Source organism: Brachypodium distachyon, chromosome 2 (genome assembly GCF_000005505.3).
Source record: "Brachypodium distachyon strain Bd21 chromosome 2, Brachypodium_distachyon_v3.0, whole genome shotgun sequence".
Classification (NCBI taxonomy): domain Eukaryota; kingdom Viridiplantae; phylum Streptophyta; class Magnoliopsida; order Poales; family Poaceae; genus Brachypodium; species Brachypodium distachyon.
In genome coordinates this window covers 22,249,860-22,319,397 of record NC_016132.3, presented here as the reverse complement: position 1 = coordinate 22,319,397, position 69,538 = coordinate 22,249,860, and the positions used below count along the sequence as shown (strand labels likewise).

The 69,538-nt window shown below is 50.9% G+C and overlaps 4 protein-coding genes and 1 long non-coding RNA gene across 17 annotated transcripts; 1 reads left to right on the top strand and 4 right to left on the bottom strand.

Moving 5' to 3' along the window:
• Positions 1 to 18,025: 18,025 nt before the first annotated feature.
• On the bottom strand, positions 18,026 to 20,463 carry LOC100825808. Its single transcript, XM_024458787.1, has 3 exons — positions 18,749 to 20,463; positions 18,569 to 18,656; positions 18,026 to 18,466 (listed from the first exon to the last, which is right to left on the bottom strand). Exons 1-3 carry the CDS (start codon positions 20,461 to 20,463, stop codon positions 18,026 to 18,028), a joined length of 2,244 nt encoding a protein of 747 aa, XP_024314555.1.
• A 5,822-nt stretch (positions 20,464 to 26,285) lies between these two features.
• On the bottom strand, positions 26,286 to 29,450 carry LOC100844463. The gene is made up of 3 exons (XM_003568351.4): positions 28,906 to 29,450; positions 27,578 to 27,696; positions 26,286 to 26,832 (listed from the first exon to the last, which is right to left on the bottom strand). Exons 1-3 carry the CDS (start codon positions 29,320 to 29,322, stop codon positions 26,685 to 26,687), a joined length of 684 nt encoding a protein of 227 aa, XP_003568399.1. The 5' UTR covers positions 29,323 to 29,450; the 3' UTR covers positions 26,286 to 26,684.
• Positions 29,451 to 32,469: 3,019 nt separating this feature from the next.
• On the bottom strand, positions 32,470 to 38,841 carry LOC100844171 (potassium channel AKT2). The gene is made up of 9 exons (XM_003568350.4): positions 38,154 to 38,841; positions 37,830 to 38,048; positions 35,438 to 35,596; positions 35,279 to 35,336; positions 34,842 to 35,159; positions 34,189 to 34,755; positions 33,896 to 34,084; positions 33,091 to 33,805; positions 32,470 to 33,005 (listed from the first exon to the last, which is right to left on the bottom strand). Exons 1-9 carry the CDS (start codon positions 38,339 to 38,341, stop codon positions 32,842 to 32,844), a joined length of 2,577 nt encoding a protein of 858 aa, XP_003568398.1. The 5' UTR covers positions 38,342 to 38,841; the 3' UTR covers positions 32,470 to 32,841.
• A 1,387-nt stretch (positions 38,842 to 40,228) lies between these two features.
• LOC104582651 lies at positions 40,229 to 46,268 on the top strand. 13 transcript variants are annotated; one of them, XR_001405917.2, is made up of 5 exons: positions 40,229 to 40,347; positions 40,520 to 41,109; positions 41,291 to 43,010; positions 43,355 to 43,449; positions 44,215 to 45,545. It is a non-coding gene; the product is annotated as an uncharacterized LOC104582651 (long non-coding RNA). The 13 variants fall into 13 exon arrangements; XR_001405913.2 differs by adding an exon at positions 45,805 to 46,268 and having other exon boundaries at positions 40,236 to 41,109; positions 44,215 to 44,281; XR_001405916.2 differs by having other exon boundaries at positions 40,236 to 40,530; positions 40,751 to 41,109.
• Positions 46,269 to 52,844: 6,576 nt separating this feature from the next.
• LOC100843870 (patellin-3) lies at positions 52,845 to 55,970 on the bottom strand. The gene is made up of 4 exons (XM_003568349.4): positions 54,401 to 55,970; positions 53,832 to 53,956; positions 53,595 to 53,736; positions 52,845 to 53,493 (listed from the first exon to the last, which is right to left on the bottom strand). Exons 1-4 carry the CDS (start codon positions 55,649 to 55,651, stop codon positions 53,233 to 53,235), a joined length of 1,779 nt encoding a protein of 592 aa, XP_003568397.1. The 5' UTR covers positions 55,652 to 55,970; the 3' UTR covers positions 52,845 to 53,232.
• Positions 55,971 to 69,538: the final 13,568 nt, after the last annotated feature.

Sequence of the window (69,538 nt, the reverse complement as noted above, 5' to 3'; positions counted from 1 at the left end):
CAGGTCGCGTGGCGCTTGGGCGATCTTCAGCAGCTTCTCCGTCTCGATCTGCCGCTGCCCGATCAGCGGGCCGTGACGGAGTCGAGCGTCGTGCGTGGCCTTTTTAACCTTGCGGACGTTGCCTTCCATCGCCGCGAGCTCCGCGGTCTTCACCGCGATCTCGTTGCTGGCCTTGGCAAGCTCCTCCCGGACGGCGGCCAGCTCTGTCTCAAGCCTGGCCGCTCTGTCCTTGGCGGTGCTGAGCTCGGTCTCGTGCCGAGCCGCCGCTCCCATTGCATCTTCGGTGGCCTTGACTTGCACCTCCAGCATGACGCGAACGCCTTGTATTTCACCGCGGTAGTTGGCGATCAGGACACTCTTCTCGTCCAGCCGGGTCTGGGCCGCCGCGACCACCTCGGCATGTTCCTTCCTGGTCGCCTCGAGGGGGGCCGCCATTGAGTCCAGCTTCCCTTGAAGCTCCGTGCGCGGGGCCTCCAGCTGCCGGTGGAGCTCGGCCTCCGGGACCACCGGCTCCCGGGCGACCTCCAGGGCTTGCCGAGCCAGCCGCGCCTCCTCCTCGACGAGGCGCATCTCCTCGTGCAGCCGGGGCAGTTCTCGCCGCTCTCTCTCCACGGCCTCCCACACCTCGCCAAGTTGGTTCTTGGCAGCAGCGTGATGCTCCCTCACCTCGTTGAAGGAGGTGACGAAGGCCTGTTACTGGTCCCTAACGGCGTCCAGTAACGGTGCCCCCGCTCGAAGATGCTCGGATCCCAGGTGAGGGGGTTCCCAGCGACTCTAGTGAGGGTGCCGAGGTCAGTACCAGGGAGAGCAGCCGAGGACGATGAAGCCCCCGCTGCCGATGTGGGGCTGTGCGCGGGGTCGCCAGCCTGCTCCCGGGGGTCTTGCAGTTCTTCCCTGGCAACTTCCCCTGCGCCTGCACCCAGGGACCCCGGGGTTGGGGAAGCCCCCCGCTCCCGGCGGGGGCTGTCCCCTGCTGGGCGACAGGTGAGCCCACGCCAGTCGCGTCCGTAGCTGCGTATGCGTCGCCGGGCACCGTCACAGCGGCGGCGGTGTCCACCGCGGCCCCTGTCTATGCCGCGGCGGGGCTTGACGCGAGAGCCAGTTCCGGCTCCACCTCCACCCCCGCTACTTCGGCGACCGGGTCAAGATCAACCACGTTCGCGCCCGTTCCAGGTGTGGGCACACTTGTGCCTGTGACGATGGCCAGCATGAGGATGGGCGAGTAATGGGGCAATCAAAAACGGACAAGGGTGACCAGGATGGTGACCTTGCGCGGCTGTCGGGCTTGCGGGGGGAGCCTCTCCTGCATCGCCTGCACCGGCGGGAGCGTCCAAGAGGCTTGCCGCGGGCGAGCTGCCGCTCACTGCGAAAAGAGGTACGTTCATGAGTTTGGCTAACAAAACTTGCAGCTGCGGAGAAGTAACGAAGACATACCGGTTGCCGGCCCTGCCTCCGTGGGGGGTTACGCCGGAGCGCGAAGCCCCGGAAGACCCCCCGAGCAGGTGGCACCGTAGGAGCCCGCGGGGTCGTCGTGACCCGGAGAGCCCCAGGTGTCAACGGTGATGCCGCCGCGATGCCGGGAGCCGAGCTTGCGGAGGCTCCTGCTACCGGGGCGAAGGCCGTTGCCGAGACTCCGGCGACCCCTGCGGACGCGGGCGCTACCGAAGTACCGGCGGGCGCCCTGGGACCGGCTGCTGCCTCGGTGCTGGCGGCTGCCGCTGAGGCGGAGGCCGCTGCTGAGGCACCCGCGGCCCCTGTGGCCGTGGCGGCCCCCGAGGTGCCGACGAGCGCCCCTGAAGCGGCCCCCCCCGCAAGGTTGGTGGCCCTTGCCGGGGCGGACGTCGTCGTCGAGGAGAAGGCTGCGGCCGCTGCAAACGCACTCGATTTTCTCACGATCAGGGGCGCGCTGTCGCTACTTTCGTCGTCGTCGTCCACGGCGATGACCTCCGGGGACGTAGCCGCCTGGCCCGCCTCGTCGTCCGGCGACTGGAGGGAGGGCTAGATGGGCTCAGATCCACCCCCGCTCTTGCGGGGGAGCGTGCGGGACCCGGGTGGGGGTGTCGTCCATCAACCCCCACTCGTTGCAGGGCGGGAAGGCGCCGACGATGTCACTGAGCGCCTTGACGCCGGCGTGAAGGGAGGAAACCCCTGGCGGGAAATCCATTGATTGGAATGTCTCGCCGGAGATCCCCATCACCCATGTCCTGAGGGTCTCCAAGTCCATGCCGTCCTGCTGGAGGCGTGTCCTGTCCCCGGGGCCCGTGTACATCCACGCGGGCCGGGAGCATAGCTGCAGCGGGGCTATGCGCCGATGGACGAAGGGGCGTGCCACGTCCACGTCGGTGAGCCCCGCTAACCGCAGCGCCTTGATCTTCTCCACGATGGGGAGGAGGTCGACGTCGCGGTGGTACCTATCCTGCCAGCCGTTCTGGGGTTGCGGCAGCTCCGTCGGCGACTGGATGAACTCCTGGGGGTCCTCCACTCGGACCCAACACCAATCGCTTCGCCACTCCTTTTCGATTTTCTTCCCCGACCGGACGATGAATTCAGACTTCATCTGGTCGCGGGCGCAGAATACCAACCCCGACGACATTACCTTCGCGTTGTCAATGCGGGGGTAGAAGTAGTGGCGGAAGAGCCCCACCGACGGCATCACCCCCATGAACGCCTCGCAGAGGAACTGGAAGGTGGCGAGGAGGAACAACGACGTGGGGTGGAGCTGCGTCACCCGCAGCTAGTAAGACTCCATCAGTGCGTGGAGGAATAGTGAGAAGGGCGGCACCAGGCCGCAGAGGAGGAAGCGCGCGAACACCCGGAAGTCGTTGTCCTGGTGCTCGACGCCCGTCGGGAAGATCAGCGTCTCCCCGTGCTCATTGAAGTTGGAGGCGACGGCGTGCCGGAGTTTCCCCTGCGCCTCGCCGTTGTAGCCGGGGCGGAAGAAGGCGACTGCGGCCCGCATCTCTCGCCTCTTCTGGTCCTTGGCGGCGGCCGCCTTGGGTGCCACCTCACTCTTGCTGGCCGTGGCTTTCTTTGAGACCTGGACCTCCTTCGCCTTTCTGGTGGTGGGGGCCGCCATGTAAAGCGAGGGCAAAAGCTAGCAGGAGCGTAGGGATGCGAGATGCGGAAGGGGATGAAGACGAAGGCTATGGGGGCAGAGTGTTCTTCCCCTTTTGGCAACAGTAATAGCTTTATAACGCCTGGTCGTTTGGTAACGGCCGGTTCCGTACCCTACGGGTGCGCGGCGATAACTCCTAATCATTAGGAGTAATGTGCGGAGTGGCCTTAACTTTCCTATTTAGGGGGGAAGTTAGGGCGGAAATCACGCGCCCACTACTCCGTTTGTAACAGCGCCGTACACGGGGCAGCGAAGGGACGCGGGCCCACGGCAAATCGAAGCCCACACGTCGGTAGAGTGCGTACCCCGGCAACCGACCAGGGGGGAGACTCTTCCGCGAATAGGTGATGCCGGCCCACGCCCGGGGCTACTGTCGCACCAGTGGCACCCGGGGTACCACCGCTGCACAACGCGTGGGCCCCGTCCCTGAGTTCTCGGGAAGTTCCATCCCGGGCAGTGGCTACGAGCAGCCCCGCAAGCTACCAGCCCGGAAGGGCTAGCGGGGCTTCGGGGAATATTCCCGCCTGGGCACCTCCCGGGAAGCCGCTTCCCGGGGGGGAGGTTCCCGGGTGCGTTGGGCTCGGGTGCTTCCCGGGGATCGACTTGCCGGGACAGGGAGTTCCCGGGCGCATGCCCCCGCCTCAAGCATGGGGCCCGGTAAGCAGATCAACAGCGCCAAGCGGGCACGTGGCGGGCGTGGGGCGCGCGGCCCCACCGGGGTAAGAAGTAAGGCGCACGGCTCATTAAATGAGCCGACCGACAGGGCGTTAGCCGTTCGATCAAGTGAACTCCTCGGGTTCCTCCACGCGAACCCAGCACCAGTCCGCGCGCCACTCCTTCTCGATCTTCTTCTTCGACCGGACGATGAACTCCGATTTCATCCGGTCGCGGGCGCGGAAGACCACCCCCGACGACATCACCCCCGCCTGCTCGACCCGCGGGTAGAAGTAGTGCCAGAATAATAACACCGACGGCATCACTCTGACGAACGCCTCACAGAGGACCTGGAAGACGGCGAGGAGGAAGAGGGAGGTGGGTGGAGCTGCGCCACCCGGAGCCAGTACGCCTCCATGAGCGTGTGGAGGAACAGAGAGTACGGAGCCACCAACCCGGCGAGGATGAAGCGCGCGAACACCCGGAAGTCATTCTCCTGGTGGTCGGCGTCGGCGGGGAAGATGAGAGTCTCCCCGTACTCATTGAACCGCGAGGCGACGGCGTGCCCGACCTTGTCCAGCGCCTCGCCGTTGTAGCCGGGCCGGAAGAAGGCGTACCTCGCCCTCAGCGACCGCCTCTTCTGGTCCTTCTCCGAGGCGAGCTTCTTGGGGGCCGCCTCGCTCTTGCCGGCCGCAGGCTTCCTGGAGCCTTTCCCTTTCCTGGGAGCAGGGGGCACCATGGGAAACGTGGGTGGAAGCTGGCTAGATTCAGGGGCGCGAGGGAGCGTGAGGTTGCAGAAGAAAGGCGGGGGGGCTAAGTGTTTGCTCCTCAGCGCAGCGGTGGGGTCTTATAACACCCCGACGCTAAGCGACGGTCGCATCTGCACCATACGGGTGCGCTGGGATAACTACACTTCAAGAGAATAGCACAGGGCGTGGCCTTAACCACCCGTGTTTAAGGGGAGGTTAGGGCAGAAATCTCGCGCCCACTACTTTGCCCGTAACGGCAGAATCCTTGAAGCAGCGCATAGACGAGGACCCGAAGCAGCTCGGGACCCACGCGTCGGTTAGGGGCGTAGCCCAGCAACTGACCAGGGAAGAATCCACCGGGGAACAGGCGTTGCCGGCCCACGCCCGGGGACTACTGTTGCACCAGTGGCACCTGGGGTCCCACCGCTGCATGACGCGTAGGCCCCCTCGCTTGCTCTCCGGAGAGGATCGCACCCCGGGCAGCACCCCGCGAGCTGCCCGGCAAGTCATCAGCAAGGCGGGGCTAGCCGGGCTACGGGGGTTGACCTGGAGGGCAGCAAGAGAAATCCTGCCTAGGCGCCCCCTGGGAAGGTAACTTGCCGGGAAGGGCGTTCCCGAGCGCAGGTGTCCGTTACAAGAGCGGGACCGAGCGGGCAGGACAGTGGCGCCACGTGGCCGCTCGGCGAGCTCCCTGCGTGCAGGGTTTGTCAGGACAAGGAGTGAAGCACACGCCAGCATTGAATGCCCTGACAGAAAGGGGATTCCCCATCCAGTCAGCCTACAGTGACTGGCCTGGTGTAAATTTTAGGCACCTAGGGCCCTAGTTGCAGGGCTACCCAACCTGCGTGCAAGCCAGTGTAGCGGGGCCGAGCTGCCCTAGCTCTTTGTTTGCCATTTGTCACCCATGCACCGAGGCACCTGTGGTATCCCCTTGGGTATAAAAGGAGGACACCCGCCAACGATCAAAGGGTTGGGTCCGGTTCGGTTGGAGGATCAGGTTTTCAGTTCACTGCTAGTGGCAAGTAGCGCTTAGCCAGAAAGAGAGAGCACCCGGGGACTCCCCCCGGCAACCTGTAAACCCTAGTTCACTGGCTAATAACAAACTCGGAGGCAAGACGTAGGGTTTTACACCTCAGAGTGGCTCGAACCAGGGTAAAAAGCGTTCTCGTGTTCATTGTGCTCTTACGCTTCACATTGGCCTCGCCGGCGATCGCCGGAGCGATCCCTGTCGCCTACTGCCGAACATAAACGTGGGTGCTCGCGCATCCCCGGTGTCTGAGCCCCGTGCTACGACACCGAGCAAGAAGCTGCGCACCCAGGCCCGTGTCAGTGCCTGCCAACCCAACACGGGGGCCAGCGGCGCCGTCACCACACTTGCCACCGACCCGATCCTGGTGGAGGAGGAGCCCGCAGCAGACCACCCGGCTGCAGGAGCCAGGACAGAGGGGGACAAGGCTCCTCCTGCCAGCACGGCGGCCCCGCAAGGTACTCGTCCAGAGCCTCCTTGCGTTCGTCGCCGGGTACCCCACCTTAACCCAAAGTACTAATTTTGTTCTTTGTCTAAGGCATTGTTGCGCCCTCAACGGGGGCGGGCGACGCGGTGATCGACCTCACCTCCGACGTCGAGGACGTTGGGGCAGGGGATAAACCAGAGGCGGCCTCCACGCCAAGCCCCGCCGCCCCAGACACAACGGTGGCACCCCACCGTCTCTACCGGAGCGGGGCCAGGCAGCGCGCCCCCCGCCTCGCAGGCCGAAGGCACGGAGCCCGCGGCAGCCCCGCAGGGGGTGACTCCTGCCGGGGGCGCTGTTCCTCCACCAGCCCCGCAACCTTCGGACGCAGGGGTGGAGGAGGAAGTGGCGGGGGAGCAGCAGGTGGCTCCCCTGCAAGGAGATGATGCTCCTCCCGGCCAGACCGTCGCGGCGGGGGTCTCATCGTCGTTCGCCGCTACCTCCAGCCCAGACGCCGGCATCCTTGCCGGGGAGACTTGGGACCCAATCACGTGGGACCCGAACATCTATGATCAGGGGCACCAGTTCCTTGACGCCATCAAGGAGCAGCAGCTGGCGTTCGTCACCTCCTTCAACAAGGTGAGGGAGCACCACGAGCTCGCGAAGGGCCAGCTCGGCGAGGTGCGGCGAGACGTCGAGAGGGAGCGACAGGAGCTCTCCCGGCTGCAAGGTGAGACACGTCTTGCTCGGCTGGCCAGGGACGAGGCCGCAACGCCGGTCGTCCCCGAGGCTGAGCTCCATCGGCAACTGGAGGCCCAACGCGCCGAGCACCAGCAACCACTGGACTCGCTAGCCGCGGCACGGGAGAAGGCCAACAAGGAGCACGAGGAGGTGCTCGTGATAGCCCAGGCTCGCCTCAACGAGAAGGGTGAGCTGGTCAGCAGCTACTCCTCCCTGCTCCAGGTGCTAAGCACGAAGCTGGAGGAGCAGGCCAAGGCCGCGGAGGACACTGACTTCCCCTTCGAGACGCTGCTGGATGTGTGGTCGGACAGCGAGGACGGCCCCTCCCACACCAGGGCGGTAAGCCGTTTCGTCGATGAAGTGGTGGACCGGATGCAGACGAAGCCGGAGCCGGAACCGGAGGCCCCAGCGGAAGCCCCCGGCAACCAGCCGTCTTAGTCCCCTGCTAGTTTTTGTCTTTCCTTTTGTTTCCTGCAAGTGTCGCGCTCGGCGCCGTTAAACAATTACGGTTTTTATTAGTCCATGTAAACGTTCGCAACTTTTATGAATTTCGTTTTCTGGTTCTACTTGGTACTTGGTTCTTGTTCCCGCGATAGACTCGTGGGGTGGATCTTCTGGCCTCCGCGTGCTATGCCTTGTGTTCCTGGGGACTCGCGCGCTACCCACTTAACCAGACCAGGGACCCGAGACGGACCCGCAGTGCCAACCTGGGGTCAAGTTGCAGTGACGAGCCACTCCGCTTGCGGGATAGCTACTCCCAAGCAAGCGCGCACGGGACGGACCCGCAAGCCGCATGGGGAGCGCACTACCCCCGCAATTGTCCTTCTAACACCCCAGCCACACGCAAGACTCGAACCACACCAACGAGCCAATCGTTAAGTATCAGAAAGCTAGGCGGCTAGGATCATGTACTTAGCTGTCCGTTCTGTTGTCGAACGCATCGGTTCTAACCTTGGAACGCCTGCTGGAGGGGTGCGGCAAGGGCACGATGGCAGTGCACCTATCAGCGCTGAGCACCGATGGCAAGCACCACCATCGCGTCTCTGCGGCAATGTGGCGACCCAGACCCGTAAGGATCCGGACCTCTGTGTAAACTGTGCTAGTCCTGGATCTAATGCTAGCACACACAGTTCCATTGATGAAATACCATACACATGTCTATTACATCGGTTCGAATAACAAATCCAGAGTACTTAATACAAGCCAAGCGGAAGTTCAAATAAAACACACTGATAAGGAGGGAGTCCCATCAACGCCACAGGCAAGTTGAGTGTAGACTCGTGACCCTGCGTCTTCTTCTTATGCGTCACTCTCTGCACATGATAGGTGCAGGTCAGTACATTGAATGTACTTGCAAGTCACACCTGTGTGGTTAGGAGAAATGCATTGAAATGATGAAGGATTTCCTAGTTTGGCTACTAGGGTTGTTTTTGCAAAATGCTGCTTTTGGGGTTTCGAAATACTCATAGTATTTTCCTTTGAAAATCTCTATCCTGAAGTTTTGTTAAAACAGGGTTTGAACAATAGTATGGTCATTCTGTGGATGTTCAATCCACGACCTAGTTATGCACTCTGGGTCAACTGACACTCACATAGCATCCATTTTCCCTGACTCATTCTGTGGAACCTTCCATCGAGTCAAAACAGTTTTGGGGCTTTTGAAAACAAAACTTGAAGATCTCCATTTCTCCTGAGTTAATGACTCAAAGTCGCCCGTAACCAGGGGCATGGCTAATCGATTAGGTTGACACTCTCGAGAGGTTTGTACACTTTACCCACTTGACACAATCAGTCCAAAGTATTGCCTCACGACAAGTGTGCGCAACAGGTAAAGATTGGGACAAAGTCTTTCACTAGAAGCCCCCTGATACCTAATTCTGGCACCGCCCGCCCCATATGAGCACATTGGCTCCTCTCCGGATGGCGATACCCAGGTAAGGGTTTCCCGCTAGTTAGTCGACCAAGTCAGAGCCCATAATAGCAAGTGGTTGCACAAGAAGCCTTTGGGTACATGAGAAGGTTTGAACTCTTGTATTTCTAGACAGCGGTCCCCACCTTCTCCTGAGCGTGTACCCGTTACGGGGCTACAACATTTGCCGACAGCCAACTGGCCTCCATCATACCACTCCATCCAGATAAAACATTTTGGTTTTATTTCAAAAACATTTTTCCAAAAACATACTCGCTCATAAAGAGCACTTTATACTTTCAATATAGTTTTGGTCCCGTCCCGTTATAGTAGTAATACTACCGTGACGCGGTGCGCTTGGAAATAGTGGCGCAACTTGCGTGATGCAAGCAAAATCCCCAGCAAGAGCTTCTACACTTGCGGGTACCGCGTGCGGGCGTCGCGCAACACCATGCTAACGAAGTACACCGGGTGTTGCACGAGCCGCTTGCGCGGTGTTGACGCCGCCGGCTCAACGGCGGTTGCCGGCGCTGGCTCAGCCCCCTGCCCCGCAAGCTCAGCCCCCGGCAGTGAAATCTACTATTTGATCAAGGCGAGGTACGGGGAAAGGATTTTTAGGACACACACGGTTAAGATCAGTAAAATCTACACACATGCGAAGTTTATTCTCCCCTTTGGGTACTACTACAGGGTTAGCTAACCAAGTGGGGTACAGTACTTTCCTGATAGCCCCCGCAGCTTTAAGCTTGTCCACTTCTTGCTTGATGAAATATTTGCGCTCCTGCGCTTGCTGGCGGATCTTCTGCTTGACGGGGTGGGTGTCTGGACGCACCGCGAGTCGATGCTCGATCACCTCCCTAGGGACTTCGGGGAGGTCCGACGGTTCCCAAGCGAACACGTCGGCGTTCTCCCGGAGGAAAGTGATGAGGGCGCTTTCCTATTTGGCATTGAGGTTCGCACCGACTGTGACGGTGTGCTCCTTGTTGCCGGCTTGGAGGGGCAGCTTCTTCACCTTGGCGGCCTCCTCCTTGAGCTTCTGGCCCTTGCCAGCGCGTGAGCTTGAGCCTGTGCCTCCCCCGGCAAGCTCCTACGGGGTAGCGCAGGCCTTTTTTGCTGCGGGGCCGTCGCCCGGCAGTGAGCCTTCACTTCCGGCAACGCCTTCGTCACCGGAGTCAGCTGTGGCGGCGGCCCTGACGACCTCGCCAACACACGAGGCTGCATCCTTAAGATCGCACCTGATGGAGAGGACCCCGTATGTGGACGGCATCTTCATCACACCGTAGGCGCAATGAGTTGCCGCCATGAACTTGATCAGCGCCGGCCAACCAAGTATCACGTTGTACGGCAATGGGGTATGAGCCACATCGAACACGAGGTGCTCAGTCCGAAACGCTTCCCGAGACCCGAAGGTAACCGGCAGCGTGATGTGCCCCAAGGGGCGCACGATCCCGGGGATCACTCCCCGGAACGGGTTGGTGGGCTTCATCTGCTCCAACGGCAGCTGAAGCTTCTCCACCAACTTGGCGGACAGGAGGTTCAACCCCGCTCTGTTGTCCACCAGCACCTTGGTCACCGTCATGTTATTGATGATGGGTGAGACCACGAACGGCAGAACCACTGAACCCAGCTGCCGGGCTGGGTGATCGTCGGCGCTGAAGGCGATCGGCACGTGCGACCACTTCAGCGGCTTCTGCGCCTCCATGTCCAGCAACAGCGCACACACCTCCCGGGTGAGGCGCTTCACCGCGCTATGGGATGAGAGAGCGTAAGCTCTCCCATCGATGCAGTCGACGTTGCGGGGCTCCTGGAAGCCAGGCTCGTCGCCCTCGCTGTAGTCAGACTCACGCTGCTCCTCAACGCGAGCCTTGTCTCCTCCCCGGGGAGGCCGCTCCCTGCCGGCACGGGCTTGGCCGCGTCCCCCCTGGGCTTCTTCTCTGCCGGCGTCCCCGCCGGCAAGCTTCGGCCCTGTTCTGGGATCGTTCGGGCAATCCCGAGAGAGATGCCCGATATCCCCGCAGTTGAAGCAGGCGCCAGCCGCTCGGTGCTCCTCGTGGTGCTGCTCGCACCTCTGCTTGATACCCTACAGGATGCGGCAATCCTGCGCGTCGTGGGTGGCGTTGGCATGGATAGGGCGGCGGGGCGCGTCGCCCGGCTTGCCGCCAGTCCCGCCAACGGGCGAGGCCTTTTTCGCAGGCCTCGAGGCAGCCCCCGACTCCGCAACGAGGACATGCTTCCCGCTACACTTCCGGGAACCCTTCTTCTGCAAGCCCTCAGCGGGGCTCGCGGCAACCTTAGCTGGAATTTGACAGCCATGGCACACTTGTGCGCCAGGACGTAGAGCTCCTGCGTCGTCCGGATCTGGTGCGTTCTCATCTTCTCCCACATCTTGGGGTCGCGGACGTTGACGGCGAAGGTGTTGATGATGGCGGCAGCCTCCACCTCTGGAATGGAGTAGGAGAGACTGGATAAGCGGTTGACGAAACTCCGCAACGTCTTTCCCGGCTTCTGCACCACGGTGTGCAGCTCCGCCATGGTTCCCGGGCGCTTGTAGCCGCCTTGCAACACGCTCACAAACTGCTCACGCAGGTCAGCCCATGAAGCTATGCACCCGGCAGGCAGGTTGAGCAACCAAGTTCTCGCCGATCCTTTGAGGACCATCAGGAACCAGTTGGCGCTGACCTTGTCGCCGGCGCCGATGGCGTGCATCCCCAATGTGTAGGTCAGGAGGAAATCCTTCGGGTTCACGGTTGAAGCGACCGCCCCCGTACAGGGTTCGATCTATGTGCCTACAGTGCTAGTCCCTAGATCGACTCGCTAGCACACACAGTTTCAAGATGTAATATTAAGATACAAAGGTCAAAAGTATATTACATCGTATTGATCCAGAATTAAATAGTACCTTACATATTGCGTAACCTCATGGGTTAGCTCAAGAGAAAAATAAAATCTTGCAGCAGAAGGCAGAAGATACCGGAGTCCCATAACAACTCCACAGTCAAAACATGTTGGAATTTAAACTCGCAACCCTAACAATTCGTACCCCACTCTTTACTGGTTCATCGGCAACATTTCAACGTTGCAGCCACTAGGGGGTCAATACATTGAATGTATTGGCAATTTCACCAAAGGGTTATAGCAGACCTAACAAGTACATGCATTACTTGGCAAGGTAGGGGTTTGGCTATTTGCATAAAAGCATCAATGTTTCATCCTATCATTTTTAAATAAATAGTTTTATCACTATTGGACACGGGGTAGAAACACCCATGCTCCTATTAACCTAGAGCACATTGAGTAGATACATCAATTGCTCCTACCCTGTTTAAACCATTCATTTTATTTAAAAAATTGGAATGAGTGAGACCTTCGTTACAGCTCCCAAATCTAGTTGCTCATAATTGTCCGTAACCGGGGACACGGCTAAGTACTTAGTTTGGCACTCTCAAGAGGTTGTACACATTCCCCACAAGAATTCGACGTGTTAATCCCTTGCTGTCCTTAGGGTAGAGTAGCAACGACATCGACTTCAAGAATTTTCAGAATATAATCCCCTAGACCACCTAAGGGACCCGCGCTCTCACCTACACAGCTACCTCATTACAATCCCTCGGATCTGGGTTCATATTTCTTACTCCATCCAGCCAGAGCCCATATTAACATGTGGTTGTACTGGAAGCAATTAAATAGGAAATTAGTCCAGTCTCTGGTTACCCCGGGTGGCATTCCACATTTGCGACGCAAGCGCTCTCCAAATCCACGAGGAGACGTCCATGGACGATCCATCCCAGAATCCATGGGGACTCGACTCAGAGGGACCCATAGAAATGGACCTGACATCGCATAACATCTCAAAATCTCAAAGCAGCCCACCCAGGACGATTCATTAAAGTTGTTTTTGCCAGTTTTCAAAATACTTCACAATAACAGTTTTAAGGTAATTGAGGTTCCCTCCCACGTATATTAACATAGCATAGCATTCAACTACACGATGGCAATTGGTGGAAGGGTAATGGCACAGGTATACTACTCTACTAGGACAAAATATAGCTAGCATAGATACGAGTAATATCCCTATCACTGCAAACTACACAACACTAGTGCATAAGTATCTAAAATAAGGAATGTAATGGGAATTTATGATCAAAGTGAAACTTGCCTGTTTATATCTTTGTACTCTTCTTCTTTGTCGATACTAACAGTTACCGCACTCCGTATAATCTATCGCGAAGAACGAAAAGCAATAATAAATAACTATTCGAGAACTCCGAATCATAACTCCAGTTAAAGAACCAAAAGCAAATACAAAGTTTAAATTAAATAGTACCTAACTACTGTTAGGTTGTCCTAGGCATAGATCTAAGAGGTAGCAATAAGGTTGGGACAAAAGCGGAGTTGGAACGGAATTGATTTGGTAACCTACGGCCTGTTAACAGATACAATTTTCTAGGGGTCATGGGCTACTGTAGAATAACTTTGGAAGGTGTACAAAGTGGTCCAAAAATTAGAGTTTGGTGTACTCTAGTCACAACAGAAAGAATGAACTGGTTTAAAACTATGGATCGACATGTATGGGCTTTGGAACATTGCTAATCAATAAGACAGTGCTAAAAGATACAGAGTTTGGTTGAAATTTGACTAGTGTGGCTATGTGGGAAAAAGTGCACCAAGTGGTCTAAACTGCATATCTTGGTGTGCTCTACACAACAAAAAAATAATCGGCGGAAAAGGAACTATGGTTCACAAGATATAAGGCCTGGAATGAAGCTACTCAAAACAGTACTGTTTTTTTGTCGCGACAGAAAAACGGCTTAGGATGGGAGGCTGTTAAGGGTACAGTTTTGCAACGACGATGTACTGGTGTGGATGAACTTGGAAAGGTGTTAAAAGGGGTCTAGGATGTAGATTTGGATTTCATCTTGACATGACAGAAAGAATCATCTAATTTGAAGTAACGGCTCTAAAGATATAGGCTCCGGAAGACAGCTAACTGATGTGACACTGTTAACAGATACGACTTTTGATTGAAGATGCACTACTGTAGAAATATCCTAACTTGCGCACCAAGTACACTAATGTGTAGAACAGGATCTAATTGATGAACTACAGAAGGTTTGGAAGATCTGTGGCTAATCCAGAAGCTACATACTGTGAATAGCAATTTCCAACGAAGATGCACTACAGAAGATCATCGAGACGGGGTATACAATCTGACCTGATCTATAGAGGAGGACGTGATCTAACAACAACAGAAAGATTCGGCCAAAAATGATACACAGACCTAAAGATATGGGCATCTAAACATGGCTAATCAAAACAGATCATGCTGAAAGTTTTCTCACCGAAATGGAGTTCGCCGGACTTCGGAAAATGGCAAAGGAGTCGTCGGCAGGGTCGATGTGGTCGTGGAAGAGTCTAGGGACGTGCGCGACATCGAGGCAGACATCATGATGCGGCTTGCGCGGTCGGAGACGCATCCGGACGTCGACGGGCAGAGCTCCAGGCGTGGCGTCGGCATGGGGTCAGGGGACGACGCGGCCAACGGCGACGGTTGTTCGCACAACCTTGTCACAGAGGTAGACACGGGTCATAGGAGCCTACCGGTGAAATGAATTTACAAACGGACCTTCGAAGAGAGCTCACCGGCAACAATGGCGGTGGCGACGGGCGGAGAAGACGGTCATGGCACCGGGCGTTACACAGCTCTAGAGGCAAAACTCTCAATAGAGGAATGAGGGAGGAGGGGTGGGGGCTCGAAGTGACGCGCTCAGAATCATCTTTCATCGGTCATGGAAGGAGATCGGGAGCGGGATGACAACAGGCGGCATTCAGGGCGCCGGTGCTTCATGGCATTGAGAGCCATGATTCGGGGAAGTTAAGGAGCGGAATGGAAAGAGGAGAGCAGTGGGCTTAGGTTCATAGCACCTGGACGCGAAACGGAAAAAGGAAGGGCGGGGATTGTGGAGGAGATTGCGTGCGCGTGCTTGCTCGTGCGTGCGGGAGGAGGAAGACGACCGGCTGGGCTAGGCTGGGGCGCCAGGTAAGTTGGGCCAGCCCAGTTTGGGTCGGTCCATTCCTTTTTTTTTCCTCTTTTTTCTGTTTTTATTCATAACTTTTGATTACTAACTCCAAATCAGTTCAAATAAATTCCAGAAAATTTGTAAATTCAAATCCTCCAAAGAGTGAGCTTTGGGACTTGAATCCTTTCAAAATAAAATAAGTAAAAATACTTTTGCTTATATAAATGTCATTAGGGCTTTATAAGTAATAAATAAAATAGATTTTGAAATCTATTATGAAACTTTTGTTTCATAAATTAGTTTAAACTCCAATAAAAAATTGGGTTGGCATACTTTGCACTAGAACCCTTCCTTAGCTAAATACCTCATTGGGTTGAACTCCAAATAATTGAACTCCAAATAAAATCTCATAATAATTACATGGTTCACCAAATTCCCAAATAGCTTTATAACACCAAATCACAAACCATGTAAACCATCGCAGATGTTTCCAACTATATATATATTTGGCAAGTCACGTTATCCCACTCTCAATGACGGAATAAATGTTGAAATAACATTTGCACATGAGGATGTCACGTTATCCTCTTCTCGAATATTTGATAGTTTCCTCTCGGAAACAAAATGATCACGACAAAACAAATATCGAGAAAAATATAGGTGAATCATTAAATATGTTTTCCCACCATATACTTGGGAAAATCATATTATTCCTTTTTTTAATATTTAAATAAATTTCAGAAATTATTTCTCATTGATTCAAATATTCCAACGATGCTCTCAAATGGTCATGGCATCCAAATTGGAAATTTAGTGTGCTAATAAATCCTTCAAAAAGAAAATAGGATTTATTAAGATGCGAATAATACTCCGGATAAAATCATAATATGCAAATGGTTCCAAATAAAATACTTTGAATTTATCAAAATATCCCAACCATGTTGTATAATTTCGGATAGTCATATTAATCCACTCTTTTGTTGAATATTCAAACATGGTGTGGAAAATTTTAAATAAGTCCTAAAAATTCAAATCCTTCGAAATTTCACAACCAAAATATTTCCAAAACCAATATTTTAATTAAAATAAATATTTTATTTAACATTCCAAAATGGGAAAATTTTGGAATGTTACAACAGTCCCGTCGTACGTCCCAAGCGCTGGCGCTCGGAACTTGTGGGGCCATGTTACCCGGCGCAGCTCGCGGGTGAATGCGGTGCAGCCATCCTCGGCGCCCATGGGAGCATCCTCCTGCTCCTCTGGACGCGGGCGCTTTGCCTCATGCCGGCGCCGGCGCTCTAGGCGCTGGCGGAGGTCCTCCTGCTGGCGAGCGTTCAGAATGCCCCGCGCGTGACAGTAGGTGACGAATCCGAGGACCCCAAGGGATCCTCGCCTCCCGGCCCTCCCTGCGGGGGAGGGTTTTCTCCCTGCCGGGCGCCCTCGCCTTGCGGCTGCTGGGCGGCGAGCGTGAGGAGCGCGTCCAGCTCCGCACTCCACGCCTCGTGCTCCGGCGTGCCTTGCTGCGGCTCGTAGCGCACCATGACCCGCGCGGCGATGATGGCTTCCGCTGGGGTTTGGGCTGGAGGCAGCCGGTTCTCCGACCGGCTGCCCTCCGACCCTATCCCCCGGCGCACCCGGGAGGGTAAGGTGCGATCCTGACGACATCGCTCGCGACGCGGTGTGTTTGTGGCGCAGCTGCCGCTGCACGTCTTCGGCCCGCGAGTGAACCCGCTAGCCGGTGTGGGCGGCATCGTGGCCGCTCGCGCGACTAGCTCCAGTGCTGGGAGCCGCCGGCCCCCTTAGCCGGTTGTCCGCTGACGGCCGAGGAGGCAGGGGTGGCAGCTGCGACTGCTGCACCCAAGAGGGCTCAGGGTTCTCCTGACCCTGCGACGCGGGTTGCGCGTCGTGTGACTGGTCCTGTCGGCGAAGAAGACGACGCCGATGTAGCTGCAGACGACGGCGCGGGTGGTCTCCGATGCGCTATCCACACGCTCTCCCTACCTGGCGCGCCAGATGTCGTAGCCCGGGGTGTAGACACCGAGGGTGTGCGGCACCCCCTTTAGGTTCGGCAGAGGGCGTCGGGGATCGCTCCGACGATCGCCGGCGAGGCCAATGTCAAGCGTGAAGATGCACACGACCGTTTTACCCAGGTTCAGGCCACCCTGAGGTGTAAAACCCTACATCCTACTTCTGTGTTCTTATTAATAAGTGAACAAGGGTTTACAGGTTGCCAGGGGAGTTCCCGGGCGTTCTCTCCTTTTCTGCTAAGGATTACTTGCTATTTCTGGCTAGAACTCGTAAGGAACCGAACCCCGAGACCATTGGCAACGGTCCTCCTTTTATACTCAAGGGGATACCACAGGTGCCTTGGTGCATGGGTGACAAATGGCGAGCAAAGAACTCGGGCAGCTTGCCATCGCTACACTGGTTTGCATGCATGGTGAGTAGCTCTGCGACTGGGGTGCTAGGTGCCTAGAATTCACAGCGGGTCAGTCACTGTGGGCTGACTAGACGGGGAATCCCCTTTCTGTCGGAGCATTCAATGCTGGCTTGTGCTCCACTCCTTGCCCTGACGAGCCCTGCGCACAGGGAGCCCGCCGGGCGGCCACGTGGCGTCGATGCTCTGTCCGTTTGGTACCGCCCCTGTAGCAAGCGCCCGCGCCCGGGAACACCCTCCCCGGAAAGTGACCTTCCCGGGGAGCGCCCAGACAGGGATTCTCTTGTTGCCTTCCAGGGTAACCCCCTAGCCTGGCTAGCCCTACCGGGCTGGTGGCTTGCCAGGCAGCTTGCACGGTGCTGCCCGGAGCACTATCCTTGCGGGGAGCGGGTGAGGCGACCCACACGTCATGCACGGTGGCACCCCGTGTGCCACTGGTGCGACACATTCAAATGTATGGAACCTATGTTATGAAATGCTAAGTTATGTCCAGTTCGTTGGATTGAATATTTTTGAACATGTTGAAAATTAGGATGTGAAGATGACAAATAAATAAACTTGCATATACCCAACAAGACCTAAAAGTTTCAGCAAAAGATGAAATGAAAGGCAAACTAATGTAAGGTGCAAACTGAAAACTATGGGCCATCGTCTCCTTCGTCAAGTACTGGAGCAACGACTCCATCATCAACATACGTGTCATCGTCATCAATGTCTTCTTCTGGTATGTCCGCGTCATCAGGTTCAGGCATGGCTGACGCTTACGCATTTTGAATAACAGCAACATCACCAGTAACCGGTTCCACGCCAGTCCTACGCCAATTTGTCAGATCATCTTGTTTTTGTTGAACATTCATCTGTTCGACTCCTACTACAATCGATTCCACATCTCTATCACCTGGATCACCACTGTCTTCATCTTTATCAGGCATTGCAAACAGGTTCCTAGGTTTCAGTTTAAGGACGCTGCACCACTTAGTTTCTTTGCGCCTTTGACAAAACACACATGCTCTGCTTGTGTCGCCAGGATGTATGGCTCCTCTGAAAATCGATGCACAGTGGTATCAACATCGATAATCCCATATTCATCTCTTTTGTATCCTTTTGATTTGTCTTTATTTTCTTTTGGAACATCAAACCAGGAGCACTCGAACACTATGATTTCCTTCTCATCTGGAAAATCCAGGGTAATGATTTTGTCAATCACTCCGTACCACTCCATGCCTGCATCGCCCCTGACGACAATACCACTGTTCTGAGTGGTTGGTCTCTTCTCTATAGAAGCGGTCCGGAAGAGAAAACCATTGATGAGGCACCTATTGGACAGACGAACTCGATGATCCGGACCACGAGCTAGAGAGTATAGTTCTTTGTCTGCCAATTCTCCTTTTTCCTTCAGTTTTTAATTTGCAATTACAATTATTGGGACCTGTATTAGCTAGGAACATACATAATTTTGTGACCATAGCTAAAATTGAAATGAAATATCGCTCACCTCACGCTCAAACCATGACACAAATTGTTCCTTGTGCCTTTGTTCAACGTTTTTCGTGCTGGTTTTCTTCAATGCATCCATATGCTGCCTGCAATAGTATTGATTATAGAGGTTAATTATCAGTTCAATGTAGTCAACACATAGTATAAATTAATAATTTAGATTTTACATGTTGCTTACATTATCCATGGAGTGACTTTTTCACGGTTGGATAATATGTACTGCCTCATCCTTTGCAAAACAGAATGACTTACAGTATCGAGATCGTGCGCACGATTGTAGTCAATGCTTCCAAATACAGTTAGGCCACAAGGTGGTTCACTAACAGCGCTCCTTATTTGACGATCTGGCCTATTCTCCTCTGTAGAAACATCGTCAAAGAACCGAGAGCAGAACGTAAGGCACTCCTCTGATATGTATCCCTCAGCTATTGAACCTTCTGGGGCTGCTTTGTTCCTCACATAGCCTTTCAGGGTACGTAGGTATCTCTCAACTGGATACATCCATCTATAGCAAACAGGGCCTCCAAGTCTAGCCTCTCCAGCAAGGTGAACTGGTAAATGCATCATAATATCAAAAAATGCTAGGGGGAATATCATCTCAAGGCGACAAAGCGTTTCTCCAATAGATTTGTTAAGTTCTTCTAGTTGAGTAACCTCCAGCTCCTTCGAGCAAATTACGTTAAAGAACTTGATGAGTTGTACCAATGGGATCACTGTAGCTGGAGGCAATAAATGGCGTAACACCAAGGGTAATAGTTTTTGTAACATAACATGGTAGTCATGACTGTTAACTCCTGTAATCTTGCAACTAGTGACGTCAACACATCTCCTGATATTTGAGGCATAACCATCTAGCATCTTCACCTGCTGTAGAAATTTGCACAAGATTTGCTTATCTTCTTTCTCTAAGTTGTACAACGATGGTGGCAATTTGTATTTACCCTTGTCGATCTCTAGATGCAGATCCTTCCTAATACCCATATGTTCCAGATCAAGTCGAGCCTTCTCACCATCCTTAGATTTACCTTCTAAACCAAGCAAAGTCCCCAGCAAGCTCTCACACACATTCTTCTTAGCATGCATCACATCCAAATTATGGCGTATAAGCAATGTTTTCCAGTAAGGAAGTTCAAAAAAAATACTCTTCTTCCTCCAGTTGTGCCATCTATTGACTTCATCACGCTGCTTCCTCTTCTTTGATTCCTTTCCGAAAGTGACTTGCTCAAAACTTTCGTACTGCACCAATACCTCATCACCACTGAGAGGCACTGGCGACTCCCTGGTTTCAGTCTTGTTGTTGAAGCTGGCCTTGTTCCTTCGCCACCTGTGGCCCGAAGGCAAAAAACGGCGATGACCCATGTAGTAGTGCTTCGAACCGTAGTTTAACCACAAATGATCAGTTTCACTGTGACAATAAGGACAAACAAACTTGCCTTTTGTGCTCCAACCAGATAACATCGCATATGCATGAAAATCATTTATTGTCCAAAGTAGCCTTGCTCGTAGAGTAAAATTCTTCTTCACCTTGGCATCCCATGTTTCCACTCCTTTAACCCACAGCTCTTTAAGCTCATCGATCGGAGGCTGCAAATACACATCAATGTTCATTCCTGGAGATTTAGGCCCTGGTACCAGCGTCGACATCATCCAGTACGATTGTTTCAAGCACAACCAAGGTGGAAGGTTATAAGGAATTAATTTCACAGGCCGCGTAGTGTAAGTCACATTCAGCATCCCGAATGGATTGAAGCCATTTGATGCAAGTCCCAGCCTAACATTACGTGGATCCAATGCAAATTCCTTAAATTTGTCATCGACGTGCTTCCATGGCAGAGAGTCGGCCGGGTGCCTCAATTTCCCATCGCACACCAATCCTTCCTTGTGCCAACGCATGTACGACGATGTGATCTCATTCATATATAATATTTGCAGCCGAGGAATACGTGGAAAATATCTAAGTATTTTACGAGGAAACAACTTCTTCTTTACTCCATCATTGCTACTAGAATCGCCAACCCCATCAGGATCTTTATTTTTCCACCTACTTTCCCCACATGTTGGACAGGTGTCCATCTGTTCGTACTCTCCACGAAATAACACACAGTCATTCACGCATGCATGGATCTTTTGGTAGTCCAGCCCAAGATCTCGAACTACCTTCCGAATGTTCTCTAAGCTATTTGGAATACAATGTCCTTTGGGGAGCAAAAGACTGAATAAGTGAAGTATTTGCTCCATGCCTTGGTTGCTAATACCGAACATGCACTTAATCTGAAATAGCCTGACAATGAAATATACTTTGGTAGCCTCCTTGCAACCTGGGTACAATTCTTTCCGCGCTTCTTCCATTAAGTTGAAGAATTTCTTTGCAGACTCATTTGGCTCCTGTTTATCAGCACCCGTAATTTTCCCATCTATAGCACCACTGATTAGTGATGTAACCAGATCTTTGGTGCAGTCCACATCGTCATGTGCTCTGGCTTCACTAACATCCACACCATCATCCAAAACCCTACGTTCAGCAGCACGACGTTTATCTTTAATAATGAAGTCCTTATGAAACCCTCTTGCAAGCAAGTCCTGTTCAACCTGTATCTTTGTTTTGTATGTCAAGCCACGACACCTAGTACATGGACAGGGTGCAGTCTGACGATTGCTGCCGTAAAATGCTTCATCAATGTATTTAGCGAATCTAGTTTGCCACGTATTGTGTGTCGCATCCAATAGCATCCAACTATGATCATTGTGTGCCATTGATCTAGAACTTAGCAAAAAACATAGCGACATGCGTGAACACGAAATTTAAAGATCAATCAGCATTCGAAAAGAGCATACAAATATATCTTAAACACATATGGATGATCGATACGTCGTACATACCGTGGGAATTTCCGCGGGGGTCGCATGTACGATCGTAGCACCAGCATCGTCCTTGCTTTTCCCTTCTCGATTTTCTGGTTTCTAGGCGACCGACTTGTAGATGTATATATAGTATTTTTTTAGGAAAAGACGGAAATATAGAATCTAATTCTATTTCTAATCGGAGAACTATTCTATCTAATACCCGACGCACTCCTGGGCCGCCGTACGTGCCTGAGCGCCCTCCTGGGCTGAATTTGGGACCTTTGATTCCCCTACGTAGGCCCAACAAGGCCGCGGCGCACACAGGTGACCAGGGGTGGTATGTTTAGTCCCACCTCGACTATTTACAGTGATGTGGACCAGCTTAAATAGGATCTTCTCCTCAATGTATCGATCTCCTCTGACAAACAAGCTACATACTTAACCGCTCTGCCCGGTTGTCCCAGTGATCATGGGGCCCTCTTGCCAGTTGATTGGGTAATAAGCCTAGTCTCATCCAAGGCTCGATCGGGTAGTTGAAAACCCTCTCCATGCCAAATAGCAACCGCCCACATTTGTTGCAGTTGCAATATGGACTTGTGGGCTGTACATGGGCTTTTTTGCATGAATATTAACGGGCTGGGGTTGGGTAAGAGCATTTTTCTTTTTTAATATTACAAATAGCAACCACCCACATTTGTTGCAGTTGCAATATGGACTTGTGGGCTGTACATGGGCTTTTCCGCATGAATATTAACGGGCTGGGTTGGGTAAGAGCATTTTTCATTTTTAATATTACAAATAGCAAAACGGGCTGGTGTTGGGTAAGACCGTACTACTCTCAAGAAACAAAGAATATTAACGGGCTGGGGTTGAGCGCCCTCCTGGGCCGGTCTTGGGCCCCCCTACTCGCAGCCCAACAAGGCCAGGGAGCACACATGCGACAAGAGGTGGGATGTTTAGTCCCACCTCGCCTGTTTACGCGCACAACGACCAGCATAAATAGGTTCTTCACCCGCACGTATTGAACTTCTCTGGTAAACAACATATACGATCAACTGCCTACTGCCTAGGCCTAATTGGCTTTGTCGCCCTGGTGACTTTGTGATCCGAGGCTGCACTAGAGTGAGAACTCCTTTGCACGCCAATACGGCCCCTGTCATGGGTCCTTTTTTTTCAACGTTACAAATAGCAACCACTCCCATGTATTGCAATGATGACATGTCAAAGCCCACGATCCTAGTTGCCGTTGCTATTGCGAACCCACCACTTGCCCCGCATCATGTGTTCGTTGCTATTTGAACCCTCCACTTGCCGCGCATCAGGTGTTTGTTGCTATATCGAAGGCTCATATGCATCGATTACATTTTGCGTTGCTATCTGTGATGCACCTTTGCCAACATCCACAATTGCGTTGCTGTATCCTGGAGTTTGTTGCGATGCAGACAACAAGCACTTTCAACCTGACATGTCATTGCAATACGGATTACCTATATCTACCATGACGTAAAGAGTGGCCATAACCTCGTCCTAGTTGCAACGCAATACTGAGACGTGGCCATCTATTGTACATTTTCCAACCAGAATAAGCCCCACTCGCAACTCTGATCTGGCGATGCAACATGCCCCCCTTTTACCACCACATGACCCCCTATAGCAAGGAAAACCGATTCCGGTGGCAACAAATCCTATGTATTGCATCCAAACACACCTCGGGGCGACAAAAAAGGATGGCATGAGACGGAAAAATTAGTAGTGACACCATCTCACACAGTCCCTCTGCCCATCGATCACCGAGGCCAAAAACTGCCGGTGACCATAAAATTGATCCGGTAGTAGCCACCCCCTTGCTTGGACGTTCACGACCCTCTGAATTTACGAGTTTAACCCTGTAAGGTAAGTATTCCCTAGTTTTCGCAGATGGTACTCCTGGTCAATTGGACTAGAGTACCAATTGCATTGATCCGTTAGATGGAACGAAATGAACGGTCTAAATTTATTGAAGGGTACTGTAAAAGAGCTCTAAATTTATGGAGCACTTAAATTGATAGAGCACATACATGTCCAATTTTGTTTTCAAACTTATTGAGCTAACTCGTCAGTCACATGAGTTGAGCGGAGTTTAGTTTTGAACTCGTCGTGTTAATGCGTGGAATCACAACAAATACACTCCTTGTGGTCACTCAGGAATCGGTACATGCTGACTTGTTAGGACTACAGTTCGAACTACAGCGTCGAAGAAGGAACATGAAACACGTGAGGACGAACGAACAAGGTTCTCGATGCGCCATATTCGTTTTCCGTAACAGAACAAAAATAATACGAAGAGTACCAAGTACTAGCAAGTACTGCTACCAACTGCTGACGGAAATCAGACAGGGCCGGATTGAATCGTTCCACGGTGCTCGATCGAGCGGCTGTTGTGCCTTGAACGGCCACGAATCATGATTCATGATGGCCCTGCACCCGTGAGGAGCAGAAGGCTGCCCCTGCCGAGCAAATTAAACGAGTTATGACTCGTGTGGGTAGCGCGCGTAGGCATCCATCCCAGCATGCGTGTGGCAGTATACGTCATGATAACACCGAGCTAGCCAGAGCTCTCCGGCCGGCTTATTACCGTTTCCAGCTAGCACCGCAGTCATATCCTAACCGCACCGGCTTCCGAGCCCTTCGTCGTGTGCTCCGATTTTAGCTCCGATGGAAGGAGGCTCAAAGAGATCCATCGGCCGTCGCCGCCGTGCCCTCGTCTCGGCATTTGTAGCATTTTGTAAAGCTGCAGTGGAGGCAAGGGGCACAGCAGTCAGCGGACGAATGTCACGCGCCGGGGCACACAGCGGCAGGCAAGGACGCAAGCTTATCGCGTCTCGGCAGGCTTAGTGAAGAAATTGCCCTTCCTTTCAACAAAGGCCACCGTGGTTAGGCCTTGTTCGGTTGTGGCCAAACCCCACAAAATCAAGAGGAATGGCAGGGATTGAGAGGAAATGTAGTTTATTTTTTCTTTAATCCCTTCCAATCCCCCTCGAACCCAGAGGAATTTTTGGAAAACGAACAAGCTCTTAATGGGATTCGATCAGTTCCAGCCGCTTGATTAGGCATTAAAACTGATCGACCTAGCTAGTACCGGCGCTGGTCCATTCTAAGCTTTTGTGTCCTGCAGGTGTTCACCGTACTCGAGCTTGGCTGAACAGTAAGACCGTGAGATTAAGTTTAGAGCTCTTTTACTGTACCCCTCAATGAATATGGATCCTCCATTCTCTCTAATCCGATGGACAATGTTATACAGTACTCCAACGTGAAGAGAGGAGAGTACCACCTCAAAAACAAGGGAGTACCTTGAGTTTAGAGGTAAAAACGTAATCATCAAAGCGGCAGGGTATGTTTGGATACTCTGATCACGTTGTTCTTGATGTTCATGGCTCCGTACTTTACGGCTTACAGAACAGAATTGTAGCCCGCATTAATTGGCTTGTTGGACTCTTATTCCTCACTGGGAGAGGTCAACACCAGCAGCACTTGAAGGCCGGCGGCCAACGAGGAATGGTCGCCCAGGTCAGGACTCAGGACCGATCTGTCGGAGCGGCGGCAAGCGGCCAGTTTAAACCGACGATGACAAGGACGAGGTAGGGCCGCGGATCACCGAGCTAGGGAGCAGTTATCGGCGGAACAATCGTGTACGTAGGGGAGGACAATGTGCGCGTGTGCAAGAAACGTCGGCGTCGACCCCGCATTGGCAGCTGCCTGCATGAGCGCAGTGAATCCGGCCAAGATATGGCCTCAGGCATGCCCGTGCCATGCGATTCTATCACGAGATTCAAGACGATTTGATTGGCAATTAGATAAAAGATCAAAAAATAGACTAAACTATCCTTATAATCCAAGAGCCAGATTTAAGTGGCACTCTTAACCTCAACTAAGCAGTACACTATTACCGTAAAAATTCTCTAAGTTTAACCAACATGTTAAGAACGAAAGAACCTGCCAGAGGAGACTCACAGTCACCGACGTCGGAGGTACTCCCTCCGTTGGAACGGAGGAAGTAAGGAAGTACTAGGCAGTCGACACGGATGGGCTCCACCCTCAGGCTGAGGCTCACCGACGGTTGTTGATGCTGACATTACTTCAGGCGCGTTCGATTACTTTTAGGAAAACGTGACTGTTTTGGGGTTTTGATGGCCCCGTGTGATAGGTTTGGGTACTGTTCTCTAGTTCATGCTGCTTATGTGTAGCGATAGGGGTTGAGTGTCCATGCAGGCTCTGAGGTGGTGTACCTGTTGCTAACTTGCTATCGCTACCCTTTCATCTCGTGGACTCCAATTTCGTAACCCTTCAATCCGAAAAAACAATGAGACAGTTGATCTTTAAACTTTTTTCTTTCACAACAACATGTTATGTTGTAAATGCAGCTCATATACACAACCACACAAGTAGTACAGAAGATCTCCCCGAATTTTGAGGTTGACGAAGTCACGACTCACGAAGTCACGACTCGGTACCATTTGCTTACCACCAAAGGTATAATCTGTCTAGAAATTGATCGCTAGAGATACTACCACCATTTTAGTTTTTTTAACGGTGAAATAACCATTTCTAAGTCTGCTAATAACTGTTTGATTCAATCACTGAAATTCGTGTAAAATTCATGCAAGTAGAAAAGATGAGATCTTCAAACAGCTATGATTTTCAAACAGCTATGAGAAATAATTATTTCTAAATCGATAAAAAAAAATAGACACACCAGAAACATCAGTAGAGATAACTGCCGGATCAAATCCAGAATAACATCGGGAAATATTGAGATCACGGAGACATGGTGTTCACTGGACCTAACCAGATTACCAAATAATGGGCCTACATACTTTACATTCGCCAACATGAAAGAAAGAATAAAACATCCTCAGATGGTACTAATTAAAACGTCGCGTAATGATACAAAATTACAAATGGTAGTCCATGCACTGTCTGTGTTGCTCGAGCTAGCTCACCAATCAAACAAACACACACAAGTTAAAAAAAAAACTTACATACACGCAGAGAACATACACATGTTAGCACATGAAGCGGGTCAGCTTTTGGCTTTACAACAGAGAAAGTAAGAGCTATTAATTGCTAACAAAGATGATAACGCACATGCACACGCAGACTCATGCACACAAACAATCATGCAGTAAGTACCGGAAGGTTTTTATCAACGCAGTGATCACTTATTAGTCTTGCAGTGGCAGAAGCTAGCCTCGGCAGTAAAACTTTCCCGGTAGGTACGCTCTTGTCAAATATCAAGCCAGGAGCCAGAAATTCTTCTGCCACCGGGTGCTGATGAGGTAGCCGCCGACGCCCTTGCTCTGCCGCCTCACCGCCAGCGTCAGGCAGTCCGCCCTGTTGATGCACTCCTCCACGAACTCCTCGCCGCTGCTCCGCATGAAGCTGCATTTGCAAGCACATCATGGCCCGGTATAAGTTTTACATGGTAGAAAGTTTACTTTTCAGAGGAAGGAGTAACTTCTTTTTTGGACGAACCCCCTTGGTAACTTTTCAGAGGTAGAGGCTGCCATTTGTTCCGTGGGGTTTTAAACAACCACATGAGTACAACCAACAGCAGCAAGTCAGCAATGGCCGGTACACAGTAGTACTCCCACAGTACTCCTATCCTATGAGGCTATTTACGGTTTCTTGCTACTACTCGATTCATCTAGGAGAGTTTAAGCTGAAAGGACAAGGAAAGGCATCTCTGATTTATGGATGGCACATGGCTCCCTTCAGTCCCTTGCTGCTGCTACTAGTTTTCTTCACAAAAGGCAGGGACCCCTTTCCTGCTCTACCCCTCTGAAGCCTGAAAACCTTTCTAGAGTTGCTTTACAAAAATACATCATACTTTTTGCCAATATGTTCTCTCTAAGTAAACTTGATTAAGTTGCTAAAGGCCTGAAACATCCTTCTGGAATCTACACATGGGCAGCTCCTCTTGTTTATAAAGAACAATGGTCTTTACAGTGCGATGCGCTGTGCCGCCAGCTAAGTTAGATTCACTAGCTTTTTTAAGAGGAGATTCACTATCTTGTTAACTTTATACAAGGACGATTCTGTGACAAGAGTAGTGATACAGGTGTTGTGCACGCATATGCATCTTTTGTAATAATAGTGCACAAGCTGCATTGCATGCTTTGCTTACCAGCAGAAAGGAGATGGCTTGCGTTGGCTCAGCACCAGCACGGACGCCTCCAGCTTCTTCACCTGGCTGAGGACGGTGGTCAGCATGGGCCCTTGGATCACAAGCGCTTCCACCTCCACCTAGCATCCAAATGAAAACAATACTGTAAACACTAGTATGGGATACCGCTGTCCCTGACACGAGGGGATAACCCCTCCCATTTCACGGGCTAAACGACGAGGAACAGTCCATGCATCCTACTGCTAACAATCAGTCCTCTCAGTAAAGTACACTTGATGCTGGATTGTTTTTTAATTAAAAAACAAAATCATGAAATAATATTAGTACTAACTCCAACTCCGTTCCATAATTCTTGTCGAAATATTACATGTATCTGACATTTTTAAAAAATAAATACATCCATTTTTGACAAATTTGAGACAAGAATTATGACACGTTCGTACTATTTTTCTTCCATTTTAGCCCCAATTGAGGCACAGAAATTAGAGTAAAGTCTTTCTTCTAAACTCCTTTTTATGGGAGACTTATTAACTGATACCATTACCAAGTTCACAAAGTTTTAGAGATTTTGGCCATGATTATGGGCATGTAATTATAGTTCCTTCCATTTTTTTATCTTGCTTTTACGAAGTTGAGGAGAGACCTTTCTAGCTTTAGGCCTGCCATGATCCATCAATAAAAGGCTGGCTATGATTCCCTCGCTTTTCATGAATGTTCTGATCTGATCTATCTACCTAGCGCAGCGTAACTCTTGCCTCCAGGTGGGCCAAGAACCCCAAAGACACTTGATCTGAGACAAAACCAAGCAGGCTAGCACAGCTTTGTCCAAGGAGAAATGATATTCCCCAGAGCACACTGCACGTTTATGCTTGAAAAGGCCAAGAACCCCAGAGTCACCTAACTCGGTGAAAGTCAGGAGAACTAGCATCTTTCCCATTTCTTCACTATATATGACCTATGATCCTGAAACAAATTTAAACTAAGGAACATGCATCTTTTTTTGGAAAACATCAACAGCTCTAAAGTCTTTTTAAAAGTGACCTTAATGACATGATGCAAGTTTGTAAAACACCTGCACTGCTGCACAGTACGCAAGACTTGAAGGCCCTAAAACAGACTAGCAAGTACAAATCACCTACCGTCCCCAAGAGAAATGCCAAAACAGTTCTTAAAACAAAGAGAGAGAGAGAGAGAGATTGTCAACGTCAAGGAATGAAATGTAAATCGTCTTGTGCTACACTACTGCACTCTGCATAACACTCAAAATGTTGCTAAAAAAATTGAAATTAGCAGGCTTGTATGCATGATTGAGCACACGTATTACTCACCTCAGGCTTGCAGGCCTTGCAGAGGGAGCCGAGGGAGTTGGCGAGCGCGGAGGCGTCCTCCCCGGCGCCGCGGCCGTGCGGCACGACGTGGAGCAGCGTGAGGAAGTCGCCCTTGCTGGCGACGTGGGTGAGCGCCCACATCATGGCGTGCTTGGCGCCGGAGCTCTGGTCCACGACCACAATCACCCTCTTCCTCCCCGCCCCCGCCGCCGGCTCCTGCTCCCTGCCGCAGAACCCGCCGCCGCGCCGGTGGGTCCGCGCCCTCGCCTTCTTCCTCGACCACCGTCTCGACCCCCGCCTGCCGCCGCCGCCGCACTCCCATTCTTCCGGGTGGTGCTGGTGCGTCGCAGGTGGCGCGCCGTCGCTGGAGCTCAGCTGCCGCAGGAAGTACTCGCTGCTGCCCCCGCTGCTCCCCATCGATCTTCTCCGGTTCTCCCCCCTCGCGACTTACGGTGCAGCGGTATGCGGTTGTGTCCCGTGCGTGCTGGCTTTGGTGGGCGTGTGCGCGCGCCCGATGTATAACGTTGTTCCTTGCTTTATGGCGGAGACAGGCACTGGCGAGAGTAATAAGGATAGGGTGGACTCGGAAAAGGACACAGTCACACACGGGTGAATGCAGCCGATCAAAAAAAAAATACTAACAGCCAAAAGGATTGGAAACTTTAGGAGATTATATAAAAGCCTAGCTAGCAAGAGGACTAGTACTCGCTTGAATGTATTCCGTTCCTTTCTTTTCTAAAGATACGAGTACCGTTTTTTTTCTTTCGACTGAGAGTGCTAGGTACGGAGGTTGTTGATACAGTTGTTATTTCGATCAACACTAGTTTTGGCTGCGGTTACGTTTGGTACTCACTTCCGATGGGTATTGCATCAAAATGGACAGTATTCGAGTAGCTACATTTAAGTAGTGCTCATAAATCATCGCATTTTTTTAATAGCAAGGCAGTTTAGGATGTGTGCAATAAGATGTATCAGTGATTTTAGCAGTGCCACGCATGATGATTGTTGAGAGAGAAATGAAATAGGAGTTTGAATGTTAGATTAAATGAATGATGATCTCTTAGTAAGAAGGATATGATACTTCTTTCGTCTGGTATTATCTGTCTCAGATTTAGTATAAAGTTGTACTAAATCAATGATAAATAAATCTGGCCGGAGAAATTATATTTTTTTTTCATTTATGAGATTTCAAAAGAACCATTTTAAACCCTCACTTCATAGATACATCTGAATTAAACCTCGAACGATGCCTCGGCCCTTAATTGTTTTTTAAAAAACTTGTGGACTGTCAACTAACTTTGATTACGTACATCAATTTGATGAAAGTGGTCGCGTACCATTTGTATGGATTGATTCCGCTGAGAGTTCTTCATTTCCCTTTCCTTTGATGTAATAAATCTTCACTCTTATTATACCTGGTGGCTGTGTACGTTGATGCTCTGGTCACTCGCTCGACGCAGCGTTAAGATGAAGACCATTTTCGTTCTCGAAAAACTTGTACGAGCAATACGGAAGTAGATAAGGAAAAAGAGGGCACCCATCTTCGTTTGGACAGTAGCGACGCTGGCCGGACTGCACGCTGAAGATTCTCGCCTCATCTCAGTGTGCGGCACGGCACGTCCCTGCGTGGTGGCAGCAGGCAGGCAGTGGAGACAGAGAAGGGAACTTGCCATTTCGTGACAACTTCGCCGCAGGAACGCGACGCGACGTGTGGTAGCTGCAGCTGCCTGCACGCGCGCGGAACGGGATGGACCGACCCGTCCGTGCACACATCAACACGGACGGGCAATGCGATGCACCGCACGTACGCCCGCACGCCTGCCTGTCTGCGCGCACGTACACACATACGCTCCGTTCGTTAAACGATTTTTTTTTTTGAAATGTGAGCATTTCGTGGTTTCTAATTTCTTGAGGTACCATCACGTTGGACTAGTTTGTGGCGAGCAGAGTGAACTCGCTGCATGATCCCCTTGGCAGCCTGTACGGAATCGGAGTCCGTGGTCATTTGCCGGGAAGGATTCCTTGCGTGGTTATTTGCAGAAGCCGACGACCATGACGTTGTGATTTTTTTGGAGGCGTGGTTATGTGCCGGGGAGAAATCCTTGCGTGGTTATTTACGTCCGTGGTCATGATTTTTTTGGAGGCGTCGTCGTGGCGTGACCGCTGCTTCCTTTTTCTTTGGCATCAGAATATACTATCATGGTTAACATACCGATTCGTTCGTTGTAGCTCTTGGACGATTTCAGTTTTCTTTTAGGATTGCAATTTTTCGGATATCTTAGCATGCTTGCCGCGTGGTTTTTCCACGGATTCATAGAGGAGAAAAGTTGTCTCATCTCAGATGGAATTCTTTCAGTGTCAAACGATGTACCCGGTGAAACTTTAATTGTGATCACATCAATCTTAAGACCTTCCATGACTCCAATCTTATAGTGGTGTGCTTCATGTGTGCGTGTCTGTTGCGTTGATGTTTAAAAAATCGTCGCGCCGAGGCAGCGAAAGGCAGAAACAATCAAGAGACCTGTGAAGGTTCAGTCAGCTCAGCCATACCCAGTGACCTATCATCACGTCAGAGCGTTCAGAGCCATCTCCGCCTGTGCTCAAATTAACAAACGCCTGCAAGATTCTCATTCCGCTGTACCACCAATTTGATAGCAATATAGTATTACTAATCCATCCATCAAAAAAGTACAGTACACTAATCGGGATCTAACCAGTCGTCTTTAGTGTTTGACATAAAGCGCGGACCTGGTCGTGATCGTACACGTCACAGCATTGGTGGTGAGCTGTAGGTTGTACCTGAAAGGCAAGTTCGTACTTTGTGGTAATAATCATTTCAGCTCAGGTTTTATGCAGGGAAGGACCATGCTGTGCTACAGTTTGTAGCTCGATAAAGAAACTGAAGCTGTGGACCTGTGGCAGTGTGGTGTAAAAAAAAAATTCTGTAAAGGAAAAGAATTGAAACTCTCCTTAGGAAAATGGGCTGATTTTGCTTAAATTTGTTCGAACTGTAAGCTGCTGGTCAGATATGTTCAAGCCAACAGATCGTGGCACACAAATTGCTGAATCGCTAATCACTCCGTTACCACTCGATTCTTGTAGTTGTTGGCCTTTTTGAAGGGAGTGAGCCAGATGAGCTCTCTGGTACATTTGTGCTTCCAGCTGGCTGGACGTTCAGCCGTGGGAGGCTGTGAAGGAAAACTACATGACAAAATCAGTAACCAAAGAGGATTCAGAGCCTGACAATGGATAATTGAATGCTTCCCGGGTATTTAAGCCTGCTGGCTGCTGACTTTCCTGAGCTCTGGAAATGTGGCTGACTCGCTGCACCAACTTTGTTTGGGCGCAGATCGATTTGAAATGACCGCGCGATGCCAGAATGGCTAAACCACGCGGCAGACACACGTTTTTTGGGTGCCAAGTTGCGACGATATGGCTCCGTCCACCGCAACAAGGATTCGGATGCTTATAACCGTGCCCACGACATCCTGCATCCTGAACGCACTGACCTGAATGTTCAACTTCTGAATACACACCGCCTCATCTCACAACAATAACTGATGATGACGTTGCTGCATCAGTTCATAACTTCATATATTGCAGCTGAAATTGTGGTATCTCATGACTGAAAGCTTGAAACTTCGGGCGGATTCGTACTTGCGGCCGATTTCCCACTCCCGTTTACATCACCCATGCATACATTTGCTGTACCTCTAGACTCTAGTCCATGTATAAATGGGGAACAAACACTACAACTTCACAAGTCATCCGGGTGGCACTTGTCAGGTTCCTTTGGATCGTCGCCACGGAGATGACTGGAATTATTCAGAAGAAGAGATCGAGAAAACCAAAAATACGCTCCGGCTAGCACAAGTGTTATATACACGAGACGTGCTACTGAAACAGCTGAACCTACGTGCAGAGAAAGGCGTAGTGCTATGAAGCTGCAGCCACCGAGTCCAGCGACGCAAGTATCCTCATATGCTCTTGCGTGACGATGAAGAGCCTGTCGTTGTCCCGGATCACGTCCACCGACTCGATCTCCGCTCCTTCGTCGTTCACCACCAGCGCCTTCTCCGCATCCACTTTAAACTTCTTCTCTGAAAACACAAAACAGGAACACAAACGTTTTCAGCCGCTACCTCAATATGCCACCCGTTGTAACAAATGAAAAAGGCTTTATACCAATGACGGCTTTGAGCTCTGCCATCGTGCTGGGGAGGTTGATGAGCTTGCCGGCCTCGGAGCCGTGGTTTCTAACAAACGGATGGCCTCTGTACACGCTCACCCTCGGCCAGTGCCCGCTGTCCGACGACCTCGTGCTCGAGAACCTCCCTTGCCGTCCATCCCCGGACGGGTTCGAGCCGCCGCCGACAACCCGGGCGACGACGTCCGCCGCCGGCGAGTCGTATATGGTTATCGGGTGAACGACCTCCCGCCTCTTCTCGAGCTCACGCAGCTCCTCCAGCGGCAGTACCGTCGTGGGCCTCGTGGCGCCGTCGTCTTCGTGGACTCTCGCCTTGTCCACGCTGGCCCCGTTCATGACCAGGAACCTCGCCACGTCGGCGGCCCGCCTGCCACCCTGGGACGACGACGACAGCGCGACGCGCAGCGCGGTGGCGCCGTCGTGGCCCGCCGCGTCGACGTCCAGCCCATGCTTAAGGAGCTCCGCGAGCGTGTCCACGTCGCCGCGGCGCGCGGCCAGGCAGAGCAGGTCGCCGCCGGCGTGCGGGCACGTGGCGCGCGCAACGCTGTACAGGACGCTGAAGACCTTGTGGTGCCGCGCCGCGATGGCCTGCCACAGCGCCGTGTTGCCCTGCGCGTCCTTGATGTTGACGTTGCAGGCGTGCCTGAGCAGAACCTGCACGCAGTCCTCGTACCCATTGGCCGCCGCGATGTGCTGCATGCGAGAGTGGCCATCAATCAGCAGGTTGGATCGCAAACTGAAAATGGAAAGGAAAGGAGTGGAATGGGTTTCGTCTCTGCTTACCAGAGCGGTTCTGCCCTTGGAGTCACCGACATCAGGGTCCATCCCGGCCTTGAGGAGGTCCTCAAGGAAGCTGCTGTTCCCCGTCGCAGCGACCGTCAGCAGATTGCAGGGGATGTTGCCGCCGTCCAACTCCGCCGTGTTTTCGCCCAGCAAGTCCTCCACCTTCATGTCATGCACCTCCATCTGATGCTGCAACATACACCAACAGCGCACACAAGACAAAGTAAAAGCCATCAGCACCAAACACACACACTGTAGATTATTGACAGAACTGAGCAAAAAAGGTGCATCACATTGAGGAAGTTCTTGATGATGACGACGCTGTCCTCAGTCTTGCTGTGCATGGCCTCCTTGAGGGTGGCCTGCTTCAGCCTCAGCAGCTGGCTCAGCGTCCTGGTCCGGAACGTGAAGCTCTGCGGGCGGTCGCTCAACGCGCTCACCTCGCCGAAGATGTCCTTGGGCCCCAGCGTGCCCACCACCAGCTCCTCCCGTTTGCCCTCGCCGTCCAAGCGTATGATATCCACCTCGCCGGATACCACGATGTACACGTCGTCCGCCGCCTCGCCCAGCACGATCACGTCCTCTTTCGGCGGTATGTACTCCGGCTTCGTCTTCGTTACCAGGAGCAGGAGCGTCTCCCTCGAGACCTCCTTGAAGAGGTACACGTCCTTGACCACGGGGAGGAAGAGGTGCTCGCAGATGCTCTTGCAGATGGAGTTTGGCAGCTGGTCCATGAGCTGCTGCTGGTTCAGGCTCTCCGCCCTGAACTTGAGGCACATGTAGGCCAGGATCTGCTGCTGCAGCCGCGGCGGCAGGTGGTTCCGGCACACGAAGTTGGAAGCAGCCCGAATGCTGTTCCTCTGCCAACAGGAATCATTGTGTATGCAAATCAGGCAAGAGTGTTCTTAATTTGCTGATGTGTGAGTTTTGGGGGAATGGATCTTACGAACTCCATGGTGCGGCGGGTGCCCTCGACGACGAGGTTGGTCATGTTGCCGATGAGGTAGGAGGTGAGGCCGAGGTTGAAGAGCATGTAGAAGATGTTGAAGATCATCTCCACGTTGTTCTGGGCGTGCAGGTCGCCGTAGCCCACGGTGGTCATGGTGGTGATGGACCAGTAGATGGACGAGATGTAGCGGATCCACAGGCTCGACTGCCGGAAGTTGGGGATCACGGCCCCGATCCACGTCTTCTCCCTCTCAGGGTACCTGTCGGCGATCAGGTAGTACAGGCAACCGGCGCAGTGCACCAGGAACAGGGTAACCTGTAATGTTGCACCCATCAAATTTAATCTCAGAAAAACAAGTCTCTCCAAAGTTCAGAGCACTTGCAAATTTGTAGAGTGATCCGATACAAATGAATCGTGTTAATTGAAGGGATTACCGCGATGAGCCGTGCGCAGCGTACCCAGAAGTAGCTGAATCTGATGTCCTTCTCTAGCCTGACAAATCAACGAAGTGTAGTTAGCATCAGATAGATATTCCTGATGACCGATCGAGTGCCGAAGACTCCGTTACTAATTGTTGCTGCTTATTTATTTACCTCGTAAAGAACTGCTTGACCTTCCTTAGACGCCAGAGCCGGAAGATACCCAGTACGCTGTACGCCACGCCTTCCTTGACCTCGCCGGTGGCGAGGTAGGCCAGGCCTTGGAAGGGAATCGTCGAGGCCACATCCAAGATGAAAAATGTCGACAGATACCTAAACAACGTTGTGTTGCAGCAATTCATGGAGATCAGTGATCGATCAAATACTACAACAAAGTTACACACTTGTGGCGTCCTGTCATTATTAGTTGGATTTAATTACGTTGGGGTGGTAACTAGTTAACGATTTAACCAAGTGTATTTTCAGACAAGAAAAAACTTTTATTACCCCGCATCCAAGATGCATATTCGCCAATTACATGATTATCAGAAGCAGAATTCTGAAAGGCTTTTGGAAATGACAATGCAGAATTCTGAAAATTTTAATTAGGAGTATCCTCGTGGACCTTTCCTGATCTGTAGCCATATCTTGAATCTCTACTCACCAAAAGAAAACAAAAGTATTGCTGTTGTTGATCATGACGTGGTCCATTTGGCTGTCCCGAAACTTCGCGCATATCTCACCAAGCATCCCTTTCAAATTCTCTCAATACTGTGTGCGGAGTACACAATGTTTTGCCACAATAATTCACAAATCAGAAATGTGTACGGTGCAGCCCTCAGCTGCATAGTTTTCCATAATAGTCTTAGAACAGATGTAGAAGCCCTATTTCTTTTGTGCTGTTCTAAGAACTTTATTGGGGCTGTAATAACTGCGCTTTCTTGATTGGGGAAATTTGCTGGAGGACACCGTTATTTTGTGGCCTTTGCCGAAACACATCGCCAGAATGTGTCTTTGTCCAGTATCATTACAATTTCGTGGACATTTGCTAGAACAAACTGCATCGACTAAAATTGAGAATTTGACATTTTACTTGGGACTACCATCATAAATCCAATTTTGAAAAACTTTTTTCCTTTGTACGAATCAATTTTTCACATCTATTAGGGTCCGTCGTTGGTCGATGTGGGCATTCATCACCTTTGTTGCTGCACTCTATAGGAGAGAAAAACGCTTTGAACAAAGAGTTTGAAAAATTCTAGACACATTTGCTAAAGGGTAGAATGATAATTCAATGTGAAAAAAGTCAAACTTTCCGTTTTGGACCATATAATGTGTTCTGGCAAATGTCCACAAAATTGTAATGGTATTCGGTAAAGACACATTCCGGCCGTGTGTTTCGGCAAAGGCCACAAAATAACGGTGTCCCCTGGCCAATTTTCCCTTCTTGATTTGGTACGGCTGTAGTTTTCGTATTGCAGGATTTGATCAGTGGGTTTCCAGTCCACCGTAGTTGGTTCCGGTGTCTCCCTTGTTTTCCCTCGTTCTCTTTTGTCTGCTTGAGTCCTAGACATTTTGGATTTCCGTTATGTTCTCATAACGGAAATTGGAGAGATATTGGGTCAAAAATGGTTGAAAATAAGTCGCATTCTACATCATGTATTGCCTTTTGTTTTTTATGTTCTGTGTCTCTGACCCCTATCCCTGGTTCTAGCTTTTTTGACTTGACCGGAGTGTCACCGTAGTTACTATACGCTCGAGTTATTTCATGAACGGACTTGTATTCTTAACTCGCATGGAAATTGTTATTTCTAGGTTGCCTAAATTGCACAATATCAAGGGAGCACGCATATCGTGCTATTGTTTTGAGTACTACCGCAACATGTATATTTAAACGGTTTTACTATATCTAAGTCGTCTAATTTTTTGTTAGGGATAAGTTGATTATACTGAACCATTGGGTTTGGGTCGTGCTTTAAGATTCGAGACGAACAATGGAGCTAGAGGAGAAAGTGGGGATGACGTTCAGATACTAATCTAACGACTCCGATGCTGTCGACTGAGATTTGAAGGTTTTTGCTTAAAAATCAGACATCGGAGATATATCCACACCCTTAAATGGTTTTGTAAAATTCAACTCCAAATTTGATTTATCTACATGGAAGCAAATAAGAATTCAACCATGACTAGTACCCAATTCTGTATTGGCGTGAATGGTACTTTCAGCTAATTTGTATGGCACCGTTGTTTTTTGAAAAGGAGGAAAATTTATTGACGCCCACCACCAGTATATATATAAAACAGTTGACCCGGCCATGACTCGATCTGCACGACCACATGAGTCAGGAAGGGATCAGAATGGAAACTTTACTTTTACGGAGAAGGAAAAAGAGAGGAGAAAAACTGGGAAATGCTCGTACCCGCGACAGGCACTGAAGCACAGGCGCGTGACATGCACGATTAACGCTTTGCTGCATGTGCAACACAAAGCGATACGCAGGAGTAGTTACGACTTACGTAGGATTACGTAGGCGTAGGGGACTAGGGCCTAGGGGTGTATGCGTACCTGAAAGTTATCCTCTTCCTGTCCCGGACGAGGAGCTGCGTCCTGGAGTCGATGTAGGCGACGAAGAAGGTGAGCACGATGTCGACGGCGAAGAAGAGGTCGACGACGATGTCGGCCACCTCCAGCCCCCCCTTGGGGGAGGCGTTCATGAAGGCCACCTCGAACGGGTACACCCACGCCGAGTACGCCACCAGGACCACCATGAACGTCTCCCAGCACCTACGGATAGTACACCATTTTTATACCATCAAAGAACTTCAGTTCAGATTGATGCAAGGACTTGGTTAAGCTCAATCAAGTAGTAGCTGCAGATCATCGTCTCACCTGTATCTGGAGTCGAGCGGCGAGACGACCCGCTTGTAGGAACCGGCAGGGGACTGGCTGTAGCCGGCCTGCAGACCGCCGAGGGGCGGCAGGATGAGCTTGGACAGGTTCCGCAGGTTGAAGGAGCGGGAGCCGGAGCCGGAGCCGCTGGCGCCGCTGCCCGTGCTCTCAAAGCTCGGGATCTTCATTGCTCCCGTCCAAAATGCCTACTACCTTGATTAATTTCCTCTCAGCAACCTAGCTGAAGAACCATAACAGACGGAGCACGTACTGCGCTCGGGCTCGGCCGGGGAGAATTGAAGGAAGAGAAGAGACCTGAGAAAGGTAAAAGCCAAGCAAGAACCGAATCAAGGGATCGAAATAATAGAGGCGAGCATCCATGGATCCATCAATAATGGAGGAGGGGTCCTGTTCCCGGGACGAAAAGGACCAGGCACAGGCAGCCGGCCTGTGGATTTGGCAGGGAAACCAGTGTGTGCAGAGCGCACACGAACGCATGTATATATGACTAGCTATGTACGTAGCTCTACGCATCTGTAGCTATACATGATTGATGGAGTCGACTGGTTGTTGTGGGTGGCTAGAAGAATGGAATTCACCGTGCCGTGACCCTCGGCGATGTTTGCATGCTGTGCCTGTTGTGTATGGAATGTTGGCTGATGTGGAGTGATGCCTAGTTGCCTACCTATCTGTCTGCCTCGGGCGCCAAGCATATATTTGCTGATTTCGTCTCAGGTCCTCTCTGGATTTGGATCTTTGCAGCTTATTAGAATTGATTGGTGACAGCGAACGTTGCAGTCTCGATCGTTTGAGGCAGTGCAGTCTCGATCTGTGTCCGCAAACTGCAGTTTGGCTTCTCCATGTTTATCACGGCAGATTGCACTGCTGGGGATTTCAGGTGGGACTCATTTTCTAGATTTGGGGGCCGGTGACAGTACTCTTCCATTAATAAGCTAGTTTACCTAAGCGAAGTTCCACCTAAGGTGCATATATATAGTTGCATCGACCAAGGCCGTAGAATATTTTTCAACTTTCGGTATTTAGCTGAGGTGAGCGATCTATTTCGTTTCCAGACTGCCACGGTAGGTGATTTTCTTTTGATCTCCAAAACTGGAAAAAGTTGAAGAGCATTATCTTGTAGCATCGAGGTTACTGGAAATTATGATGGCACGTTGACCTTGACTTGGAAACCGCAGAATGACACAGTGAACCAACGTCAGAATAGCTGCTGTAAGCAATCACTGGAAGGTGGAAACTCACACGTGCCCTGCCACAAGGTCGATCAAGACCTTTTTAGAGCCTCCACGTCTATTTCAATATTGTCAGGATTTGTATAACTTGCAGGTGTGGCAGTGGCACCGATGGATCTTGCCCTCTCTCATTTTATTTTATTTTGAGGACAGATCTTGCCCTCTCATGGACCGAAGCTCCTGGATGATGGGCTTGCACAGAATGGCGAACACTGAGGGCTGACTGTTTAGGGCCTGATTGTACGGTCGTTTTAAGCCCTTTTAGCCGTGTAATGTAATTGACGGAGCCCACGAAAAATACCCCTCGGGCCGAAACCATGATTGGTTCGTCGTTCTCGTTTTCCCCGTTTTTGGCCCGATCCGACGGAAACTGTTACGGACCTGAGGAGGCCCGGAAAAAATTCTTCGTCAAGTCCCGGACAGAAGGAAGCGAGGAGAGGGGCGACCTTGGGGTGCGAAAACCCTAAAAACCTGCCGCCGGCGTGAGGCAAGGCGGGATCCGTCGACTGGAGACCGCGAGGAGGCTGCGGCGAGAAGTCGTGAGGCTCGGACGCCTCCGCCGGTGGGGGCAGCATTCACACGTATTCCCTGCAGCAATAAATGTTTTTATTTTTTAGAGAATGCAGCAATGTATGTTGTCCTCGTCCGCAGAAACGAAATCGGTCAGCGCAACAGACGGCCCAAAACCAAAACCGCAGCTGCTCCCGAAATTAAGTTTGGCCCATCATAATTAACTGGACTTGTTGGCCGGTTAACAGACAGAGACCAAACAGCCCATTATTCAATAATAAGTAAAAGGAACAACCAAGCAGCGGCATTGGCCCGGCCCAGTTCCTCGACAAGCAGCGATGGGACTCCTCGTCTTCCTCCTGGCGAGTTCGTCCGCCCCTTCGCCTGCTCCAATTCTTTCCCTCGAAGCGACCCCTTTTACTTTACTTTCTCAGGTTTCCTCTCTTAATTCCTCCCATTAGATCAGCGTTTTACTTTCTTCAATTCCCCATTGTGGAACCCTCGTCGTTGGTGATAGATGGGGTTCACCTTCTAGGACAAAGTCCAATCCGTCCCAGTCCCCTGCCCCTTCTGATTCTGAGCCTTCTCCCCTTTTCTCCCACCCAGGCTGCAAGCAGGTAACGGCCGCTTCTCCTTGCTCTCGCATCATCTCGCGTCTCAATGTTTGGGCCATCACGCTCTCCAAATAGCTGGGCTAACTTGGTTTGTACGAATTAGTCGCCGCGATGGAGAGTTTCCTCGTATTCGACATGTTGATCTATCAATCTATCATCTTATACGTCCTACAGAAATGTTTTGGTTGTTGTCGATTACTGATGTGTCTGTTGCAATTGGCAGCTCGTTTGAAGAGGAAGCCTCTTTGTGGCAGCTTGTAGGTCGTTTGAGAGAGTAAATTATGTAATTTGCGTGTTTGTGTTGTATCTGTGGACCGGCTTAGGCCTTCTTCGGTATAAAAAATAGGCACACCTTTGTGTGTGTTTTCCTAAAAAAAAAATGGCAGCTCGTCTCTCCGGCGCAAGTGGGGAATGAGATTACTCTAGACAACACTAAGCATGGTGGTCGTTGCTAGACACCACCCACCAAATTTGCTCCTTGATTATTTACTCATTTACTGCTAATTAGTTTACTTCGATTTTGTCAGATGTAAGCAACTTGGATCCCCCACCGATGGAGAGTTTGGATTCTCTATACACATGGTAAGAGAATTATGCGTCTATGTTGCTTTAGTCTTTACCATGTGTCTTTTTCCTTCATTCGGCTGCTCTATAGGGGTGATGAGAACCGCTTTTAGAAATCCTTGCAGGGATAGAACCCTTAAATAGGAAGTCATACCGACAAGAAAACCATGATCAATGCTAACCTTTTACATTTGTGCAGGATTTCTCACAGGGGCCTTCAGGAAACCATTGGTTCAAAGTCATGAAAGAAGGTAGTCTTAGTATTCTTGCTTCTTTTTTGTTTGTTGAATCGAAATTTACAAATAGGGTGAAACTTCAAGCTCTTGCAAAATGCATCGAAACATTGAGAAATTCTGCATATATTAGAATATAATGAAAGAAAAGACTCATGCCATGATTTTCAAATCTTTTCAATTTAGTAGTCAAAGTTTCTCGATGAGGACAATTAATTCGGTTGTTGTAGAAGGACTCTATTATGGATTTTATTTACCACAATATAACCAAGAACAAGGGATAATTAATACGCTATTTGAGAATTTGATTGAAATACCCTTTATGTGTGTTTTTACATAGAAATACTACTTTTGCTTACTTTGGTGATCCATGATATATAAAGATAAGCTTTTGTGTCGAAATGTTCTTACTATTATTCTATTATCTTATTTAGACTGAAAAGTTGGGAAGAGGTTGTTAATAAGAGATTTCGCAGGGAAATAGGCAAAAGAAATTGCCATCCAATATTTAATAACTGATCGATTCTAATCCTGGGTAAAGTCCATCTTATTGTCAATTCATCCGACAAGATAAGCTCCAGCGCCTAAAATTGTTCAGCAAAAGAGTAATTAAGGGGTGCGGCATAATTGTACAGTGTCCAATACCTGCTTGTAGTAATTTTATGTGCAATTTGGGCATCATTGTTGTCTTCTTCAGTAGCAATCTGAAGCTGCTGCCCATTGCTTGACCTGGCTGCTGCAGTCTTCATAATTGGCTGCAAAATTTGCCAGTTATTGGATTTAGTCATTCTGAAGTCTTGCATATTAGTAGTATTCAAAATTTGCTAGTTATTGGATTTTGGCAGTTACACGTGTGTTGTGCCTTGTTCCCGCTGATGACATATTTTTTTGACGTTAAACTGTAAGAGCTGCGCGATCACAGTCTGACAGTATATAGATATATAATTTTAACAAAGTGAGATACCAAAGTGCGAACTTCGAGGATCTAACTCCGGTGGTCTGCCAGCATACCTCGCTGGCTAACCACCCAAGCTATGCTTGGTTCTCCGCTGATGACATATTGTTATTGGCTTGTAATGACTGGTCTTGGGTTGTTGTTTCAGTTATTTTAGTCGTCACCTAAAGCAAATTGCATGGCACGGATGTCATCAGGTATGTTTCTTTCTTGTTTCAGTATCATTTTGGTTGAAAGGGGTCGGTGTCATAAGCTGTGGTTGAAGGGATGAGGTATGTTTGTTTCATGTGGTAGTCACTTCTCACGCCATAGCTGTTTTCAAGGCTGACATCTGTTTTCAAAGTGCACTAGATGTCTGCTCAAAGTAATAGGTTCAGGTTTCATTTGTTAGTGTCAGCTGTGTAAGGTTTCAGATATATGTTGGAGCTTCCTTGGGGCTCATTTTGAATAGCAAAAGTGTACTAATAAGTTCGAAGGTCCTTGATACTGCTGTATGCTATGGTTTGCATCCTATATGGTACTGCAGTTTTAATCTGATAGTTCATTAGATCACTCTATTTGTTGTGTGTGTGTACAGACTGCCCCTTTCTGTGTGCAGATTGAGGGTGTGGGGTGGTTTGGAAGGCAAAGGCTGGTGGACCATCCATGGATCGGCCATGGCGTGGCTGCACAGATCGTGTAATTGGCAAGATTTCCGTGGTCCATAAAGAGAAGGGAAATCGAGGACGAAGGTAATGTTTTCTTGGTCCGCAAGATTTCCTTCTTTTCCGTTGCCGTTGGCGTGTTCGATTTCGGTTGGTGTTCGCTTATTTGTAGTGTGTCACGAAAATCTATTTGTTTGTTGGTTGTGGGGCATTTTCAGGCTACTACTCGTGGCCTAAATTTGTGTTGCTCTGCAGCTCAAATTTAATTATGTATAATAGGTAGCAAGGCAGGTCTAGCAATATGTACTACTATTTAATCATGGGGTGCGTTACTGCAAGTTATGTACTTAAGCGGTCTGCAAGCATGTGTTCTTATGCTCCCCTAAACATATATGCTTTTCATGTGTTGTCCATTTGACTGACTTCTATAGGCACACCAGCTGCAGAAGATGTGCATAGGGAAGGTAAAGTAACTAGCATACAAGAACATCCAGAAAACTAACCTGAGATATCACTTGCTACAAAGGTATTTCTTTTTTGTCAGGCTGCTGTTTTCAGATCTTTTTGTGGTTTATCTTCTGTATCAAAAACTAATTTGAAACACGATTGCTTCAAAAAATTGTTTACAGTTTGTTCCTTATGCTGTTGGTTGATATACTTCAGGTGGTGGAGTGGTGCTCTAGCTGAAAAGTATTGAAATTCTAGGTTTTATGACGATATTGCAATGTTTACAAACCAAATAATTTTTCAGACATGGAGCCGGAATAATATGCGTGCTGCCTTTAGTTATAGGTACACCCATTGCTCTGAGAATAGCAAATTGGTCGGTGGCTTACTGGCTTAAATTTCCAACCTCTCGCATTTATTAATTAATTAGTATTATTACCATGCACAGTTGTTAAGAAAAAAATCTATAAGCAAGGAAGGTGCGCAGCTTGCTTTTAGATGTTCTGTGCCTCATTTTCCCGTAAAAGATCAACGTCTTCAAGCAAATGCTTAGTGATTACGAATATTAAATATTAGTGCATTTGTTTCTCGGAATGAACACATTATGATTGATTATCTTGTTATCTTGATGGTTTATTACTGTTATATAGTTATGAAACATGTAGGATCTTGCTGTCATAACTTCGCACAAATGAGACAACAGCTTATGATGTTTACTCGTATATTTTGATAGCGTGGTGCATGTTAAAATAATTTTCAGGAACATGATAAAGATCACAAGGCGCACTTTGTTTGCACATGTGCTATCAAAATAATACCTTAATATAGAAACTGTTCACTGCAGGCCAACATACCAAAAGAGATATCCGTGTACCTGAATAAGATGAGGCCAACATCGATCTTTGATTATTGTGAGTGCATCTCAAGCATATTCTTCATTATAATTTATTAATTTAATTAATTGAAAAGTTATAGTTGTTAAATTGCAACTTATGTTGATCTCACAGTACTTTGTCTAACTTTGACATTTTAGATGTGTTGGTGCTGAATCAGATATAGGTACATGGATCTAAAATTATAATGAACTTCAAATGTAAATGAAATTAAACTTCCTGCAGTGCTAGTATGGATTTCAGCTTGATCCTAGATGCACACCATCGGCAATTCGCAAGTGTTCTAGTTACTCGTGGGGCAATTAGGTGATCCAAAATAATGGTATTCCCTCCGATCCATATTAATTGTCTCAAAATTTGTCTAAATATGGATGTATCTATGCATAAAATGCATCTAGATACATGTAATATTTCGACAATTAATGTGGATCGGATGGAGTACCTTTTCTAGTCCTTAGATACCTTCCTTAGACCAGAGGAGCTGATCCATGTCTTGTAACTAAATCATAGCCTTTTATAAAATTAGACCCATAACATAATCAATGGTGGAGATAATTTAGCCTATATGAACTGACATGTTTTATAATTATATAATAGTTATGGATTTAGGAACCCACACGACAGAATGTCCCCATTGCATTGTGTTTGACAGTTAAGGTGCTCAACGGGGTGTAACACAGATTTAAGCAATGTCCTTACAGACCTTCGCAAGGCCAAATTAAAGCAAGGACGTTCTTTAAATCTATGTTACACCCTGTTGAGCACGTTAACGGTCAAACATTATGCAATGTGGTCATTCTGTCACGTGGGTTCCTAGATCCATGACTATGTTATATAATTATAAAGCCACTTCTGTTCATATAGGCTAAATTATCTCCATCATTGATTATGTTGTGGATCTAATTTTATAAAAGGCTATGATTTAGTTGGGAAAAAAAATCTGTTGAGTACAAGTATGGTACATCTTTTGGCCCATATGCATCAATTGGATCTAGGAAGTGCTCGTGAACAGAGGAAACCCGAAATAGTCAGTTTCTTGTCATCTTTGACAAAATAGGGAACCTTTGACCATTCAGCCTTCACCAATTAAGCACCATGAAATCTGGATCAATGAGGGGATGAAGTTTATCCTCAAGATAAGAGGTCAATTCAAACTTATTAGGCTTCATTAGAAAGGATCGGGACCCACTAGACAACATGGACATATATGTAATTGAGTGTGAAAGGGCATTTCGATCCCTAATGAGTTTTGGTGTTAATAACAACATAACTTGTGGACTAATCGTGCGCGAAGTGTTTTCAGATTTGATAACTATTTTTGTGACATGATTCATCGCCCTCGAAAAGGAAAGAAGCGTATAAGGATTTACGGCTTTTTATTTTATTGAGTCGTAGGAAAATCCGTACTATAAAGAGGGAGTCCATTTGGGAAAGATTTGGGTGAATCAACTTCACGTACACAAATCTGCTAGATTGCACCCACATAAAGTCTAAACCCAGTTTTGAGTTGAGAGTTGTCGTTATCCTGCTTTGGCTGTCAGATTTTTCCAGTGATAGCCGGTACTACTGCCTAATTAGCCGGAGGTTCCGGTGTGGTGTCGGTCTGGTACTGAAACGCTACTGGAATCCTACTGCGTAAAGCGGTAGGAGGTTGGTAGCAGGGCGGAAGTTCTACACTCAAGAATACCAAGAGTTTCAAATCTCGAGATCTCTCTCCCTAGTGCATCACCCAAGCTAATACTTTGAGGAAGAGTTGAGAAGAGCTCGATCTAGGGTTTCACCAAATCAAAAGTTGATTCCCCTCGTTTTCCTTGGTGGATTTTGTTACTCTTGGGATTCTGGGATCCCTATCCGGAATGTGTCTCTTCAAGCACTCTAATCTTGTGAGGAGGTGTTTGAGGATTTGGGAAGGAGTCTTCAATTTAGTTGTGGATTCGTGCCTTTCTCCTTGTTTGTAAAGGTTCGGCGTTCGCCTTCAAGGAAGCCATTAGTGGAACTCGCCTCGCCTTTGTGGTGTGGTGAGTTGGAGAATAGAGTGAGCCTTCGTGGCGTCTCTCCCTTTGTGGTAGAGCATTTTTCCAAACGGAGACGTACACCGATCCCAATAGGTAGAACTCCGATGAAATCTTCGTCTTCCTGTGTGGTATCATAATTGCCCTTTTACTTACTTGTTTCACTTCATTGTCTATACTTTGCTTCGGCTAGTGCTTCGGCTATTGCATTCATACTAGGGTTGCATTCAATTTAGAGAATTTAGAAAGCCCTAGGATTAAGTGTTTGTATCTTTCAAGAAAAAAAAGTTAAAATTTGTTAGTCTCCTATTCACCCCCCCCTCTGGTCGACCATAACGATCTTTCAAATTTTCTACTTGAAGCTGAATTCCGTCTTTGATCATTACACTCTCCTTCGGTCGAGTCTGCATCTCAGAAGTTGCACACAGATCAAAGAACTCATCTTTGATGTCCTATGATCCCCTCCAACCCTAGTATCTGCCATACGTTGGTCCATAAGCGTCAACTTAAACGGTTAAACCAAGGGTCAAGAATGGCCGCAATCACCGTAACATCGTTCTTCTCTTTTCTCCTACTCGCGTTGGCATTATCAATCCTTTATATCTAAGTAGAGAAACCCACTGCCTGATTTTCCCGGCCTCTCGTGAAGCCACGTCACCCATTTTCTCACCAAAGCATTCCCGCCATATGTATTGTTCGTTCCGTTTCTTTATGTATTCCCTGTTTCCGTGACCCTTTCTCGCAACATGGCTTCGCCAGCGCGTAGGGGAAAAAATCCATAAAATTTGGGCCAAGGCCACATGCCACCTATGCACAACAGACGAGCATCCGGGAAAAAAACTGCCTGGGAAAAATCCCGATGCCTCTGGCTCTGCTGCCTGTGCTCTCGTCCCTTGCGCATCTGTCGAACCTTTGACCCGTGCCGCTCCCCTTCATTGCAATCGACTCGTGCCGCCTTCCCTCCGAAGGGACTGAGACCCCTTGTGTCCAACCCGTTAGGCGCCTCGTCTCCTGCGCCCTTGCGCCGCCCTTGCCCTACGATCGATTCGCGCCTCCTGCCTTCCCAAGCGACTGCGTGTCGCTCGCCTGCCTGTTGGGGGTGCAAACTCTCCGCAAATTCTCCAGATATGGTCCCTCGTATTGAAGCATTAATTTTTTTTAGAAACACGGTACAACCGCTGACGCTCACAACACGCGCGTACATTCACCCTTACGAGCGCACACCCACCTCTATGAGCACCTCTGATAGACTGAGAGATTGACGAAGTCATCGCAGACGCCTCGCTGTTGACAGGTACGTCACTTACCATTGAAAGAATAGCACCGGTTAAATCTTAGAATTATCCCCCACAAGGAACCAGACCACGATGTGACATCCATGTCAAGTTTAAAACTTGAACCTATGTGGATTGGTTCCACCACAAGAAACCCAGTTCACGTATTCAAGCATTAATTGATCATGATTGCTCTACAAATGCGGCATAGAAACTGCTCGGGTGAGCTAAGCCGTCACCTTCTTCATCATTTAAACCCCTGTCCATACCAACTGCTCCCTCCATCCGCATAAGGCTGGTCATAGTGGGGAGTAACTTAGAGTAGTAACATGCATATGTTACTAGTATAAGTTCCTACCTCCATAGTGGTTAGTAACTCTTGTGTGGTGTCATGCATTGTGTCATTAATTATCTTGTAGACTCATTGTGTCTTGATTTGTGTGATCTTATGGTAACATATCTAGTTACCACCTCACTCTTTTTCTTCATTTATTATCATGTCATGTCACCAAAATACTTAGTTGCCATTTATCTTACTACTTAAGTTACTTAGACTATGACCAGGATAAGAGTATAAATCTGCCTCCAGATCTTTTCTTGAAATAAGTGTACGTATTCGTTTTGTGATGTACATTTTGCATTCAGCCCGCTAGTCTCTGCCTCGAAATCAGCCCAGCACCCCAATGGTCCCCAATTCCCTCTTCTCCTCTCCCATCTCCACCCAATCTCTCTCCCCAAGCTCTCATCGATGGTGCAACCCCCAATCCTGTTGATCCCATCGATCTAGGCTCCAATCGGATCGATCCCGTCGGTAAACCTCCAATCCCCACCCATTGCGGCCGGTACATATAAGCACATTGGGAGCCCTTCGTGCCCACCACAGCCATGCGGGCGAAGGAGGAGCGAGCGAGTGAAGGAGCAGCGGGTGGAGTAGCGGGCGAAGGAGGGGAATCCGGCACCGGCCAGCTCGTCAGGGTTGTGGTGATGGATCGCGATGCAAAACGCAACCATGCTCGTGCAGCCAAGTTTAGTCTACATCAGTTCTGGCTTGCCCACCGCCGGTGGCGGACCGGTTGCGGGGCCAAGCTTATAGATCCTAACGATGATGAGGAAGACAGTGTTCGGCAGGGCGGTTCTGTACCCGGCATTGGGCTAGGTGTTGGGCAGGGCGGTGTTGTACCCGGCGATGGGAAAGTGCTGAGCAAGACGACCGCAGCGGCTGCCGCCAGTCATGGTGCTGTGCAAGACAACACTAGCGTTGGGTATGGTGGTGTGCATGTCGCCAAGAATACTTGCAAGTAGCTGAGTAAGTTGGGATTTGAATTTCTGTGGCAAATCTGTGGTGATTGTTGTGATCTTTTATGTAATAAAGTGGTGATTTTTGTGATCTGTCGGGGATGATTCTTTATTTTTCTTGAGATATTGTGCTAAGTATGATTGAGGAACCGTGGATAAATAATGTGAGATCTGGTATCCATTGCCTCTAATTTTCATGCAATGCAACAGTGGATTGATAATGCGAGAAATAATGCAATGCAACCATATTTAGAGTGTTTGCCAAGCATCTGATTAGAGGATAGATATTGCATCTCAATCGGCATGACAAAAGTTCAACATTACAAAATGTCACCACATCTATTACAACTTCTAGTCGGCTAAGATTTGCAGAACGTTCTCATAGGGTTCACGATCACATCCCAGAACATTAGGAAGATCTCATGCATGCTACAGGCCATCCTTGTTCATGCGAGGAATCTTGTAGCCATTGCCTCCACCAATCTTCGTCACCTCAATTAAGCAGTTTTGTAATGTAAGGAAAACCCTGTTGATCTTATTGGCATCATGGGCATCATATTTTGTCGGAGCACGGTCTCCGGCACCGGGGATGACGAGCATCCCTTTTTTGGTTCGGTGGAGGGCGAGGTGATCGCTTCGGCGATTGCCGGCGTGACGATAGACACGAAGTGTAGACACAAGAGTTTTATCCAGGTTCGGACCACCCGAAGGTGTAATACCCTACGTCCTGTTTTGAGTTGTATTCACAAATTTGAGTGCGTACAGATCACTCGGGGAGTTCCCGGATTGGCTACTTAGGTCAACGTTGTGCTAAGTTCTAATCACTCGGGTTGGAACCCTTTGACCGGTGGCATTGATCCTGCTTTTATATACAAGGGGATACCACAGGTGCCAATGCATGCAGCGTGACACGTTGCCTAGACGCTTGTCACAGCCACACGGAATACACTTTTGTTCATTCATGCTGGACCCCATGCAGCGCTCGGTCCACTGTACACGGTAGAAAAAAAAATGGTTCTTAGGGTAGTCACCGATAAGACTCCTTTCGGTTCATTAAATGCACTGCGCCCGCTGTCTTGTCCTGTCTTCACTGTTCTGCGGGTCCTGCCTGCATGCCCGAGCACGGGTTGCTGGGGTGCATCCTACCGGCTAGCGCACCTGCTAGCTGCCGGGAGGCGTTCCTTCGGCTTCCCGGGACCGGGGTTCCCGGAAGCATCTTGTACTCGGCCATTTGCTTTAACTTCGTTAAAGGCCGCCTCCTTGAGGCAGGCTTCCCGGGCTTGTCGCTTCCCGGGAGGCCTTCCTGACGGGGTTTCGTCACTGGCGACCCACGCGTCCCGTATCAGTGGGACCCCGTGAGCCACTGGTACGACATATTTCTACTTCACATTGTTGATTAGCTCATCTAAATTGTTAGAAACGAGCCTATGTGACATGGATTGTAGTCAGAAAATAGGTCAAGCTCTAAGATATTCATATCTGGCGAGTTTGCGGGTTGTTGCATGAGGCGAATATCTAGACCTGTTTGGCCAACAACATTAAGGAAACCTGGGTCATCACATGGGACACGTGAGGGTGCTTTGTCTTGCTGGATCCATATAAATCACGGATGAGCTTTTGAGGCCAAACCGTTTGAACAGCCGGTAGTACCTCTTGGATCAAAAACTCCCTCGATGTAGACCTTTTAACTTTGAGTGTTTTGGTGATTAGAGTCTCTCTTGGACGGTTATCACTACTCTTCAGGGCATTGGCTAAAATAATCAAACGAACTCAAGTTAGAGTCTGTTTGTTTTAGGAGCCAGCAACAAGGAGTAGTGATAACTGTCCAAGAGGGACTCTAATCACCAAAACACTAAAAGTTATAGTTCTACATCGAGGGAGTTTTTGATCCAGGAGGTACTACCGTCTATTCAGGCAGTTTGGCCTCAAGAGCTCGTCGGTGAGATTATATGGATCCAGCAAGACAATGCACCCTCACATGTCCCATGTGATGACACAGGTTTCCTTAATGTTGTTCCAAACAGATCTAGTTATTCGCCTTATGCAACAACCGGCAAACTCGTCGGATATGAATATCTTAGACCTTGATCTATTTTCTGCACTACAGTCCATCTCACATAGGCTCGTTTCTAACAATTTAGATGAGCTAATCAACAACGTGAAGTAGGCCTATGATGCCGATAAGATCAACATGGTTTTCCTTACATTACAAAACTGCTTAATTAAGGTCATGAAGATTGGTGGAGTCAATGGCTACAAGATCCCTCACATTCACAAGGATGGCCTATAGCGTGCAGGAGATCTTCCTAATGTTATAGGGTGTGATTGTGAACCCTATGAAAGCGTTCTGCAAACATTAGCCGACTAGAAGTTGTAATATAGATGTGGTGATATTTTGTAATGTTGGACTTTTGTCGTGCTGGATTGAGATGCAATATCTATCCTCTAATCAGATGCTTAGTAAACACTCTAAATACTGTTTTGGTATTTCTCTGAGAAGTTGTAGAAGGGTTTTACAAGGGCGTCGTATTTCACGTTTCCTTCCTTCAGCAAATCAGCAGTAATCAGGCAAAGACCTAAATGCATAAGAGAACACTGTTGTTCACGGCGCAGCAAAGCACATCATACAGTCTAGTAGAGATCCAAACTTAGGATAAATGTATTTTTTTTTCCGGGGAAACTTAGGGTAAATGTTGGAGTTACTCTAATCCTGAAAACTCCATTAATAAAAAAAAGTGAATTAGCGAAAACTCCATACTGTTCCAGGAGTGACCACATACAGTTGCGTGTTTCCAGGTTTTGCAGGTTGCAGTTCTGGGTTTCTCTAGCCCATCCATGCGTGAGCACACATATCTCGTTTAGGTAGAAGATAGCAACGATGAATATTCAACGAAGGTTGTAGGCTCCGACGGCCTTGCGGAACAGAAACCTCTGTCTCCATGACTTAAGACCCACCTAACGGCTCTTCCCCGTTTCAAAATTCACCACCATGCGTGCTGATGCTTCCACGCCCACGGACGTTCTGCCATGCATCAAAGAATCTATTTGCATTACACATTTTTCAGACCTAGCCATAGGTAGGCAAAGACCTACATAATCTCATGATAAAAACACATGTAGATTCTGGTCACGGCCGCTCCCGACCAGGTCATGCGGAGAAAACAGCATGGCATGACAATTTAGCAGTGCCGCTTGTCAATGCCTGCAATCATAAGGTTTTCTCCCCGATCATGGAAATCTCAGGGCTCTAGATAAATAAATATGTACTTCTTCTATTTCATAATTCTTATCGAAATATTACATGTATCTAGATGCCTTTTAGGAATAGATACATCCATTTTTTTTAGCAAATTTGAGACAATAATTATGAAACAGAGGAAGTACACACTAAGGCAGTCCTGTCTAATTACATGAGACACCATTATTCAGAGAGGGAGAGAAAAAGGATTCTTCCAGGTACATAGAGGAATCATGGCAAGCTGGACTTGTATAATGTGGTCATTGTGGTGGCTTCTGCTTTTGGTTTTTATGAACCTGTTGTGTAGTCAAAAGGAAAGTTCTTGCACAGGCGCGCACACACATTCTGCTTGCTTGCTTTGCCAAGACTTGCTTTTGCTTGGGCCTTTAACTTTTTGTTAACGGTACCATGGAAGCATGGCTGATGGTCATCATTAGTAGCGGCATAAACACTTGAAAATATGCTTCTTTTCTGTTTTGCCTGCACACTTTGTTTGTTCATTTTCAGGGTGATTCATCCTTTTGGGATGTAAAAGATGCCCTTTTTACCTGATTAGGAATGCACCAGTGTTTCAGTAAAAAAAAACCGCATGCCCCAAACAGGGCTGATAGTATGCCTGGCTGATAGTACCTGGTTCATTGCAGCCATGGCAGTTGGTTGCAGATAAATGATGCAAATAGGGTACATGCACCTACATTTGTCCGAGATCATTGCCAGATGCGAAGTGCGAACAGAAGGGAGGAGCAGAACAACATGGGGAGTAACATGGTACTGGTGACCACAGAACAGGGAGACTTTCTCAAAATTAACATGTTCATGAAAGAGAGAATCCATAGATACCATGTACAGACCAATATACATATCTGCAACAGTTCTTAGGTCCTTCCCAAACTTCTCATCTTGAGAACCATCACCATCCCATACTTCCCCAGCTTCTGATCACAACTATCTCATAGAACAAGCTCACATTGGTTTAAGTAAAATCATACAAATCTGACCCCCCAAGAAACAGCAAGCCAATTAAAGAACCAAACACAAAACTGGCATCTAAAATCTTTTCTGTTCTATCAAGCAGCATGTTCAAATGGTGGTGATATGGACCTGTGGACCTGGTTGGTGATTGTATCTGTAGAGCCAGCAAGCGGAACCTCAAGCGGATTCGGTGGAGCTCTTGACCTTGAATCGATACAGTAGCTTCTTCTTCCTTGATGTTGGGTTGTTGACGGTGAGTACAACCTTGCCAGGCTCAGTAACTTTGAAGTTGCCCTTCATGATTGGCTCCTCATTGGCGGGCACCTTCCTCGTTTTTTGCACAATGACGGTGTAGCCACCCTCTGCATCAGGGGTGAACTCCACACCATAGCTCACCTCCCATCCAAGCACACGTAGCTCCCACACAACCGTGGAATTCTACAACAATAACACATTTCATAAAAACCAACAATTGCTATTTATTCTACCATTGTAATGTAAATTCGCACAAAAGACAGGATAGAAGAACAGTGATCAACCTCAGTAGCAGGAATCTCAATGGTTTCTTTGGATGAAGGTTTGACAGTGAGCTCGGTGACAGCATCAGATGTTGAGAACTCAGTGTCATCCTCTTTGAAGAGGCCTCCAAATTGGACAGGGACCTGCTCCGGTGCGATGTATCTGCATCACATTAAGGCAAACAACACCATATAGAAGATTGTAAGAAAGCGTATTTCTACAAAGAAAGAGAAGACCGGATATTGTCGTGTGCAAACCTGAAAAGGGTCTCTGTGGTCTTCGCTGGGCTGCAAAACGTGAATTTGCTCTTGGTACGTTGCGTAAGGAACGGACTCATCATTTTGTTTGCCGCGATATACCACCATGGCACATTGATGAAAACCTGCATAGTCGATGATCCAACCAATCCCAGTTCAGTTCACTCGATTCATCGTATATCTGAAGTCACTCCAGTCTAATTTTCAATAGCAAGGACAAGCAAGAAAGAGAGGAAAAACTAGAGGAGAAATGATCCCACCACCCCAGCATACTTGCACCATATCTAGTTAGATTACTGAGCTAAAAGTACTACTCTCTTCCATCCATAATAAGTGTCTAGCGAGTACAAGAAAGAAACTAGTCAACTTCCCCAAGGACATACTAGGCTAACTAGCTAGACAAAAAGAAATATCGCAACATGCACAAGACCAGATGAATTAAGTTCAATCCACTGAAAGCACAAAAAAGTTGCCTTAGAAAGCGTAGAAGATTTTAATGCTTGTGCTAATGATACCGAATTTTGGATTAAGGATTACGAAACAATTCGACCAGGAAGAAAGAAGTATACCTTCTTGGCGATGAACTCAGGGTAGTTGTCCTGGAGCAGCGACAGCGCCTGCCGGGTGACGGCGCGGTGCTTGCCGAGCATGGGTGGCGAATTCTTGAGGTCAGTGACCTGCACCATGGAGCAGATGCCGCTGGGCGAGAAGTCCAGCTGCTGAAGGATGCCACGCTCAAGGAGCTGGATGCGCCACTTCAGAAAGCGCTCACGCTTGGCATCGTCACCGAAGGCCTTCTCGTATAGCTCCTTGTCCTGGAACTCGCTGTAGACGTTGTAGCAGACGGGGTGTCCCTCGCGGTCAGCCCCGCGGTAGAACACCACGTTCTCCAACTCCGGCAGGCCGAGGTCGGCTCCCAGGAGCGCGTCGATGCCGAAGCTCTTGCGCCACAGCACCGCCGCCTTGAGCATCGCCATGGCCTCCTTCACCTTGAACTCCCGTGCGCGGAGGAACTTGAGAAGCACCGTGTCCGTGCGCGCGTCATCGCCCACCAGCGGCACACCCCAGATCAGCTCCTCCTTCGGCTCCGCCGCCGGCGCCGGCGCCGCATCCGGCTCGGACGCTGTGGGGACGACGGTCTCCTCTATGGCTTCCACGGTTTTGGTGCCTTCCTCCTCTGTGACCACGACGGTTTTCTCTTCCGTCTCCGGCACCGGCTCGGCCTCCTCGGCCGCCACCGGGGCCTTGGGCTCCTCGGCGGCAGCCACCACCGGCGCCTCCGTCTTGGGCTCCTCTTTCGTGGGCTCCTCGGTCTTGGGCTCCTCCTGGGCCGGGGCGTCCGTTTTGGGTTCCTCTGGCTCGGGGGCCTCTGTCTTGGGCTCGCTCGCCTCCGCCTCCTGGGCCTTAGGCTCCTCTTTCTTGGCCTCGTCGTCAGCGGGAGTCGCCGTGTCCGGCTGGGCCACCGGCGGCGGCGGCGGCAGATCGAACTCCCCGCTGGCGAGCGCGGCGGCGACGAGCTCCTTGAGCTGGGCAAGCGCCTTCTGCTCGGGGTCGGCGAGCTCGGACACCAGGTTGCTCTCCTCCTTGAACGTCCCTGTGCTGCCCTCAATCACCGCCGCCTCGTCCGCACCAGCCTCCGCTTCCGCCTCCTCCATCTTCTTCTCCTCTTCCTCCTCCGCCGCCGTGGCCGCTGCCTCGTCAACCTTCTCCTCCGCCTGCACCGCCTTCTCCTCCACCTCCTCCACCTTCTTCTCCGCCTCCGTCGCGACCACCTCAGCGGCAGCGGCGGCGGCAGTTTCTTGCTTCGTCTCCTCGGCCATGCCTGCCGGACAGCTTCTCGGGGCGAATCGAACGGCGCGCGTGGAAGGCCAAGAAAGCGATGGGCGGAGTAGTTCAGGGAAATTCGAGATGGAGAGATAGAGGGGCAGACCGGCAGAGGTGAGGGATTTGTAAGGGAAAGTCAAGAAGAAGCGATGGGCGGAGTGTTCAGGGAAAATCTTCGGTTTCTTCCTGATGTTTGCTTTGCTTTGCTGGAAGCATGCGCTGCGCGAGCAGGAGGCGGCGTCTAGCGGGCAGCGGCCTAGCCGCCTAGGTAGTAGACTGGGGGAGTGGGGCCCTTTCTTACATGGATTAGCGGAAATGGATTAACATGACACTAGTACTTTTGTTCTTTGCGCCTCTGGTTTCTTCCCTCTCGGAAGAAAGTCAAAAACAGCTGCTACTTTCCCTCCCTAGCCTAATCGTTGAGGCCGAGGATGAAGGCATATGAACCATTTTAACAGCTGAAAGAAACTACGGTTACAAGTGTCTGGATCAGGGGTATCTTTCAAGGAGCTGTCGTTCAAATTTAAATAAATATCTGAGTTTTTTCTACAGTATAAAAAACTCAACCTTTGTACGCAGTTTCATATTTTGCGAGCTGTGGGTGCGTAGACGATTAGTAGTTTAAAAGTGCAAAGCTTTGCTGGGTCATCCTGTCTTTTTCCGATATAAATCACTTTTATGTTGCTATCTGTCGCATCCGCCACTCGTTCCAATCCGAGCTTCCTGCAGACGACTGAGATGACAACGTTGTTGCGGTTCCACAACGTATGCGGCAGGCTAATCTGTTTTTGGTTAGCGCCTTAAACAAATTAGAATTAGAATAGTCATGCTTTTGGAAGCACGGGTGCAGCTTGGCGCTTTGGAACTTGTGGCCGGCGACATCTTTATTCTTAAAACGAGCCACAAATATGTGTCGATTTTGTTCAACGGATGCCAGACGGGCAGAAGTTAAAGGACGTACGTGTATCCGTAAAACCAGCTTGTTGTCCTCTCCCATTGATGCGTTTGTTTGCTGCAGTTTTTCAACATCATGATTAAGTTTCATCATCGGTTTCAGACAAAACTTAAAAGCAACTAATTGTCTTTTTTTTTCGGGAACCAACATAAAAGTGATTTGATGCGTTTGTTTGCTGCAGTCTTTGTTTTTGTCTTTGAATAAGCGTTGCTCTCTTACTTTTATCTCGCCACTCACGAGTATTGGTTGACTAATACTGATGTCCTAGAACTCGTGACCTCTTTTAGATGCGTATTGCCTTCCTTTCAATGCGTAGACGGAGTTTGGCACTGTGTTGGGTTATGATAAATTAATTTTTTCTATTTTGATCAACCAACTTTTTTGAATTTTGTGTGTATTTTTCACAACAAATCGTTAAATAAGTCCGGGAAGCGTGTGAAAGATGTTGTGGTCCTCGTGCAGCGGATGGTGGCGCTTCGTCGTCGAAATGGTCTTTTAGGACCTGATTCCCCTTGAGTTTGTGCATCAGGACGGAATTGATAGAAAGCCGGCATAGACTCATGTCGTTCCCTCAAGGCAGTGAGGTCACGGTTTCTTGTCTCGTGTGCGTGCCGGTGAGATTTGGTGTCAGGTTATTTAGATCAATTCAAAGTTCGACAACAGCGATTGCAGCTCCAGGACGATGGTTCTTAGGAATACGTGCACGAGGACTTCCTCGCTATCGTCACCAACAAGGTCAGACGGCTCCGATAGGGGAGCGGCAACGACGGCGCGTCATCGGTTCTGACGTTTGTAGTGGTCGTTTGATGATCTAGTGATCTCGATGTAGTCTTTTTATTACATTTGAGGTGCTTTCTACTACATATGAACCTTCATGATAGATATGTGTGTGAAACAATAATATGTTACTGCATGAAGCATCTGCTTATTTGTTTAGGGGTAAGTCAAAGTAAACTTCCATCCATAAAATCAACATTGAGACATCTCCAAACATATATAACTGCTTGAAAAATCATTAATCCATATCAAAAAAAAAACATCACAACGGCACGAAATATTCCGATGGCGCTACCCTCCCCTACAGATCACTTCTGTAACGGTCGAGTAGTTGGCTTCACGTCGAATTTCTTGCAGCGATATGTCGGAGCGGTCTGACATGGACGTGGCACGTCGGCACGTCGCCGCCTGCTGATCTGTCGGCGCTGTGAAAAGATGTACGGAGTATTATAAACTCTGGAATCCAGCGGCCCGACTTCGAAATCTTATGTGGCCATACAAGTGATTTTCCGAAATGAGTTATTCACTCTGTGCACGGTGTTATGCATGAATCTTGGGTTTAATACTTGCTCCAATCATATGCGTTTTTGGCATCCTATATACGGTAAGATGAATTTCGTATTTTTTTTTTCTTATCCCTCTGCTTTGTCAAGCCTCAGCTTGGATGCATGCACGCACCTTGTTAGTTCTTCATTTGAAAAAAGGTCCGGGAATAATACTATTGCAACTGAAGATCCAATGCGGGGAAACTGGACGTTGGATCCAAAGTCGCAGGTGTTTTGAGTTCTTTGTCATGTTAGATTTTTTTTTCAGCAGACCTACTAATGTTATTAATAAACACAAGATCCCGTCAGCATATTCAGTGTTAAGACTCAACTAAGATAAATACCTCCTCAACGGAAGGGAAAAGCTTCGTGAAATCACGGACATTATACAAGTTAATATTCGTAAAAAAAGGAATACACGTTAACATATACTACGTCACTACGTGGATCTGTTGATTCCTTCCAGCTGCCAAATCTTGCATGATACCGTTGGTTTCAAAAACAATAATCAAGCCAAGCCAAGCCAAGCGACCTCAAATGATTTTCTCAGGCACATTATCATGCATTCAGGCTGCAATCCATCCATATACACATATGCTAACTGTAAACCTCTGAAATAACGAGCCAGTACTTGCTCCCACCTGCTAAAGTTAATGGAGCAATGATTGAAGCAGGAATGAAGGGAAGGCTGGAATCAAGACCTAGATCATCTCTAATTGTGACAGGCGACAACAAACAGTGTGATTAAGCTAGCTAATACTAGAATAACTAGTACAGTACCAATAATTAGACGCGGCTAGCTGTTCCAGCTGCCGCCTATTTCCGTTCTTGCCCACATATTCTTTCTCAACGCTCGTACAGAGTGCCAACATATATGTGTCTATCATGCAATTGGAACTTATAATTAATCTATTATCAGTGCTTGCTAGCAGCAAACACCATCCTTAACACCACATAGCATTTCTTCGTGGATGCATGCACTGCATGGCGTCTTGATGGCTTGTCGCGTTCCCAACAGCCGCCAACGCATGGAAGAGCAGCTTATGGAGTTGCAGAACTAGTTGTGCTGATACCTACCATGCTAATCTGCAAATTTTATGCAATTGCAGAACCAGTTGTGCATAACATAATAGATCAGACCATAAACAAATGATCCACTATCACAACAAATTACATCATGCCTCATATCACCAATAAACAATTAAGCACGTAGAGAGATTTGATGCAAGGTACTGCCATGGACTCTTAGTCCAGAGGAGAACAACTTCCTACTCATGGAGAGTAGTAGGGAGTTGAAGAGGGGAGGTTGATGAAGGCACCGGAGGCAATTTCGGTGGCGTCTCCCCTTGATTTCCACCTTCCCTACAGGAGAATTTCTGATAGTTTTGCTCTCTATTGTTTTATCGCCTCCTTCCTGACATTGATTGTGCACAGAATTTATAGGTGACTCAGGCCGCTTGGAACCTCTCTTTTTTGCCCTAGTCGCTATCTTTTGCGTATTTGTCGTAGCCCGGGACATAGACACCGGGGGTGAGCGACATCCCCTTTTAGGTTCGGCAGAGGGCGTCGGGGATCGCTCCGGCAAGCGCCGGTGAAGCCAATGTCAAGCGTGAGGATGCACACAATCGTTTTTACCCAGGTTCGGGCCACCCTAAGGTGTAAAACCCTACGTCCTGCTTCAGCGTTCTTATTAGCCAGTGAACAAGGGTTTACAGGTTGTTGGGGGAAATCCCGGGCGTTCTCTTTTTTTTTTCTGTCAAGAGCTACTTGCTATTTCTGACCAAAACTGGTAAAAAAAAACCGAACCCCTTGACCATTGGCAATGGTCCTCCTTTTATACTCAAGGGATACCACAGATGCCTTGGTGCATGGATTTCAAGTGGCGAGCAAAGAACTAGTACAGCTTGCCCTCGGTGTGCTGGCTTGCATGCATGATGAGTAGCCCTGCAACTAGAACGCTACGTGCCTAGAATTCACACCAGGCCAGTCACCGTAGGCTTACTAGACGGGGAATCCCCTTTCTGTCGGAGCATTTAATGTTTGCTTGTGCTTCACTCCTCGCCCTGACGAGCCCTGCGCACAGGGAGCCCGCCGAGCGGCCACGTGGCGTCGCTGTCCTGCCCGCTTGGTCCCGCTCCTGTAACAGGTGCCTGCGCCCGGGAACGCCCTTCCCGGCAAATGACCTCCCCGGGAAGTGCCCAGGCGGGAATTCTCTCGCTGCCCTCCACGGCAACCCCCGCAGCCCGGCTAGCCCTGCCGGGTTGGTGACTTGCCGGGCAGCTTGTGCAGTGCTGCCCGGGGTGCGATCCTTTCGGGGAGCAAGCGAGGTGGCCCACGCGTCATGCGGCGGTGGTACTCCGGGTGTCACTGGTGTGACAGTAGCCCCCGGGCGTGGGCCGACAACGCCTGTTCCTGGGTGAAATCTTCCCTGGTTGGTTGCCGGGCTATGCCCTTAACCGACGCGTGGGTCCCGAGCCGTTTCGGGTCCCTGTCTATGCGCAGCTCCATGGATTCTGCCGTTACGGGCAGAGTAGTGGGCACGAGATTTCCGCCGTAACCTCCCCCTTTAAACACGGGTGGTTAAGGCCACGCCCTGCACTACCCTCTTGAAGCGTAGTTATTCCCAGCGCACCCGTAGGGTGCGGATGTGACCGTTGCTTAGCGCCGGGGCATTATAAGACCCCACCGCTCCGCTGAGGAGCAAACACTTAACCCCCCAGCCTTTCCTCCTCATCCCCAAGCTTCCTTGCGCACCTGAATCCTGCTAGCTTCCGCCCACGTTCCCCATGGCGCCCACCGCTCCCAGGAAAGGGAAAGGCTCCAAGAGTTCTGCGGCCAGCAAGAGAGAGAAGGCTCCCAGGAATCCCATCTCGGAGAAGGACTAGAAGAAACGCACGCCTTCTTCCGGCCCGGCTACAATGGCGAGGGGCTGGACAAGGTCCGGCACGCCGTTGCCTCTCGGTTCAACGAGTACGGGGAGACTATCATCTTCCCCGCCGGCGCCGAGCACCAGGAGAACGACTTTTGGGTGTTCGCGCGCTTCGTCCTCGCCGGGTTGGTGCCTCCATACTCCTTGTTCCTCCACGCGCTCATGGAGGCGTACCAGCTTCGGGTGGCGCAGCTCCACCCCACCTCCGTCTTCCTCTTCGCCGTCTTCCAGTTCCTCTGTGAGGGGTTCGTCGGAGTGATGCCGTCGGTGGCATTATTCGGGCACTACTTCTACCCGTGCGTCGAGCAGGCGGAGGCAATGTCGTCGGGGGTGGTGTTCCGCGCCCGCGATCGGATGAAATCAGAGTTCATCATCCGGTTGGAGAAGAAGATCGAGAAGGAATGGCGCGCGGACTGGTGCTGGGTTCGCGTGGAGGAACCCGAGGAGTTCATCTATGCGCCCACCGAGCTGCCGGTGACCAACGGCAGCTGGCGGGACCGTTACAGCCGCGACGACGAGCTCCTCCCCATCGTTGAGAGGATCAAGGCCCTGCGGCTAGCGGGGCTCACCGACCTCGACGTGGCGCGCACCTACATCAGCCGGCGCATCGCGCCGCTGCAGCTGTGCTGCCGCCCCGCGTGGATGTACACGGGGCCCGGGGACACCACCCGCCTCCAGAACAGGGGCGTGGCACCGGTTGCGATCCGGGCGTGGGTGAACGGGATCACCGGCAAAGATGCCCCCGTCATGGAGCTGCCGTCGGGGGCTCCCTCCCTCCATGCCGGCGTCCAGGGGCTGCACCACATCATCAGCAGCTACCCGCCCTGCCATGAGTGGGGGCTGATGTCAGAATCACCCGCTCGGACCCCGCGACCCCTTCCACCTGCAACCCGTGGGAAGCGGGTGGTCGAGGAGAGTGAGGGAGAGTCGGAGCTCAGCTGGCCCGACCTCGAGTCTTCCGCGACGAGACGGGTCAAGTTGCCGGGACCCGAGCGGTCCTCCCCGCGGCGGAGGAAGACAAGGATGAGGACGACGCACCCCTTATCCTGCGAAGATCAAGAGCGCCCGCAGCAGCGGCCACCTCCGCAGTGACCGCAATCGCCGTGGCGGCTTCTGCGGCGGCCGGGGGTGCGGCAACCCCACGGGCACCCACGGCCCCACCCAAGCGGGAGCTCTTCCGAGGCTACGAGTTCAAGCTCAACCCCCCGAGCGACAGCACCCCGACGGGAGTCGGCAAGAGGGGGAGGGCCGACTCGCCACCCGCCGCGCCAAGCAAGAAGCCGCGCACCCGGGCCAGCGCCAGCGCCGACCCGGCCAGCGCGGGGGCTGGCGGCGCCGCCAACGCGTCTGCCGTCGACCAGTGGAGGAGGAGCCGGCAACAGGTACCGATCCCTCTTCTGGTTCCATTGTTTATGTTTCCTCTGCCCACTGACCCGCAACCGTACCACCTCCCTGACCCGTAGGCGAAATCCAGCTCGCAGCGGGCGGCCCGGCAGCAGAAGCCGGGACAGAGGGGGAGGAGGCTCCTCCCGCAAGCACGGCGGCCCCGCAAGGTACTCTCTCAGATCTTCCTCGTGTCCGTTGCTGGTTACCTCAATTTAGCTTTAAGTTCTAATTTTTTCTTTGTCACAGCCCCCACCGCGCCCGCAAGCGAGAACGGGCGATGCGGTGGTCGATCTCGGTTCTGACGTCGAGGATGCGGAGATGAGGGAGGAGCCGGAGGCGGCTCCCGCGCCAAGCTCCACCGCGCCGGACACAACGGTGGCGGGGCTCGGCGGCGCGTCCCCGGCCACGCAGGCCGAAGGCGCGGATCCCGCGGCCACCCAGCAAGAGGCGTCTCCTGCCGGGGGCGCGGCAACTCCACCAGCCCCGCAACCTATGGGTGCAGGTGTGGAGGAGGCTGCGGCAGGGGAGCAACAGGCTGCTCCGCTGCAAGGGGACGACGCTCCCCCCGGCCAAACAGTGGCGGGGGGGGGGGGGGGCTCGTCGTCATCTGTCGCTACCTCCGGCCTAGACCTCGGCATCCTTGCCGGGGCGACTTGGGACCCAATCATCTGGGACCCAAGCATCTACGATCGGGGGCACCGGTTCCTTGACGCCATCAAGGAGCAGCAGCTGGCGTTCGTTACCTCATTCAACCAGGTGAAGGAGCGCCACGAACTCGCAAAGGGCCAGCTCGGCGAAGTGCGGCAAGCCGTCGAGAGGGAACGGCAAGAGCTCTTTCGGCTATGGGAGGAGACGCGCCTGGCCCGGCAGGCCAGGGATGAAGCTGCAGCGCCGGTCGTCCCCGAGGCAGAGCTCCATCGGCAACTGGAGGCCCAGCGCGCCGAGCACCAGCAAACTCTGGACTCGCTGGCCGCGGCGCAGGAGAAGGCCAACAGGAGCACGAGGAGGTGCTCGCTACGGCCCAAGCTCGCCTCAATGAGAAGAGCGAGCTGGTCAGCAGCTACCTCTCCCAGCTCCAGGAGCTGCGCACCAAGCTGGAGGAGCAGACCAAGGCCGTGGAGGACGCGGCAGCGGCATTGGCACGGAGAGAGAAGGAGCTCAATTCCGCCAAGGAAAAGAGCGCCCAACTCGAGTCCGAATTGGCCACTGCCCGGGGCGAGCTCGTCAAGATAGGCGAGGACAACGTGGCCAAGGCCACGGAGATCTCACGGCAAGCGGAAGTCCTCCGCCAGGCCAAGCATGCTGTGGCGCTGGCACATGACAACCATGCCACACTGGTGGAGCAGCGCCGGAGGGAGACCGTGAAGCTGCTCGGGATCGCCCGGGCGGTGCGCGACCTGCTACCGCGGTTCGAGCTGCAAGCCACGCAGGTGGACGGCACGGACATCAACACGCTAATCCCGTTCTTCTCCGACATGGTGGGGAAACTCGGGGCGCTCGACGTGTGCGACGGGGAGATAGCCTCGTGCGCCAGGGAGATCCCTGAGACGATCTTCCCTCGGGTGCACCTCCTCCACTCGGACTTCCCCTTCGAGACGTTGCTGGATGCCTGGTCGGACGGCGAGGACGGCCCTACTCACTGCAAGGTGGTGAGCAGGTTCGTCGAGGAGGTGGTGGACCGGATGCAGAGGAAGCCAGAGCCGGAGCCGGAGCCAGAGCCGGAGCCCCAGCTGAAGACCCCGGCAACTAGTCGCCGCAGCCCCCTGCCGGTCCTCGTTTTATCTTTGTGTCTTTGTTCTTGATTCATGCAAGTATCGCGCTTGGCACCGTTGAACAATTGATGTTTTTTTAATCTATGTAATCTTTCACTGTTTCTATGAATTTCTCTTTCTGGTTCTACTTGGTACTTGCTTCTTGTTCCTGGAATTGACTCGCGGGGTGGATCTTCTGACCTTCGTGTGTTATGCCTTGTGTTGCCGGGGACTCACGCTCCACACACTTAACCGAACCAGGGACCCGGGACGGACCCGCAGTGCCGACCTGGGGTCAAGTAGCAGCGGCGAGCCACTCCGCTTGCGGGATAGCTACTCCCAAGCACGCGCCCACGGGACGGACCAACAAGCCGCATGAGGAGCGCACTCCCCCCACAAGCGTCCTTCTAACACCCCAGCCACACGCAGGACTCGAGCCACACCAACGAGCCAATGTTAAGTGTCAGAAAGATAGGTGGCTAGGATCATGCACTTAGCTGTCTGTTCTCGCACTTGGAACGCTTGCTGGAGGGATGCGGCAGGAACGCTATGGCGGGGCCGCCGTCGATGCCAAGCACTGATGGCGGCTCCAACATAGCGTCTCCGCGGCAGCCCTCGCCTCGGAACCACCTTAGGAACACCCGCTGGAGGGATGCGAACAAGGGCATGGCGACAGTGCACCCATCAGCGCTGAGCGCTGATGGCATGCACCACCACCGTGCCTCCGCGGCCTCCCTCGCCTTCGCAGCTATCTTCTTAGCTTCGCTCTGAGTTGCTCCATGGCCACCACGCCCTTTTATAGGCGCGGTGAAGAATCTCGCCACCATGCGCGCCGAGTCACCGCGGCACACGTGGCGACACCCTCCTGCAGCAAGAACCTTGAAGTGCGGTAAGAACCTCGTAGCAGTCGCCATGCACCATTGGCTACCGCTAAATGACACGGCCCGTGAGCGCTCCACGAGCAGCACAGTGCGCGCAATTCCGTCCTTGTCCTGCATGTCAGATTCTTACCGAGCCCAAGATGCTGCAAAAAAAATTCGAAATGCACGAAAAAAGACGCAACACAGATATAGCACAGGTAACCCTCCTGCCTCCCAGCCCCCAGGCACAGAAGGGTCGATGCCAAACTTGGGTGTGAGCACTCTTCCATTCTAGGACGCAGCTTCTGCGTGATGCGCGTTGTGGGGAACCCGGCAACAGCATGGGCTCGTATCAGAGCGATCCGGCAACGGGTTTTTGTTTTCGAAGCTCCGGCAGCCCCCAGCTCACAACCAAGGATGGAACGAGACTTCTGTGCACCTAAAGCAAGAGACAGAAGAGAAACACATGCAAATAATCGAGACAACTTAAAACTCAGAGGAAAGCACTTATCTTTATTCATAGAAACAAGCGGTTTACAATCGGGGGTTGCCCGGCTACACTAGTTCGAGAGGCATGCTGCCAGAGCATCACCTGTGGGTCGGGCTCCGCCGCTTCACGGGTAGAACTTACACAAGTGCTCAAGGTTCCAACGGTTTTGCACCGGCAAGCCTTCTTCGGTTTCCAGCCGGACAGCCCCCGGCCTGGTTACCTGCACTACCCGGAAGGGGCCCTCCCATTTCGGAGCCAACTTGTTCCTGGCCTTCGTTCCTTGTATCCGGCGCAGGACAAAGTCTCCGATCTCGAGATCTCGGGGATGGACCTGCCTGTCATGGTAACGGCGGAGTCCCTGCTGGTAGTGTGCAACCCGCACAGCAGCCCGGCATCGAAGTTCTTCGATGAAGTTTAGACCGTCAACCCTCTGCTCGTGTTAGCTATGGTTGCCGTACGTGCGTACCCGAGGGGATCCATGCTTGAGCTCGAGGGGCAACACCGCTTCTGCCCCGTAGACAAGGGCGAAAGGGGTTTCACCCGTTTCCCGGCTAGGTGTGGTCCTGATCGACCACAGCACGGGCTTCCCGTGCTTCCTGTGGCCTTTGAGCTTGTCAAAGGTTCTCGTCTTGAGCCCCCATAGCACCTGTGCGTTGGCTCGCTCCGCCTGTCCGTTGCTCCTTGGGTGAGCAATAGAAACAAAGTGGATCTTGGTGCCCATGCCCTCGTAGTAGGCTTGGAACACGGCGCTCGTAAATTGTGTGCCATTGTCGGTGATGATGCCGTTAGGCACACCAAACCGGCACACGATGCCCTGGAAGAATTTGACGGCCGCCTGGGCGGTCACCTTCCGCACTGGTTCCACTTCTACCCACTTCGAGAACTTGTCGATGGCCACGAGCAGATACTCGTAGCCGCCAACCGCTCTCGGCAACTTGCCGACGATGTCCGGCCCCAGACCGCGAACGGCCAGGAGTATGGAATGACTTGCAGGGCCTGCGCCGGCTAGTTACTCTTCTTCGCGTGGAACTGGCACGCCTCGCACGTCTTGACTAGCTGCTCAGCATCGGCTAGCGCTGTAGGCCAGTAGAAGCCGTGCCGGAAGGCCTTGCCGGCTAAAGCCCGGGAGGCCACATGGTGCGAGCATGTGCCTCGGTGTATGTCTTCCAGGAGTGCGCGCCCTTCGTCTTGGGGCATGCAGAGGAGCTTCGCTCCATTTGCACGCCTCCGGTAGAGGTTCCCGTCCACCAGGGCGTACATCTTGGCTTGCCGGGCTACGCGTTCCGCAGCAATCAGGCGCTTTATATCATGGGCGATCGCCGCCCGCAACCCGGCGAGCAACCCTTCGTACTCAGCCGTGTTGTTGGTGGAGTTGGGAAAGTCGAGCTGGATGGTGAACTTCAGCTGGTCTCCTGTGGATGACTCGATGACGACTCTGGCGCCAGCTCCCTGCAGGCTGAACGCGCCGTCGAAGTACAGGATCTAGTGGCCTTCGTCCAGCTTGCCAGGCAGGCTGATCTCTGGCTCTTCTTCTTCTACGCCCGTCGAAGTCCACTCCGCAACAAAATCAGCCAGAGCCGCACTCTTGATGCTCTTGGTGTTGGTGAAGTGCAGGTCGAACTCTGACAACTCCATTCTCCATTCGGCCACCCTTCCGGTGGCTTCACGGTTGGTGAGGGCCCGCTCGAGACAAAATCCCGACACCACCGTGATGCGGTGCGCCTAGAAGTAGTGGCGCAGCTTGTGTGATGCAAGCAGGATCCCCAGCAAGAGCTTCTGCACTTGCGGGTACCGCGTGCGGGCGTCGCGCAGCACCGTGCTGACAAAGTACACCGGGTGCTGCACGAGCCGCCTGCGCGGTGTTGACGCTGCCGGCTCGACGGCAATTCCCGGGTCCGGGGTGGATGCCGGGGCTAGTTCAGCCCCCTGCCCTGCAAGCTCAGCCTCTGGGAGGTCTCCCTCTCTCTTGGCAACTAGCACCGAGCTGACCACTTGGTCAGTCACCGCTAGGTAGAGTAGCAGCGGCTCGCCCGGCTTGGGGGCGACGAGGATCGGTGGCGACTTCAGGTACTGCTTGAGATCCTAGAACGCCGCCTCAGCCTTGGGGGTCCAGTCGATTGGGCCCTTCTTCTTCATCACCTTGAAGAAAGGGAGGGCGCGCTCGCCTAACCTTGAAATGAAACGTCCTAGCACGGCTACGCAGCCGTTGAGGCGCTGCACGTCCTTCAACCTGTGGGGAGCCTCCATTTTCTCGATAGCTTCTATCTTTTTGGGTTGGCTTGAATCCCCCTGTGTGAAACCAAGAAGCCCAGAAGCTGCCCCGAGTCTACACCAAAGGTGCATTTCTCAGGTTCAACTTGAGCTTGATCCTGCGGAGGTTATCAAACGTTTCTCGCAGGTCATCAATCAGCGAGTCCCCGCGCTTTGACTTGATGACGATATCATCCATGTAGGCCTCAACGTTTCGGCCTAGCTGGGATCCCAAACACTCTCGTAAAGCACGCTGGAATGTTGAGCCCGTGTTCTTCAACCCGAATGGCATGCACGTGTAGCAGTAACAGCCTACCGGGGTGATGAACGCCTTTTTTTTTCGTCTTCGACTACCATCTTAATTTGATGGTAGCCGGAAAAAGCACTCAAAAAACACAGCAAATCACAACCGGCAGAGGAATCTACTATTTGGTCAATGCGAGATACAGGGAAAGGATCTTTAGGACACGCACGGTTAAGATCAGTAAAATCTACACACATGCGAAGTTTATCCTTCCCCTTGGGGACTACTACAGGGTTAGCTAACCAGGTGGGATACGGTACTTCCCTGATAGCCCCCGCAGCTTTAAGCTTGTCCACTTCTTGCTTGATGAAATCTTTGCGCTCCTATGCTTGCCGGCAGATCTTCTGCTTGACGGGGCGGGCGTTTTGACGCACCGCGAGTCGATGCTTGATCACCTCCCTAGGGACTCCGGGGAGGTCCGACAGTTCCCAAGCGAACACGTCGGCGTTCTCCCGGAGGAAAATTATAAGGGCGCTTTCCTACTTGGCATTGAGGTTCGCACCGACGGTGACGGTGCGCTCCTCGTTGCCGGCTTGGAGGGGTAGCTTCTTCACCTTGGCGGCCTCCTCCTTGAGCTTCTGGCCCTTGCCGGGGTGTGAGCTCGAGCCTGCGCCCCCGGCAAGCTCCTGCGGGGTAGCAAGGGCCTTCTTCGCTGTAGGGCCATCGCCCGGCAGCGAGCCTTCACTTCCGGCAACGCCTTCGTTGCTAGAGTCGGCTGCGGCGGCGGCCCTGACGACCTCGCCAACACACCAGGCTGCATCCTTGAGATCTCACCTGATGGAGAGGTCCTCGTATGTGGAGGACATCTTCATCACGCCGTAGGCGCAATGAGTTGCCGCCATGAACTTGATCAGCGCCGGCCGACCAAGGATCCCGTTGTACGGCAACGGGGTATGAGCTATATCGAACACGAGGTGCTCAGTCCGAGACGCTTCCCGGAACCCAAAGGTAACCGATAGCGTGATGCGTCCCAGGGGGCACACGATCCCGGGGTTCACTCCCCGGAACGGGTCGGTTGGCTTCAACTGCTCCAACGGCAGCTGAAACTTCTCCACCAACTTGGCGGATAGGAGGTTCAACCCTGCTCCGTTGCCCACCAGCACCTTGGTCACCGTCACATTGTTGATGATCGGTGAGACCACGAAGGGTAAAACCCCTGAACCCAGCTGCTGGGCTGGGTGATCGTCGGCGCGTAAGGGATCGGCACGTGCGACGACTTCAGCGGCTGCTGTGCCTCCATGTCAGGCAACAGCGCACACACCTGCCGGGTGAGACGCTTCACCGCGGCATGGGATGAGAGAGCGTAAGCTCCCCCATGGATGCAGGCAATGCCGCGGGGCTCTTGGAAGCCGGGCTCCTCGCCCCCGCTGCAGTCGGACTCGCGCTGCTCCTTAGCGCGAGCCATGTCTCGTCCCCGGGGAGGGCGCTCCCTGCCGGCATGGGCCTGGCCGCATCCCCCCTGGGCTCCCTCTCTGTCGGTGCCCCCGCCGGCAGGATTCGGCCCAGCTCTGGGGTCGTTCGGGGAATCCCGGGATAAATGTCCAATATCGCCGCAGTTGAAGCAGGCGCCGGCCGCTCGGCGCTCTTCGTGGCGCTGCTCGCGCCTCTGCTTGATACCCTGCAGGATGCGGCAATC

What these genes read in the sequence shown, in the direction of transcription:
- LOC100825808 (XM_024458787.1), bottom strand. Translation starts at nt 20,463, where the DNA reads ATGCGTTGGCACAAGGAAGGATTGGTGTGCGATGGGAAATTGAGGCAC. An exon ending in AAAGTCACTCCATGGATAAT is followed by an intron (nt 18,657 to 18,748) that starts GTAAGCAACATG and finishes ATACTATTGCAG; the next exon opens with GCAGCATATGGATGCATTGA. An exon ending in TGTCATGGTTTGAGCGTGAG is followed by an intron (nt 18,467 to 18,568) that starts GTGAGCGATATT and finishes TAAAAACTGAAG; the next exon opens with GAAAAAGGAGAATTGGCAGA.
- LOC100843870 (XM_003568349.4), bottom strand. Translation starts at nt 55,651, where the DNA reads ATGGCCGAGGAGACGAAGCAAGAAACTGCCGCCGCCGCTGCCGCTGAG. An exon ending in CTGAGTTCATCGCCAAGAAG is followed by an intron (nt 53,957 to 54,400) that starts GTATACTTCTTT and finishes TCGACTATGCAG; the next exon opens with GTTTTCATCAATGTGCCATG. An exon ending in TTGAGATTCCTGCTACTGAG is followed by an intron (nt 53,494 to 53,594) that starts GTTGATCACTGT and finishes TTATTGTTGTAG; the next exon opens with AATTCCACGGTTGTGTGGGA.
- LOC100844463 (XM_003568351.4), bottom strand. Translation starts at nt 29,322, where the DNA reads ATGGGGAGCAGCGGGGGCAGCAGCGAGTACTTCCTGCGGCAGCTGAGC. An exon ending in GCAAGGCCTGCAAGCCTGAG is followed by an intron (nt 27,697 to 28,905) that starts GTGAGTAATACG and finishes TTTGGATGCTAG; the next exon opens with GTGGAGGTGGAAGCGCTTGT. An exon ending in AAGCCATCTCCTTTCTGCTG is followed by an intron (nt 26,833 to 27,577) that starts GTAAGCAAAGCA and finishes TTGCAAATGCAG; the next exon opens with CTTCATGCGGAGCAGCGGCG.
- LOC100844171 (XM_003568350.4), bottom strand. Translation starts at nt 38,341, where the DNA reads ATGAAGATCCCGAGCTTTGAGAGCACGGGCAGCGGCGCCAGCGGCTCC. An exon ending in GTCAAGCAGTTCTTTACGAG is followed by an intron (nt 35,337 to 35,437) that starts GTAAATAAATAA and finishes TTGATTTGTCAG; the next exon opens with GCTAGAGAAGGACATCAGAT. An exon ending in CCAAGGGCAGAACCGCTCTG is followed by an intron (nt 33,806 to 33,895) that starts GTAAGCAGAGAC and finishes TCTCGCATGCAG; the next exon opens with CACATCGCGGCGGCCAATGG.